Source organism: Vicia villosa, linkage group LG3, assembly GCF_029867415.1.
Source record: "Vicia villosa cultivar HV-30 ecotype Madison, WI linkage group LG3, Vvil1.0, whole genome shotgun sequence".
In the NCBI taxonomy this organism is placed as follows: domain Eukaryota; kingdom Viridiplantae; phylum Streptophyta; class Magnoliopsida; order Fabales; family Fabaceae; genus Vicia; species Vicia villosa.
This window is the reverse complement of record NC_081182.1, coordinates 169,217,857-169,289,945: the sequence shown is the minus strand read 5'-3', so window position 1 is coordinate 169,289,945 and position 72,089 is coordinate 169,217,857. Positions and strand designations below refer to the sequence as shown.

General features: G+C 36.2%; 1 protein-coding gene, 3 non-coding genes and 1 pseudogene across 4 annotated transcripts; 2 read left to right on the top strand and 3 right to left on the bottom strand.

The window, feature by feature from the left end:
* The first annotated feature begins 46,845 nt into the window (after positions 1-46,845).
* On the top strand, positions 46,846-50,142 carry LOC131659348 (U-box domain-containing protein 6-like; annotated as a pseudogene).
* Positions 50,143-53,730: 3,588 nt separating this feature from the next.
* LOC131659347 (uncharacterized) lies at positions 53,731-54,351 on the top strand. Its single transcript, XM_058928554.1, has one exon. The coding sequence runs from the start codon at positions 53,731-53,733 to the stop codon at positions 54,268-54,270; it is 540 nt and encodes a 179-aa protein (XP_058784537.1). The 3' UTR covers positions 54,271-54,351.
* A 12,086-nt stretch (positions 54,352-66,437) lies between these two features.
* Positions 66,438-66,531, bottom strand: LOC131593852 (small nucleolar RNA Z101). Its single transcript, XR_009281229.1, has one exon. It is a non-coding gene; the product is annotated as a small nucleolar RNA Z101 (small nucleolar RNA).
* A 92-nt stretch (positions 66,532-66,623) lies between these two features.
* Positions 66,624-66,708, bottom strand: LOC131593864 (small nucleolar RNA snoR14). Its single transcript, XR_009281241.1, has one exon. It is a non-coding gene; the product is annotated as a small nucleolar RNA snoR14 (small nucleolar RNA).
* A 2,197-nt stretch (positions 66,709-68,905) lies between these two features.
* LOC131593851 (small nucleolar RNA Z101) lies at positions 68,906-68,999 on the bottom strand. Its single transcript, XR_009281228.1, has one exon. It is a non-coding gene; the product is annotated as a small nucleolar RNA Z101 (small nucleolar RNA).
* Between the last annotated feature and the right edge of the window lie 3,090 nt (positions 69,000-72,089).

The following is a 72,089-nucleotide window of genomic DNA, read 5'->3' as shown; positions in this document are numbered from 1 at the left end:
ATTAAGACATTAAATTGCTTGGTGTTCCGATTACAAAAATATCAAATGTCCAATACAAAAGCCCAAATTACATTTCCATTTGTGTTACACTAAAAGTTACAAGAAAAAGTTTCAAATCCATGGCCTCTAAATTGCTACTCAGGGTTGTCTTTGCTAGTGACTTGACTGCTTTGGAATTTATTGTTGCGGCTAAATAAAAGAGAAGAGCACCATCATCCAAAGGAGTTGCATAAACCCGGTTCATCCAATACGCTCAAGAAAAGGAGTGAGTCCCTGCATCACAACATAAACCGGTTCACAAAAGCCAGCAAAGGGTTGAGTAACGGAATTTCGTTGCAAAAAACGCTATAACAGAATGACGGGAAGAAAGAAACTGGCCGGAGATCAGGAGAACAAAACTCAGAGAAACACAGAATTGGAAACTCACCAAAAAAACGTAACAAACTTCTGAGTTGGAAAAGCTCTCTCTCTCTCTCTCGCTCCAATTCCCATCCTCTTCATCTTCATCACTTCACCATCTCTCCATAATCTTCATCATCGACATCCATTCATCAATCTTCTCCCTCCTTCATTCATCTTCATACTTCAACAATCATCTCTTCATCACTTTCGGCAAATCACAGAACTCTTCACCATAACCGTTCATCACCTTAAATCTTCAACCTTCTCTCACAGCAATAATCTTCAACGCTTTCCTCAATCTTTCTCTCTCGATTCACCACCAAATTCACGATTCAATTCTTCACTCTCGAGATTCTGCAGAAACATCGCAACAACAACAATCTTCACCACCGCCAACAATCCTCCATTCTGAACCTCTAACCGATTTCTCTCAGCTTGAAATCGAATCAATCTCCACTCTTCATCCACCTTCAGTCTTCAACGCGCACAACATCCGCAACAACTCGATATTCATCATCGACATCTGGCTCACAGATAACCTTCCTCACTGCAAAAGTAAGAACAAAGGTTGTTCACGTACCGCAACGAAAATTCAAACTCAAAAGTTCAAACAAGAAGACGAAGAAGCATGTAGTGTTTTGATACCTGAAGTGAAATTGGCAGCCTCTGATTAAGATGAGATCCGAAGTGAGAGAGATTGAGAGACGGGAAAGGATATCGAGCGAGAGACTGAGAGAACCGAGTAAGAAGCGGAGGGAATGGCCGGGTTTTGTCGGGAGAAGACGAATTGATCGTCGGCGAGAGAGTAAAGCTCACCGCCGTTCGCCGCTCACGTGAAGAAGAAGGATGAAATTCCAATGTTCACGTAACCCTAATCCCTTTGTATTAATCATTTTCTCTTAATTGAAATTAAATGAATATAATTGTGATTAGTGGAGAATTAAGTGAAATCTGATTGGTTAATTGTGATTAAATGATACAAAAATCTGAACAATAAAAGTTGTGATGGATTATATTGTTGATCCTTGGGCCTAGACGAATTACTGCTTGCATACCCTCATCTGAGCCCATCTCACCTTGTTCTTTTTGTTAGAATCAAGAAATCTGAACAAAAATACAGTGTTTGGGCCTGCAATACCTTGGGCTGCGCTCTTGTCTTAGGTTACACCCCTGTTTTCTGCTTTAACCTTCCTGAGCCCATTCTTGTCATGTTAGAAATAGCCTTTTTTCATATAGTTTTATTTTTATTTTTTTTATAATAAAAACAAATGAAATCATGTGTTAATTTTTGTTTAGAATTAGAATTTAATTTCATGTTTCTAGATGGTAAAAGATAATACAAAAACATGCAATCTCTTATATTTGTTAGATTTTTAGCTTAATAAAAATAATAAAAACATGTAATATGTGATGTTTCTTTGTTAGAATTTATTTGTTTTGTTACATAGTTTAGTTTTAATTCTTTGAAAATACCATGAAAAAATATGATGTTTGATTAGCTTTCTCGTATTGATAAAAAATAACCAAAAACATGTAATATTTTTCTTGTTAGAATTTAATTGTTTTGCGCATAGTTTTGTTCTATTACTTTTAGAGAAAAATGTCAAAAAAAACAATTTAATCTTGTTAGACTTTTGTTTAGGATTTACATAGAATTTATTCTCTCTTCTTTTCTATGGCGGGTGCATGCCTCCTTGTTATTACTGATTTGGTTGTTGAGATGTGCGAGGTACCTCGAGAGGGCCTTCGATTGCTCCGTGTTCCACTTTATTTGTGGGACACGAATTCGCTTCCGGTGCGATTGATTTGCATCGTGTTCCACTTTATTTGTGGGACACGAACTTATTCCCGATGCGATTCACTTGATCTCTCATTCATTGAGATGTATATTCCTGTATTATCTGGATTGTATTTCCTGCAGGTTGCTTGTGTGGTTGTGTTTTATACGCACCATATAGCGGTTGTGATTTATTTTCACACCGCATCGTTTTGACGCTTATGCTGGACTCCTGGCTTTTGCTGGATGTTAGATTACATGAAGTTTCTTAGTTCTGCTTGCGTTGCTAGCTCACTGCGGATTTGCTATCCGCTTGGTATCTCCTTGTCCCTTTTACCGCTTTCTCGCATCATCCTATAACATGAGAAGTAGGACCTAGACATTCATCTGGCCAAGCCCTCGAAAGAGGCTCTGTTTTTGTTGGTGTGTTTATATTTGTGCTTTGCGGCAGGGATTCACGGTGTAATAAGTCCTATATGGCACTCCGTTAAGTCCTCATGGAAGGCACGCGGAAAGGGTTAGCAATCAACCCCCGCCTAGTCTCATCGAGTCCGTTCAGTATGCGCACGCTACGCGTTGCTCGCTTCGGAACATGCACAAGATCTTGTTATCGAGTATGTCAGGAAAAGGGTTCATGTAGCCGGACCCCCGCCTTTCCTATAGCTCGCGTCGCTCGACGTTGATGCTCGGTGTACGCACGCACCGTTTTCCTTTACGATCCGTGACGGCTTGGTTGCTGAGAGGAACTCGCTCCTCTTGTCTATGGCCCGGTCATTTTCGCGAGGTCTGATGCTTGGTTGACTTGGGTTGAGCTGCTCCCCTTGGCTATGGCGGGACCGCCTTTCTACCATTCGGCCAGTGTCGTTGGTTTGTTTGCTTTACGAGCGGATGCTCGTTTGTGTGATACTCTTGCTTGCTTCCCATTTTCCTCGTAGGTTGCTAGTTTAGTTTAGACTTGTACCCTTTGTATGATAACATTAGGTAGCAAGCTTTCCCCCTTAGCTTAGGTTTTCCTCATGCATTCTTTAAAACACAAACCACACTCTTTGATTTTTTTTTCTTAAGAGCTTGTTATTTCCGCTCCATTCCCAAGCATAAGTCTCCAAAGGTCGAGCAGCGGAGTGTGAATGTAACTCGTTCACCTAAAAAACACAAAACAAACAAAAACTAGTTAGCCGAGCTACGGTAGCTCTGATTCTGCAAAACAGATACGTAGGCAGCGGGGTAGGGCCCGTGCGAGCACAATCCTTTCTTTTCCCTACATTTTGCATTCATTTTAGTCCAGATTAGCGTAGTTTGCTTACACACCCATAGATTTAGACACAGGCGTGGATACCATCGAGTACGATGGGCGTGAGGGGTGCTAACACCTTCCCCTCGCGTAACCGACTCCCTTACCCTTTTTCTCTGGTTGTGAGACCGTTGTTTTGTTTTGTGGTTTGCTGGCATTCCCTTCCTTTTCAGGATTAATATGTTAGTGGCGACTCTGTTAATTTTCGCGGTAGCGACAGCTGGCGACTCTGCTGGGGACGTCTCGACCTGTTGCTGGTCCGGACTCAGCGAGTCGATCCTAGTGCTTGTGTGTTTATCATTGGGTGCTTTACTGCTTTGCATATTTACCTGTTTGCATTGCATTCTATGTGCGCTTTTACTTTTCTGCATCATATTCTGGACTGACTGGATCTCTGTTTGTTGGGTGGGTGTTTCAAGAGGTAAAAGGCCCAATACCCAGGCTATGAGTGATACCTTAGGAACTAGGAATAGAGTGGCCGTGACGGACAGAAGGCGTATGCCTGATTGATCTGATCACGTATCCACGGGCAGAGCTTGGTGGAATGAGGCAATATCGTATGATAACGCCTACATTCGATCCTCTGTTGGCTTTTTGACCTACCTTGGCCTAGATTTACCCGTGAGTGGGGCGGGAATCAATCATTGCTTAACAGGTACACTGATGGTGACTTTGGTTCTTGTTCGAGGGTTACCGCTGTTCTCGTTCGTGGGTTACCACTGTTCTTGTTCGAGGGTTACCGTTGTTCTCGTTCGAGTGTACTATTGGTTCCTGTTCGTGGGGTACTATGGTTCTTGTTCGAGTGGTGATCTGTGTTCTATTCCAGTGTGTTATTGACTATGGGCTTTGGTTCCGTGAATTGACATTCTATGTTCCGTATGGTATACCATATGGGGGCCGAACCTTTGGCTCTGTATATGTGTGTTACCGGCAATCCAGAATGCCTGGTGGGCGGCAACAAGCCCCACCACCTTCCATCATTGCATATTTACTTTCCAAAAAAATGATGTACAAAAAATAACTAGCATACATGTTCCTTTCATTTCCAAGGAATCATATCTTTAAGCCTCGTGCCGAGCTTTTCCATCTCTTGCTTGCTAAAAAATCAAAACATGAGGATTCCTTGGAAATTGAATGAACATGGCATTGCATTCATATCATGCATCTCATATATCTCATGCATAACAGGTGTTCAAGATTAAGGGTATCTTATTCAGACTCGGTATTCTCTTCAGACTCAGAGACTTGACTTGTTCTTATTGAGTGTTCAAACATCAGTCATGAAACAATTTTGTGAGGTGACCAAGAGGAAAGCTTAGTTGGGGTTCTTTTTGAAGACTTGTCTTTTGCTCATTGGCTTCCATGCTTGCTTTATCTGCAACTGGTTAAGCTCCATACTGTGTGGATGTCTACAAATTCTATGCTTGATGACGATGACACTAGGTGTGAGTTCTATTCTGGGGCACCTGGTCATGATGTTAGTATCTACAAGTCTTTGAAGTTGCTTGGGGCTCCCGAACGAGGGATAAGCAAGACATTGTCTATCTTGAGCATTGCACCATTTGCATTGCTCGAATCCCTAAAGCATTACAAATTCTGTGTGACTTCGCCAGAATCTTCTGCCAAACCGTAATCAAGAGTGATCTGCAAGGGCACGCCTCTCATTCTCAAGGATCTGCTTCACATCCCGGGTCACCTCTTCTTGGAGTTTCCTTTTCAGCAACCTTGCTTGTCAACAGAGACGGAAAAAGTAAGAAGCAGGCTGATGTAATCCTAATGCCTGGTGTTCAGTTGCTTTCTTGCTTGTTGGAATTTCAGTTGGTTAAGATTCATGCTTTGGTTCTTCCTCACCACAGATAGCTCTCCTGGGTTCGATGACAATACTCGGTGTTTTCCATTCTGGGGCACCTGATCATAATGCCAATCCTTACAAGGTGTTGAGGTACAAAGAGTCCAGGACTTGCTCGATACATAGATGCTTGAGTTTATTCATAATAGTTTCTACTGGCCAACCCCATTTCATCTGCTGTGAGTAGAATGTTTGTTCTTCCTCGAGGAAGTAGCTCATGAGAATCACTTGCAACTTGTACTACCAGAGGCTTCCTTCCCAACAATTGTTGTGTGTTCCAAGTAATGACTTTGATAGCCAATCGTCAGAGGTTATTGTTGTTCGCTGATAGTAATACAAAGTTTCTCCATTCATGATGGTGTTTTCTGTTTCAGCACCTATATTTAGGGCTCCCGACCGAGGGATAAGCAAGACTCCGTGTTCTTGAGTTTGCATCATTGGCAGCTCAAATCCCTAAAGCATTCACAACCTCTAGTCACCGTTTTTTTGGGCTCCCGACCGAGGGATAAGCAAGACGCCTTGTATCTTGAGTTTGTGCACCACTGGCACATCTCAAATCCCTAAAGTTGGACACTTACAACTTTTGTATGACTTTGCCGAAATCTTCTTCCAGGAAGTGATCTAAAGTGTTCTGCAGGAACATATGCTAACGCTTGGTGTGTCTTCCACTATGGGCACCTGGTTATCCGAGTGAAGGTTGTCAGACATTCAAAGAAAAGGTTCAAGACCTGATTGACCAAGGCTATCACATTTACACCTGAAGGCTAGAATTGAATTTCTCCTCCGACTCAGCGGATCTTCTGAAGCAATAGGTCCATACGGAGAGAATCTCCTCAACGTTGGCATTTCTTAAACCATCTTGCATGTTCATGTTTAAGCTTTCTTGTTTTGTGCAATACTGGTTGCATGCAAAACTTATTTATTTTTGAACTATAATCATAATGCATTGGATATGTTTGTCTTGAAAAAATCCATTCGCTTTTGCTCTTGTATGTTTTTCTATGCTTTTTGTGATACTCAACTCTTGTTAACAAAGCATGATAACTCCGTAGGGAGAATGATGAACATAATACCAATAACCTCAAATGGTATGCTTTTGAGTAGAACCCTGTTGATGATGTACAGGCATTGTTTCAAATTCCCAAACACCGGAGATATAAGGGAGATAGACCCTCGTTAACCCCTCTGAGCCTTCGAAGTAGGAGTTTCTTTTCTATGCAAAAAAAACCCTTATTTTAACCCTGGGGTAGGGTAGTATTCAGTTAACCTGATTGAGCATTCAAAATTCATCAGGAATGTGCACCTAAGGATACAACAATGGTTATCCCTCGCATCAGGAGGACGAAACGTCAAAACCACAACGATTTATCCCTCACATCAGGAGGTCGAGGCCAACATCAAAGCCGCTGTGGTTTATCACTCACATCAGGAGGTCAAAATATGACGATACCTCAATGGTAATTCTTCACCAATCAATGACTCAGGAAGTCACTATGCACTTCCAACAAATCAGAGATTCAGGATCACACGACTTGTTCAAAATAAAAGAATGAATCAAAAAGAAAAGAAAAATAAAGAAGAAAATCCCGCTAAGTCAATAACTTGAAAACAAGTGACTTAGGCAAAAGTTAGGGCATCCCGCTGGACATCCAAATCAAAATTCAAAAGAATTTGTCCAGGCAAAAGTTAGGGAAACAAAAAAAATAAAGAAAAGCAAAGCAAAGCAAAAGCAAAAAAAAAACAAGGATTACAAAATAAGAATCCTTAGCAAAGAACAAAGTCGTGTGATCAGACACCAAAAACAAAAGGTAAAGTGACTGCCGTGTCCAGAAGATCGCGTTGACTCCTCAATCATTTCCAAACTCCTCTTGAAAGATGAATGCTCGTGTCAAGTTAACTGAACTTAGGATTGGAGAACATCACGAAGGGGGTGGACACTAAATAATTTGAGCCTAAAAATCTCTTTTTTTCTAAAAAAAAAAACCGTGAACCTGGCCACGTTACAACCCTGAAAAGTCCTAATTGAAGCATGGTTAATTCGAAAGCAGACTATACACGAGAATACGGTAAGCTGACTCCTAGGAGATCCGCTAAATGCTTGGGTTGGTATCACACCATCTTTCTTTCATAAAAAATTGATGTTACGACATCTTTTCAAAAAGTTTCTTTAAACTTCAAGATAAACATACTCTTTGTATTAGAATTACATTTCTCATAATAAACATTCTTTGCATATGAACAAGTGCTTGACATCAAGGAAGCTTCCATCATGAACTTCAGATGAACAGTTTTATCCTCCTGAAGGACAGGTTGTCTTCCGAACTCCGTTGAGTAGAGGCAGCAATATTTCAAAGTCTGATCCCCTCAGGGGCACAAAAGCAATTGAATACTCTGTCGAGCAAGTTTTCAGACAATCTGAGGCAATCAGGTCAAGATTCAAAAAAAATCTCTCAAAGTGCTAAGCAATCAGGGGCATTCACCCAAGCACAGTCGAAGCTACCTCCAATACAGGTCAGGAAGGGGCATGGTTCCAAAATTCATGATACTGGGGCAAGTTGGCTATGATAGCACGGATATCAAGAAGTTCTTACGAGACGAATTCCTCCAAAGTCCTTACAGGCTGGGGCAAAGCAATATACAGTGGCATTCTTTCCTCATCAGGAGGTGTCCAGTTTAAAGTTCGGGTGTGAGCTAAACAACTTATGAACTTGAGAATCGTCAGGGTCTTCATCCTCAGCAGTCAGAGACTGAAAGTCCACCTGTTGGCATTCTTTCAATCAATGCATATCTGCATAACACTATGAAAGCCAATGCTTGTTTGGTCCCTTTGAAGTCAACACTTGCTTGACCCCTTAAGCCTACTTCCTGGTGGCATTCTCTTGGAGAATCAATGCATGTTTGATGCTTCGACCGATACTTGTTTGGTGTTCTAACCACTACTTGCCTATCAACTTATTGAATCCATTGCCTGTATGGAAAGTTTCAAAGCCAAGATGTCTGACAATCTGTTTGATCTTGCATTTGCCCACTGTGGGTGAGCATTACTATTCTCTGTCATGTGAGGAAATCCCGTGAAGACATCATGCTATATCCTGGGGCATTATCATCTGCTTATCTCGTAGGTACATATTTTGAGCACACCATGTCAGTGCGTTGGCGGATCTAGCCAAGTGAGAGATTCTCATTCCCCAGCTGAGTGCATCCAAATGAGGTTTTTCTTTGCTCTAAGATTCTCATATCCTCAGCAAAGCACATCTCAATGCAATCTCCGTGCTTCAGAAGCCCTATTCCCCAGTGGAATATCTTCTCCCCAGTTGAATCATGATTGAATGGTATATGATTCCCCAGCAAGCTTTTAATGAGGTTCCTTGCCCGAGTTCCTCACTTTCCCCCAGTAGTGTGTTTCTCTCCCCAACAGATTGACCTGTTTTCCCCAGGAGAGTCATCTTATTCCCTAGTGGAGTGATCTTAACAAAAGGTTATTATGCTAAGTTCCTTATCCCCAGCGGATCTCTCTTCTCCTCAGTGGATCGTTATGCAGAAGTATTCATCTTCCCCACTGAATCTTTCCTCAGCAGAGGTTCACATGTATCCTCAACATAATCTGTTTCCGTCAAGGATTTCCCCAGCGGAATGCATCCTATGCAAACAAGTCGGTTACTCCCCATCAGAGTTATCTCCATGACTTGCCCTTATCTTTATATCCCCAGTATGTCGAGAGGTTGCTTCTCTAGGGAAGTTTCCTGGGTATCCCCAAGCAGGATTTATTCCCCAACCAGAGCTCGGGTCTAGATTTGATCATCTCCAGCAGATTTCCGATCCATCTTTGTTAGCTCGCAATGGTGACCCTTGGTCACTCATCTTGTCCTCCACGCAGAGTTCTATACTCTCTCCAGGACTGCTTCAGCAATTCAGTGCTCCCCCGTGGTTTCCCTAAGCAACGTTCGAATCATGCATCATTCGCATTGCATTCTCAAAGCGTGTAGCGTCTTCCTCCTCGGAAACGTTATTCCATACACATTCATACATGCATTAATCATGTCATATCTGTTTCTTTCTGCAGGAAAGTTATCCAGATTCAAATGCTCCCTAGAGAGCAATATTCGCCTAGTCATTACAGGCGCTTATCTTGATGTTTTGAATCAGAAGAGGATTGTTCTACTTATTTTCTGGCATAGCTCAGATCAGTTCAAAGACATTCCTATTCCCGATGCCCCAAGATCGGTGGAAGATATTTGTTCCTATCCTGATTCCAGTTCAGTTGAAGGAACCGCCTCCGGATCTCCCAAGATCTTCCTAAGGAGCAAGCCTGCTGATGCATCAGATCAGTTGGAAATATCTACGTCCTGACGATTTATTTTCGTTCAGAAGAAGAACTCATCTGCCCAGTCCTGATGCTTACTATCAGTTGAAGATGTTTTCTTTTCCCGGCGCACACAGTTCGGAAGAGATATCTGTTCCTATTCCTGATAAACCAGACTTTCAGTTGAGGGAACCGCCTCCGGATCTCGTCGATCTTACGAAGGAGCAAGCCACTGATGCCCAGATCAGATGGAGATATCTGCCTGATTGACTTTTTCATTCAGAAGAGGATTGTTCTACTTATTTTCTAGCATCGAGCCTAGATCAGTTTAAAGACTTCCTTTCCCGGCGTACACAGTTCGGAAGAGATATTCGTTCCTATTCCTGATAAATCAGACTTTCAGTTGAGGGAACCGCCTCCGGATCTCGTCGATCTTACGAAGGAGCAAGCCACTAATACCCAGATCAGATGGAGATATCTGCCTGATTGACTTTGTCATTCAGAAGAGGATTGTTCTACTTATTTTCTAGCATCGAGCCTAGATCAGTTTAAAGACTTCCTTTCCTGGCGTACACAGTTCGGAAGAGATATTGTTCCTATTCCTGATAAACCAGACTTTCAGTTGAGGGAACCGCCTCCGGATCTCGTCGATCTTACGAAGGAGCAAGCCGCTGATACCCAGATCAGTTGGAATATCTGCCTGATGATTTAATTGCATCAGATGGAGATGTCGCCTTGGTACCCAGACCAGAGATACTTACTACCCGTTGATGCCCAGATCAGCCGTCTCCTTTCGATTCCCAGATCGACTTAGACATCTATCCCCGATTCCTGTTCGGAAGACATCTGCTACGCCTGATGCCCAGATCAGTCGAGATGTTCCTTCTCTTGATGCCCAGATCAATTGAAGTTTTTTCCCCCTGCCTGTGGGGTTGCCTGTTCCTTCTTATCGCAAGTTGGAGCTACTTAATTATCCAGGTCAATTGAGGTTTTTCTCCCTGCTTGTGGGGTGGTATATTCCTTCTTAGTGCAAGATGGACTCTTCTATTGATCAAGAGCGCAAATTTTCGAGTTCATTCTGGTATTCAATCTCCTTCCACCTTGACGGTTCGAAACTTTCATTTCTCACTCGTCAGGTTCAAGAAGTTTGAATAGGGGCAGCTGTTGCACCCCAAAATTTGCCCTCTTCTTCGTGCCATAAGTTATGTTGACGTTTATTTCGTCACTTGAAAATCAAGAGAAAATTAAAAGAGCTTACGTTATTTTTAAGACAGTTCGGTGCAAAGGTCTTCTCCAATTACTCGTACAAGTCATGATTTTATGGTTTACCGCTCAAGGAATAATGAATGAAAATTTGCATATGATAATCCCTTGGTGGTCTTTGAATCGAGGCATGTTATGCTCGTTAATTGAGGAAGAGTTGTCATGGTGCGAAATATGAAGTTGTGAATTCCTTATGGTCGAATCAATTGTTTGTTGATTTTAATGCAAATTTGGTTGGATTAAGACATTAAATTGCTTGGTGTTCCGATTACAAAAATATCAAATGTCCAATACAAAAGCCCAAATTACATTTCCATTTGTGTTACACTAAAAGTTACAAGAAAGAGTTTCAAATCCATGGCCTCTAAATTGCTACTCAGGGTTGTCTTTGCTAGTGACTTGACTGCTTTGGAATTTATTGTTGCGGCTAAATAAAAGAGAAGAGCACCATCATCCAAAGGAGTTGCATAAACCCGGTTCATCCAATACGCTCAAGAAAAGGAGTGAGTCCCTGCATCACAACATAAACCGGTTCACAAAAGCCAACAAAGGGTTGAGTAACGGAATTTCGTTGCAAAAAACGCTATGAGAATGACGGGAAGAAAGAAACTGGCCGGAGATCAGGAGAACAAAACTCAAAGAAACACAGAATTGGAAACTCACCAAAAAAATGTAACAAACTTCTGAGTTGGAAAAGCTCTCTCTCTCTCTCTCGCTCCAATTCCCATCCTCTTCATCTTCATCACTTCACCATCTCTCCATAATCTTCATCATCGACATCCATTCATCAATCTTCTCCCTCCTTCATTCATCTTCATACTTCAACAATCATCTCTTCATCACTTTCGGCAAATCACAGAACTCTTCACCATAACCGTTCATCACCTTAAATCTTCAACCTTCTCTCACAGCAATAATCTTCAACGCTTTCCTCAATCTTTCTCTCTCGATTCACCACCAAATTCACGATTCAATTCTTCACTCTCGAGATTCTGCAGAAACATCGCAACAACAACAATCTTCACCATCGCCAACAATCCTCCATTCTGAACCTCTAACCGATTTCTCTCAGCTTGCAATCGAATCAATCTCCACTCTTCATCCACCTTCAGTCTTCAACGCGCACAACATCCGCAACAACTCGATATTCATCATCGACATCTTGCTCACAGATAACCTTCCTCACTGCAAAAGTAAGAACAAAGGTTGTTCACGTACCGCAACGGAAATTCAAACTCAAAAGTTCAAAGAAGACGAAGAAGCATGTAGTGTTTTGATACCTGAAGTGAAATTGGCAGCCTCTGATTAAGATGAGATCCGAAGCGAGAGAGATTGAGACGGGAAAGGATATCGAGCGAGAGACTGAGAGAACCGAGTAAGAAGCGGAGGGAATGGCCGGGTTTTGTCCGGAGAAGACGAATTGATCGTCGGCGAGAGAGTAAAGCTCACCGCCGTTCGCCGCTCACGTGAAGAAGAAGGATGAAATTCCAATGTTCACGTAACCCTAATCCCTTTGTATTAATCATTTTCTCTTAATTGAAATTAAATGAATATAATTGTGATTAGTGGAGAATTAAGTGAAATCTGATTGGTTAATTGTGATTAAATGATACAAAAATCTGAACAATAAAAGTTGTGATGGATTATATTATTGATCCTTGGGCCTAGACGAATTACTGCTTGCATACCCCCATCTGAGCCCATCTCACCTTGTTCTTTTTGTTAGAATCAAGAAATCTGAACAAAAATACAGTGTTTGGGCCTGCAATACCTTGGGCTGCGCTCTTGTCTTAGGTTACACCCCTGTTTTCTGCTTTAACCTCCCTGAGCCCATTCTTGTCATGTTTGAAATAGCCTTTTTTTCATATAGTTTTTTTTTTTAATTTTTTTATAATAAAAACAAATGAAATCATGTGTTAATTTTTGTTTAGAATTAGAATTTAATTTCATGTTTCTAGATGGTAAAAGATAATACAAAAACATGCAATCTCTTATATTTGTTAGATTTTTAGCTTAATAAAAATAATAAAAACATGTAATATGTGATGTTTCTTTGTTAGAATTTATTTGTTTTGTTACATAGTTTAGTTTTAATTCTTTGAAAATGCCATGAAGAAATATGATGTTTGATTAGCTTTCTCGTATTGATAAAAAATAACCAAAAACATGTAATATTTCTCTTGTTAGAATTTAATTGTTTTGCGCATAGTTTTGTTCTATTACTTTTAGAGAAAAATGTCAAAAAAAAACAATTTAATCTTGTTAGACTTTTGTTTAGGATTTACTTAGAATTTATTCTCTCTTCTTTTCTATGGCGGGTGCATGCCTCCTTGTTATTACTGATTTGGTTGTTGAGATGTGCGAGGTACCTCGAGAGGGCCTTCGATTGCTCCGTGTTCCACTTTATTTATGGGACACGAATTCGCTTCCGGTGCGATTGATTTGCATCGTGTTCCACTTTATTTGTGGGACACGAACTTATTCCCGATGCGATTCACTTGATCTCTCATTCATTGAGATGTATATTCCTGTATTGTCTGGATTGTATTTCCTGTAGGTTGCTTGTGTGGTTGTGTTTTATACGCACCATATAGCGGTTGTGATTTATTTTCACACCGCATCGCTTTGACGCTTATGCTGGACTCCTGGCTTTTGCTGGATGTTAGATTACGTGAAGTTTCTTAGTTCTGCTTGCGTTGCTAGCTCACTGCGGATTTGCTATCCGCTCGGTATCTCCTTGTCCCTTTTACCGCTTTCTCGCATCATCCTATAACATGAGAAGTAGGACCTAGACATTCATCTGGCCAAGCCCTCGAAAGAGGCTCTGTTTTTGTTGGTGTGTTTATATTTGTGCTTTGCGGCAGGGAGTCACGGTGTAATAAGTCCTATATGGCACTCCGTTAAGTCCTCATGGAAGGCACGCGGAAAGGGTTAGCAATCAACCCCCGCCTAGTCTCATCGAGTCCGTTCAGTATGCGCACGCTACGCGTTGCTCGCTTCGGAACATGCACAAGATCTTGTTATCGAGTATGTCAGGAAAAGGGTTCATGTAGCCGGACCCCCGCCTTTCCTATAGCTCGCGTCGCTCGACGTTGATGCTCGGTGTACGCACGCACCGTTTTCCTTTACGATCCGTGACGGCTTGGTTGCTGAGAGGAACTCGCTCCTCTTATCTATGGCCCAATCATTTTCGCGAGGTCTGATGCTTGGTTGACTTGGGTTGAGCTGCTCCCCTTGGCTATGGCGGGACCGCCTTTCTACCATTCGGCCAGTGTCGTTGGTTTGTTTGCTTTACGAGCGGATGCTCGTTTGTGTGATACTCTTGCTTTCTTCCCCTTTTCCTCGTAGGTTGCTTGTTTAGTTTAGACTTGTACCCTTTGTATGATAACATTAGGTAGCAAGCTTTCCCCCTTAGCTTAGGTTTTCCTCATGCATTCTTTAAAACACAAACCACACTCTTTGATTTTTTTTCTTAAGAGCTTGTTATTTCCGCTCCATTCCCAAGCATAAGTCTCCAAAGGTCGAGCAGCAGAGTGTGAATGTAACTCGTTCACCTAAAAAACACAAAACAAACAAAAACTAGTTAGCCGAGCTACGGTAGCTCTGATTCTGCAAAACAGATACGTAGGCAGCGGGGTAGGGCCCGTGCGAGCACAATCCTTTCTTTTCCCTACATTTTGCATTCATTTTAGTCCAGATTAGCGTAGTTTGCTTACACACCCATAGATTTAGACACAGGCGTGGATACCATCGAGTACGATGGGCGTGAGGGGTGCTAACACCTTCCCCTCGCGTAACCGACTCCCTTACCCTTTTTCTCTGGTCGTGAGACCGTTGTTTTGTTTTGTGGTTTGCTGGCATTCCCTTTGAGGATAAATATGTTAGTGGCGACTCTGTTAATTTTCGCGGGTAGCGACAGCAAGAAACCCACGGTATACACATACCTTAAATTCCATTTGTATATCCTGTGAATAGTACTTACTTTGCTCAATTTATATTCTTCAGACTTCGAAACCTCCGGTACATTCGAAGCGAAAAGCTTCTCAAACAGTTGTTTCAGACGATGAAGATAAATCTCCTCCTCATACTAGACAAGCCCACAAGAAAAGACAGAAGGCTGTCACTCCTTTAGGAAAAGAAAAGGGGTCTGGATCTTCGAAAATTACATCACCGGCTAATAAGGTATCTTCCGAAGAATCACCTTTAAAAGGTGGTAGTAACGTTCTTGTTGTAGAGAGCCAGAACTCGAGTCCAGATAACATTCCAACCAAGGTATTTGGATTTCACAACATAATCATCTCTATAAATTTTAACTTAAACAATTAAGTTAACATTTTACCTTATGATTGTAGGATGATGTTGGCACAGCCACTTCTGATCTCAAAGCCTTCAACCTCACCATCGACCTTGATAATCTCCAAGGTAAGTGAATGTTCTTTCTTATGACAAACAGATTTCTTGCAACCTTCCCATCATAATGTGTTCTAATTACTCAATTCAGACAAATCTCACGTGCTTTCGCCAGTTGTCGAAGACGCTCAGCCCCTTGCGACCATTATTCCTACTATGCCAGTTGAAGAAAGCCATTCAACTGATGATTCTCCTCCTACCCACAAAAGCGAAAATATGGGAGCAGATCGTCAATGTTCAGGTAGTAACAATGCAGCTGGACACCCAACTGGCAGTGAGGATACTGTATCTGAACACGATGCTATGGAGGAAACTTCCAAACTGGCCACAGCTGGTCCTCACGAAACTTCACCCTTTGGGACCATGGTTTCTCCTGAAACTACTTCGACGCCTGCCCAGCAAAGCCTACCCCTTCAGAATTGGAGAAACTTAAACAAACTGACCCCCTCAACTTCCTCAAAGCCATGATGAATATTGATAGCATTTCGCCTCTTGGGCTCGAAGCTTCTTCAACTGTTCAAGCGGAGTCTGGTGACAAAGATGATATTCCTAGTCTTCTTCATCAGATAAAGGAAAAGTTCTTTGAAACCAACCTTGTTGAAGTTCTAAGTAAGGATCCTACCAAAGGTCATAGCTTGAACCAACTTTTGAAGAAGGTGGATCTACTTCTGGTTTCAAAAGAAGTCTCAGAGGTGATTGTATTGCTAAGCTCTCTAATAGAACAGCTTCAGTCTAACATTCTTCGGAAGCAAAATGTTGACGAACAACTTACTGCGAAGATGGCTTCTCATAGTTCTTCATGGAAAGCTGCTACTGATGCAACCAAAAAGGGTGATGCCCTTAAGCTAAAGCGCTTGAAGAATCAAGAAGTGTATGACGAATGTGAAAAGAATATCAAGTCCTGGAAACAGGAAATCAAAATGCTCGAAGAGAAGATAAAGGAGGCTGAGTCTCGTCAGGCAACAATTCAGCAAACCAATCAGCAGGAATTAACTGAAGTGGCGCAGTCAGGGATCCAACACTTCGAGGCTGCACAGAAGCTAGTGCCAGAAATTGAAGAACTAAAGAGACAACGGGCATTGCTTGATCTTCGTATGTCGTCATGGGAAACTCAGTATTCGAAGATAAAAGATAATCTTCCTAGGGATTTTAATTAGTTGCTTCGAACCTTGTACTCTCTTTTAGTAATGCGCACTTATTTTGTTTTGTAATCAAATTCCTCCAGGAATATATATATATATATATATATATGTGTGTGTGTGTGTGTGTGTGTGTGTGTGTGTGTGTGTGCAACTTTTGTCTGTCAATTTACCCACTTATTTCATTTTGCAATGGTCATGAGTAGCACTCTAGCAATTCTTCAAAGCTTGCCAAAATATATTTTTATTGCCACAGTAATCTTAATAAATGTAAGCACGTGACCTGAATATCCTTCGCAAACCTTTTAGCCTAGACTTGACGTTTCTACTCCCTTAGCCGTAACCATCATTAAGTGATGACGTCACTTTCTTCAGAACGTCTCTTTGAGACGTGCGTGCACCAGTTATTCATGATTACATCTCAACTTCCAAGGGCGGGAAACGGCGGAAGCCATAACTTCTCTTTGGAATACCAAACGCAGTCTAATCAATCATTAAAATTGAACCGTTCCTTTATTGCCCCAGGTCTATATAAAGGATTTAGCATTATACTTCTTTCTTCACGCTTGCTTCAAAATTCTTGTCCAAAACTTCGTTTCTCTTCTTGCATTCTCTCAAACAGAGTCAGAAAAACCCTTTTCAAACTTCTCTTCTCCACATGGCGCTACCCCTCACTTACAATAACATTAGGGCTTGCATAAAAAACGAGTTCAAACTCTCTGAAGAAGAACTTGAGGAAAACTTCATAAGCATCAGTTCCCTTTTTGCTAACCAAGAACTTGATTTCTACTATGAAATCCTAGAGGGACATGTTTATCCCAACATGTTAGCAGACTTTTGGATGTTTGCGTCTCTACGCATAGATCCGGAAGGCAGAACCACTATAGTCTCTGAGGTTCGAAGTGCCCACATTAGAATCACTCCATCCACCATCTCTAACCTGATGAGATGCAATAACTCTGGTGAGACTTTTGATGACAATAGCTTCAACATGACTACTCATCTTTTGTTGAGGACTCTTATGGATAACGATCCTTTCAGCGCCAAGGTCATTAGGGTTTGGCATCAACTCCTCGTGGGCAACTTTCATCCACGAAACCATGATCAAAACAGCATCATGGTGGAGGATTTGGAATTTATCCTTTGTGCCCTTCGTGGGAAGAAAATCAACTTCCCTTTAATGATCTTCAAAGGGCTTGTTGAAGCAGTTTCTATGGCTGCTGCTCGTCAAGGGGTCATAACGTGTCTTCCATATGGAAGGCTCTTATCATACATATTCCTCAAAAAGGGAATAGTAAGGAGGATGTGTAACTCTGGATCCATGGACATGTTCGAGGCAGAAAGCTTGCCCATGTTGCCCCTAGAGGGTTTAGATCAAAGGATCAACTAGGAGGTGGTTTGTTTTAGGTTTTTATGTTTTGGATTTTGTGACCTTCAATGTTTTGGGAACCACCTTTCCTGTAATGAATGTACTCCTTTGATATTAATGGAAAATATTTTGAAGTTTCTTTGTCTTCTTACTTTATTTGCCATACATGTTTGTTTGAACACAAAGCCATTTTGGTGTTAGTTCAACCATTTTGGCTTACGTAGTATACCTCAATATCTACGTTTTTGCAATCTTTACTTCGTGCATGCTTGGTTTGTATCTCTTCACATACTTCCCGTTTACTCTTAGGATCCTGCGATCTTCTGCTAACTCTTCTATCTCGTAAGCGTTATTCGAGAATACTTTCAAGATTCGAAAGGGTCCCTCCCAGTGTGGGGACCATTTACCAAGTGTTTGATTCTTTCGATCTATAGGTAAAATAACTTTCCAAACTAAGTCATTATTGATAAACGTTTTACCTTTCACCTTTTTGTTGTATGCTCTGGACACTCTTTCTTTTTGTCTTTTTATCATCTCCAATGCTCGAAGTCTATCTTCGTCCAAGTCTACTAATTCGTTCATCATCAACTCCCAATACATGTTAGGAGGAATTTCTGCCTGTCTTTGTATCCGAATTGACTGCAAATATATCTCAACTGGGAGTACTGCGTCATGTCCAAATGTCAGTTGGAAAGGCGTAGTGTTTGTAGCTTTTTTTGGAGATGTTCGACAAGCCCAAAGCGCTTGGTCCAAGGTTTTATGCCAACTCTTAGGCTTTTTTCCTACATGTTTCTTTATGAGACCGATTATTATCTTATTTGTTGCTTCGACTTGTCCATTTGCCTAAGCATAGTAAGGTGTAGAAGTAAGCAACTTGAAACCCATTTCTTTGGCGAAGTCTTGCATCTTTCGCCCAGTGAACACTGATCCTTGATCTGTGGTTATACTTTCTGGGATTCCAAATCTATATATGATGTGTTTCTGAATAAACTCAATCACAGCCTCTTGGTCCACATTCGCCAGCGGTATCGCTTCGACCCATTTTGTGAAATAGTCTATTCCTACTAGTATGTATCTTTGACCCTTAGAGGATTTAGGGTGAATTTCTCCAATCAGATCTAGTGCCCAGCCTCTGAAAGGCCATGGTTTTATTATTGAACTTAACTCATTCGCTGGAGCGTGTTGAATACCTGTATGCTCTTGGCATTCTTGACACCCTTTTGCGAATTCTATGCAGTCTTTTAACATAGAAGGCCAATACATTCCATATCGAAACAGAAGCCATTTCATTTTGTGCCCCGCTTGATGTGCACCACATGCTCCACTGTGTACATTTGAGAGAGCCAAATATGCTTCTGCTTCACCCAGACATTTCAACAAGACTCCTTCAGGAGTTTTCTTGAACAATTCGTTCCCCATCAGGAAATATGATAAAGCTCTATACTTCACCTTTCTATCCGTGTCTATCGAAGGATCTTTTAGATAGTTCACAATTGGACTCCTCCAATCTGTGTCTGCTAAAGAGTCTATATTTAATACTTCAAACTCTTCTTTGCTGGCAAAACCTAATTGTGAATTCTCCAGATCACTTGGGGAAAGCTTGGTAGCCATTGCTTTTCCTCTTACTTCGATCAGTTCCTCTAATTTCTCTTTTGATACCCTGTATCCTGAGGCTAACTGTGCCAGATCGTTTGCTTCTTGATTCTTGGTCCTTGAGACGTGATTTAACTCCACATATTTAAATTTTTTAAGCAACCTATTTGCTATGACAAAGTACATGATCAAGTTTTCTTTGATGCATTTGTACTCCTTTGTTAGTTGCTTAATCACTAGTTCGGAGTCTCCTTTAATTTCGACTCTAGTTGCCCCCAATTCTAACAAAGCTTCAAGTCCAGCAATCAGTGCTTCATATTCAGCTTCGTTGTTGGAGCATAGGGGACCTTCAATCTTGTACTTGAGCTTTGTTGGAATTCCATTAGGAGAAATTATCAACATTCCAACACCAGTTCCCTCTCTATGGGTCGAACCATCGAAGTATAGCTTCCAAGGCTTCAAGTCTACATATTGTTGAGGGTTCTCAACCACTGCATGGTCAACAATGAAATCTGATACAATCTGACCTTTCATTGCCTTAAGAGGTTGAAATATCAGTGAGTATTCAGTAAGGGCTAAAGCCCATTTCCCAATTTGACTATGCAATATTGGCTTTGATAGCATATGTTTGATAACATCATAATGAGACGAAACATAAACATCAACTGGCTTTATATAATACTTAAGTTTGATACAAGAGAAATATAAACAAAGGCAGAGTTTTTCTATTGCGCTATACCTAGTCTCTGCATCATTGAGTACTCTACTTAAATAATAAATGGCTCTTTCGATGCCATTTTCATCTTCTTGCGCTAACATACTGCCTATTGTATTATCTGAAGCCGAAATATACAAGCGCATGTGCTTCTTCCCATTTGGGGGAGACAAAATTGGTGGATGGATCAAGTATTGCTTGATTTTATCAAAAGCTTCTTGATGTTCAGCACGCCATTCGAACTTTCCTTGCTTGAGTCGAAGTAGAAGGGAGAAAGCTTGCGTGCGTCCACTCAAATTAGAGATAAACCTTCTCAAGAAGTTTATCTTCCCCAGTAAGGATTGCAGTTCTTTCTTCGTGGATGGAGGCTTAGTTTCCATGATAGCCTTCGTTTTATTCTGGTTAATTTCTATTCCCTTCTTATGGACTACGAAGCCCAGGAAATCTCCAGCCTGCACAAAGAAAGCACATTTAAGGGGATTCATCTTTAAACCATGTTTTCTCATTCTTTCGAATGATTGGCTTAGATGATCAAGATGATCGTAATCTGAAACAGATTTCACAACGATGTCATCTATGTATACTTGCATGAATGTTTCTATAAAATCATGGAATATAGAGTTCATTGCTCTTTGAGAGGTTGCCCCAGCATTCTTTAAACCGAAAGGCATTACAACCCACTCATTGGTGCCTATTGCTCCTGGGCAACGAAACGCTGTTTTAGACACATCTTCTTCTGCAATGAAGATATGATTATATCCAGAGTATCCATCCAACATACTTAGGTATTCGAAGCCTGCGGCTGAATCTACTAGCATTTCTGCCACAGGCATGGGATATTCGTCCTTAGGAGTTGCTGCATTCAGATCACGAAAATCTATGCATACTCTTAATGAACCATTCTTTTTTATAACAGGTACAATATTGGCAATCCATTCAACGTACCTTGTAGTTTGGATGAACTTGCAACGTAGAAGCCTTTCGACCTCTGCTTTAATCTTTGAATGGATCTCTGGCGCGAACCTTCTAGGAGTCTGCTTTATGGGCTTCTTCCCTTCCTTTATTGGCAACTTTAGTTCGACCAGGTCTCTTCCTAAACCAGGCATCTCGTCATAATCCCAAGCGAAACAGTCTTTGTTTTCTTTTAACAACTTGATAACTCTTGATTTCAACGCTGGGTCTAATTTCGCACTGACGTATGTTATCCTCTTTCGATCCTCGTCTCCAAGATTTACTTCTTCGAGTGGATCTTGGGCTAACATTTTTATGTTTGATGCCATTGGGTCCTTCTCGAATACCAAGGGTTCTTCGTCGTAGATTGCGTCTAACCTTTGACTCGAATCTTCTCCTGAGATTTCTTTGACTCGAACTGGATCTTCAGGTGGTTGAGGGATCATATGTATCCCCGAATCTGTCGTTACTTCCTTTCTTAGACCTGCATTAACCAACATGTTTGATAATTCAGCTTCGAGAGCCGTCTTTCTTTTATTCTCGGCTATATAAGCCGAAATCTTTTCGAAGAATGATGACTCAGACATCATCAACGTCGTCATCCCAGCCTGTTGGCCGTATTGTTGGATAATGCTCTATTGGTGCGGTATCTTCTGGGCCGTCCATTATTTCCCTATTCCATTGGAACCCATTCGGGTGCAAAGACAAGTAATACAATGCATTCTTGTTTGGGGTGTATATATCTTCCGCAGCATGGCAAGGTCCTATATTTGCCAAGTTCCTATCGAAGTTAGTCTTATTAACTTGATTAACTTCAGCCATGTAATAACTCTGATCCCCCTCAATATTCTCTACTATGCCATCTTCTCTCCAAATGGTTAACCTTTGATGCATTGTCGAAGGCACAACAGCAACTCCATGGATCCATTCCCTTCCGAGCAAGAGGTTATAATTTGCTTTTGCTGGTATGACCATAAACATAGTTGGCCTCGTGACTGAACCCACCGTTAGATTTACTTGGACAGCTCCCAAGGTTTGCCCTATTTTGCCTTCGTAGTTAGACAAAACCATGTTATGTGGCCTTATATCAGTATCAAACATACCAATTCTTTTCAGCATGTATTGGGGCATTAGGTTCACCGCTGCCCTTCCATCTACCAGGACTTTATTAATGCCAACATTTTCAATCTTAGCCCTTATGTAGAGTGGTTTCAAATGGTTTCGCATACCTTCATCAGGCCTCTCGAAGAAAGCATTCTGCTCTTCAACTGCACCATTGTTCAGCACATAGTAACACACAGGTCTGTGTTTCGCCATCTCTTCGACGTCAGCCTCTTCACAATCTTCAACTTCAGTTTCTTGATTAAACTCATGAGGGAGTACAGACACAACATTGCAGTTGAGGTTTATAGATGATACCCCATCAGAGTCAAAATCATTTGTCATTCTATCATCTTCTTTCCAAGGGCTGGAATGCATATTTTCCTCGTCTTTCTCATTTTCAGAATCGAACAATTTGCGTTCCACTGGAGGTTTGCTTGACCTTGCCCCCTGGGTTGGGACTTGGTTACTACTGGATTCTCCGATTTCCCTCGGTTTGTATTCTCTTTGAGCCTTCTTCATCCTCTGGTGTCTTCTCCATTGGGATCTGGACATAGGATTTTCGCCTTTGTAGTTCTCCAACCTGTACATCTCTCGATTTGAGGTTTGGAATTGTTTCCTATACGCCGTTGCAGTCCTTCCCCCTTGGTCCCAACTTCGCCATTTGTTGGTCCTTGCACCAGCTTGCATCCATCTGTCCCTAGGTACGTCCGCAGGGACCTTGAATGTGACTCTTCGAGCTCTAGGATGTGGGCTGTCAGGTCTCTTCGTTGGAGTCCATATATCGAAACCATACAGGTTAGGACGAAGTCCCTGAGTTTCTCTACCCATATAGCAATACACCCTTTCGAATGACCGTGCCTGTATTTCGTCATAGACTGCTCCACATCTGGGACATAGTGCAATTTCAGTGTTTTCCCTGTGGCATTTGACCAGAAAGCCCACCAAGCTTTCTTCCATCTTTGGGTATACCTTTAGCAAAGGATTTCCTCCTCTCCATGGTTGTTCCAATCTTTCTCGCAGGGCCCTTTCGAAGTTAGCCTGGACCCTTCGATTCAGCATGATCGAACACCTTGGACACATCCATTGTTTTCCGCCAGTCTTTTCATGGCAATTCCAGAGATAATCTTTCAGGGTTTCTCCTCTTGGCGGAATTTCAATATTTCCCTTTTGCCTTGTCAACCATTTTTCCAGTTCGTCAATTTCAAACAAAGGCCGTCTAACATTGACCATGTTAACAACTGCTGGAGGGGCTTCAGAAATCTGAATTTGTTGAAGTTTCACCCTGAGGTCTTCAGTGGCCTCACTGGTTTCTTCTTTCAAAACTTCAGTCGTCTCTGCATTGTAGGATTCTTCAACATCAGTATTGAAGACTGTCTTGTTATTTAGGCCTTCAGTAGCCTGCTTTCCAGTTGACATCATTTCTGGTTCAGCAACTTCGACTTCAGACACCTCTACCATGTTGACATCAAGTGGTTCACACAGGTTAGTGTCAGCGATGTTCAAGGGGTTTGTGTCGACCTTTATGTGGCTCTTGGCCTTATCAGCAAATTTCAAACGTCCATCTCTGATAGCATTCTGAATTAGATCTCTGAAAAGAAAACATTGTGAGGTTTTATGGCCTAAAAAACCATGATATTTACAAAAACCTCTCTTCTTCCGTTGTTCTAATGGAGGAATTTAAGAATTAGGAGGCACTATCATTTGGCCATCTTTCACTAGTAAATCAAATATTTAGTCACACTTAGTGACATCAAATGTATAAGTTTTCTTAGGAAATCTATCGCTCTTATCATTCTCTACTGGATTTTTTCCATTGGCAGGGGTAAGTAATTTGCAAGCATAAGGTGGTGCTTCTTTTAGTTCGGCTAGATCTACTTCGACCTCTTCTACACTGTATGAGTCTTCGAAAGATTCGCTGTCAACGTCTTCTGCTTCGACGTACGCTACCCTTTCTTTCTTGTAGCCCTTGTTTGCCCTAGCCTTTTCTGCTTTCAAGCGTTCGACCTGTCGAACCCTATCTGCCAACTGGGCCATATCCCTTAGGTATTGAGTATCCAGTTTCTTTCTAATTGAATATTCTAAACCACCAGCAGCCATTTCGACTAGTTCATGCTCTGGGACAGTCGTGAAACATCTTGACTTTAACAAACGGAACCTGTTTAGATACTCATATATAGGTTCTGTGAACTTCCTCTTGATGCTAGCCAATTCTTTCAGACTTATCTTGGTTTGACCCATGTAGAATTGTTCATGGAATAATCTTTCCAAGTTTGCCCAAGCATCTATCGAATTTGGGGGTAAGGTAGTGAACCAAACAAAAGCATTTTTTATCAGCGAACTAGGGAAGTATTTAATCCTTAAATCCTCATTTCCTGCTAAATCTCCTGCTTCTGTCAGATACCTAGCAATATGTTCCACCGTTGATTCACTAGTGTCCCCTGAAAACTTTGTGAATTTGGGTACTTTGGTCCCTCTTGGTAATTCTGTTTGCATAATATAATCCGCTATGGGGGATGTATAATTTGGACGTCGAAGTCCAGTACTGAGGCCATTATTGGCCATAACTCTCTCTATCATGGCAGTTAGGTTATTCTCTGTAGCCAGGTTTTCTCTCCTGACTCTCTGAACTACTTCGTCTGGGTGTTCGTTCCTACCTGTTACCCTTAATCTGGGTCTTTCTTCCTCAAACTCTTGCTGGGCGGGAACAGTTCTTTGATTCGAAGCCTCTAAATCTATTACCCGATTCCTTTCGACCATTGTTGTTCTTTGTGGAGGAATCACGCCAGCAGTGGTTGCACCAGGCGGAGGAACCGCATTTTGGATACGTTCTAGAATGGGATCGCCTTCTCGATAAGAGGATTGGTTATTTCTCCTCTTGGGTTGTTGAACTCCCATGAATTCTGCCATTCGATTCATTTGGGAAGATATTTTTTGAAAAGTTTCCACATTCTCCCAATTAGTATTAGCAATATTGGTTGCTAATGGATTTAAGATTGACGCTAATTCTTTGGCCCGGATTCCTAACATATCGTGGTTACTTGCGTCCATCTCTTGTCGGAATGCTGCTTGATTGCTTTTGGTAAAATTGGGTATTTGGGCAGAGAAGCCAGTGTTTTGTGTGCTTCGACCCACTGAACCAGCATTTGGCGAAAACGTTGCTGGGTTAGTTGTAGTGTATGTAGGTCCTTCTCCTCGTGTACCTGTCATGTATGGATATGGCATTCCATATTGACTGTTTGGTCTCCATTCGAACGCGGATGATCCTAGGGTAAATAACTGATTTGCAGCATTTGTCAAGGCAAGTTGCATTTCGCTCGCACTTGAGGATGGAGGCGCGGTAGTCGACACTGAAATTGGAATAGTCCCTGTCGTTGCTGCATTATTTTCAGGTATAGCCTGGGAACTATCCATAGGTCTCGATCCAGTCGGACCCGGTATATCCTGCGCTCCTTGAGTAGAAGTCGAAACATGCGTAGAATTTGCCGCTCCTGTTCCTAACCCTTGTGGGGGATCTTGATCTCCCCCTGCACTGGTCGTAACGACCATTTTCTTGTTGTACCTTCGTTTGGGAATCGGTTGTGCACTGTTCGTTAATTTACCGTTCCTAAGGTTCATACAAGGTCTTGATATTTTCTAGACAAAACAAAACAATCGATTAATAACAATCTGCTTGACACTATCCCACCGGGCGTGCCAATTTGTTTACGGTGATTTCCGGTAAACAACCGCTAGTCTTCCAAACTATAATAAATATGATTTGGTTACTCGCAGGATCGACTAGATTGATCCTAGGACATAGTCAAAAAGGTTGTTATTCATGATAGTTCAAATTATGTCTATGGTTGGTGTGTCTCGAATTAAGAAATACTTAATCAAGGAAATAAAGATTAGCAATCACCTTGTTATACACGTAAATATAACATCAGCAAAAGGTAAGTTAAAGATAAAACATAAGACAAAACTGTAAAAGTGCAAGAATCTTAAAATGCAGAAAAGTTAAATGCTTCGAAAATTAGATGACATGAAAGTAAAGAGTGCAGGAATATAAATGACATAAAGTAAATGGAATGCAGTAATATCGAAAGATACTTGGATAAAGAAAAATACACATGTATTTAAAATGGTGTTGGTGTCATACGTACATTTCTCAGCGAACTCTTTCTCTTAACACTTGATACTTGAGTAATATGTGAGTGATTTGTACAAAATGAACACACGGAATCCTAACATTAAGACCCTTATTTATACTAGTTTCGACCCTAACGGTCCTACACTAATCTAATGCCACGTTGCCCACAGAAAATCCAGGGATGCCATCTGTCTTCGTGCGGTTACATAAACTACTTCGAAATTCAAATCATCCCGCCTGAATCTCCCTTCGACGCGTGGCAACATAATCAGAATCGAGAATGCCATGAAAACACGCTAAGCTTCAGTACTTCGCATATTTCGCAAAAACGTCTAAGTCCCAAAGACCATTCTTTTCGAATTTAGCTTCGGCGCTCACTATCTTTGTTCCAACTTAAACATCATTCTCGAAGCATGGCCATTGGTAGCCATTTTTATCTTCAAAGATGATCATCAGTAACCATCTTCCTTTGAATTCCAAATCTTCGAAGGACATTCTTCTCAAACGAAATCTTCAGCTAAAAGGGAGGTGTTCTGAACACCTCACCTTGTCAACCCATGCCCGTTTGTTCCTCTTCCTTCATTTATGGGCCCCATGTGGTCGCCTTGAGTGCAAACTGCTATGTTTCTTCATTTTTTGTTCGTTTTTCTTCGTTTCTTCGCACACAGCTCCTGATTAGTCAATTTCCTAAAACAAAGGAAAAAACCAACATAATACTAGAAATGGATTTAAAACAATAAGAAATCATGCATAAATCAATTCAAATATACAGTGTAATTACGTGTCATCAAACTCTCCCACACTTGAACATTTGCTTGTCCTCAAGCAAAACAATAGGGAAACAATGATGTTAAGATAACTATCCATGCTATAAACCTTTTACATTGCTCTTGGTTCTGTTGATAGGTACTAACTCGAAAACTAAGGATATCTTAACAACACGATCTGTTTTCGCGGTCATACATATCCCTCCTAGACAAACCAATTTGCATCATGTTATTGTGTTTATCCGTACATACTCATAGTAAGGCAACCAGTTAATGACTCTGATCCTTTACACGAGGTTCTGATACTTAAGTGGTGTACCCCTTTGTTTACCCAATTTTACTTACGGGGGATTGGACTGTAATCCGCCCTACCAAGTCTAGAATTAGATAACCTCTGAACCAACTAACAATGGATTATTTTTATTCTATTTTTATAGGTTCTACAACCCTTGGGTAAAGTGACCGAGTGAGGGTTCCCTAACTTAGAAGGTGCATTCCCTGTTTTTAATTACTACGTATTTCATTAAAAACTAGAATCGGCCACTTATTCTCATCGACTTCTGTAATACGGTGGGAGAACTAACTTTTTAAAATGTGCGGATAGCAAGAGTCGCCACCTACTTTTATTTTATCTAATTGGAAAGGCTAAAAGAACAGGAAAGACCTTTGAAAGATTTTGAGTTCAGGGGGTAGGTTATACAAAGGGAAGGTGTAAAGCACCCTTTATATCCATGGTTATTGTAATACGGTGAACTGACTTTTTGTAATCGAAAAATGTCGCGGTTAAGCAAGAGTCGCCACCGACTTTTATTTTATCCAAATTAAATCAGAAAGGCTAAAAGAACAGGAAAAAACCTTTTAAATAAAATAGGGTTCGGGGGGTAATTATGCAAAGGGAAGGTGTAAGGCACCCTTTGCATCCATGGTTTTCCATGGGCTCTTAATTGCTTTGCTCGTTTTGAAACCAAAAGTTTAGAAATGTATAGAAGATGAAGAAACAAGGACTTTAGCTCGTAAATGAGCGTAGCCTTGAAAGTGTTTGTTTAAGAAAAAGTTAATAAAAGACATTTTAGCCAGAGCAAGGCAATTAGGGGCAATTACCTTATAATTTTTTTAAAAAAGAATTCTTTTAGCCTTTCAGGGTGAAAGGGTCTATCCATGCCATAGAGGGCAGGAAGCCTTTCATTTGGAGGTTGAAGGGTCATCGAGTTATCATTCGCCTTAAGACTGACCCATGCCATAGAGAAGGCAGGTAGTCTAAAGGGAAGGATCAGAACAGCCTTTTTCGTAGGCAACCAGAGGATACCTCAGCCTTTCCGTAGGCAACTTCCGAGGGTCGAGATCATTTTTTAGTGTACCGAAGGCAGCATCATTAGGGACCATGATCTTTAATCGAGGCAACATGGCTGAGGTATCCTCGTATTCGAGGGACTGGCTATTCTGCAGAAAATCACAAGGCAACGGGCAACAAGGCAACAGGCAACATAGAGGTTTACCCAAAAGCGTGCGTGTGTGCACCAATCACGTGATCATATTCAATTATATTATCTTATAATTAGGTGTTCTAGTTCAGTTCAGAGTTACACTCCCTAAAATTACTAACCATAGCAATACATACAATATAATTAAAACAATACGGGGAAGGGAAATTGTAACCAGCGGAGGAGAGGGGAATTGAAACCAGCGGGATTAAAGCAAAAATGGGTTTGAAACAAGTAATAATATGGCTAAGGTTAGGGTTTAGGGTTACCGACACTCGACGCTTTGGCAATTGACGAACCCTGAAAAGGAAAAATAAAAGGGCAAAATATATAAAGTGCCTTATCGGTTCAGTTGATAATTAGAATTAATCCTAATCAATAATAATGACAATAAAAGAAAAAAACAAAAGTAAAAGGTAAAAGGAACTTAGCTTCGACTGATGAGGGTTGATGGGCAAAGGTTTGTCTTAAGCCTCAAGCATTGACCCTGACCATTTACAGAATAGATAAAGTGAATGTAGGAGAAGTTCTACTGATAAGAGCATCAAAACCCTGATCAGATAAAATAAAAGGCAAATAAAAATAATAAAAAAATAAAAAGATTTAAGACTTAGCTTTGTTCTTTTTGACGGGGCGCGTAGTCGGAAGGAACCATGTTGATAATCCTGAAAAGGCATAGAAAAGAAATATTCAGTGTAGGGCAAACCCTAATTAGGATTCAAATTGAGTATAATAGTAAATTGATTTAATTAATTATTGGTCTCGCGACCTAATTAATTAAATCGGGATAAGGAACTTAAATCGTGTGTAAAAATAATTTTTAGGAATTTTTTTGTGAATTAAATAAGATACATATGAATTTTGAAAATATTTAAATAATTAAATATAAATTAAATAAGAAAAAATAAATAAATATATAATTAGAATAAATATGAAATTAAATATTAAATATATAACTAAGAAAATAAAAATATTATAAATAATATATAACAAATATAATAAATATAATAAAAAAACTATATATGTAATTAATGAATAAAATAATTAAATAAATAAATATTAAAAAAAGGTTTTTATAATAAAACATATAATTAGTTTATTATTATTAAGAAAAAAAGAAATTTAAATAGATATATATATATATATATATATATATATAAATAAAATAAAACTACGCCATATAATTAAAAATAATAAAAAAAATTAAGAAAAACTTAACTTTTGATTACGTGTTGCGCGCGCATAGGGAATCTGGTACACCCTCATCTTCAGAAACGTTGGATCTGCAGGGCGAGAGATCTGACGGCTTTGTGGACGAAGGCGTATGGTACACGCGTGTGTGAGATGTACCGAATCAAAAAACAAAAACAACCAGCGCGCGTTTTTCTGTTTCAAACGCGCCAATCAGATGATGACACGGCGTCATCTTCTTCACGAACCAGCCCTGGAAATTTAGCTACGGTTTTGCCTCGATTCCGGCTCGTAGCAAATCAGACTGCAAATCACGAAAACGCGTATATGCAAAATAAATTTATCACGACCCCTTGGTTACCTTCGTCCAAGGATCACGAGTCTAATGGTACCTTCCATTAAGCCTAATTTTACCTGAGATGGAAAACCCCAATTGGAGCTCTCTCGACCTTAACAATGGCATCAGTCTCAGATATGCATAGAAACACAATTAAAGTTCCAAGAATGATTAACACACCATCACAAACATAAATATGCAACTAGTTTTTAATATGAATGAATGAATTAACCTAATCGACTCAAGTTAGATTTGAACAAACCTCGGCCTCTTGAACGTGTATCTTCGTGGTTAAGGGACTGGTAACGATTGGCACAGCTTCAGAGGATCCTTAGGAACGTGTTAGGATCAAAGAGAACTCTTCAATTAGCTTGCAACTTGGAAATCGAACTTGAAAATTTCTTGGATTTTTCACTCGGGTTTATGGTTCTTGAGGCTGCAGAAATCGTTCCCCTAGTCTTTGGCATTGTTCAGGTACTTATAGAGGAGAGTTTAGGTCAATATATTTGAGCAGAATCCAATTAAATCTTTGATTGCCATTAGAGAAAATTTGATTGATAGAAACTTCTAAAATTGGCCTTTTGATTGATTTTTATACCTCTAATTATGTGAACGAAATTTTATTGTCTTAATGAGGAAATTTGATTGATATTTGGCTTAAAATTGGAGAAAAAATCATATCTTTTGTTTTTATTATTTTACATGATTAAATTATGATTTTTAATAAATAAAAACCATAAAATATCAATAAAAACAATACCAAATAAAAAATATTTTTCTGGGACGTGCATGGGCCTAAAATGAAGTTTGGATGAAAAAAACATAGGCCCATTTGGAAATGTTTGGAGTTTTGAGCTTTTTCTCTTCCCATTTTTTCTCCAAAATAGTCCAACTTTGACAAGGCATATCTCCCTCAATTTTTGAGGTATGGAGGTGTTCTAGGACTTTTTGGAAACCTTAGAGAGTCCTCTAACCAGTGTCTTTAGTCTCATATCAAAATGATTCTCCATGCTCCTTGTGTGTCCTTTTGAAAAAAATGTCTTTTTGTTGACTTTTGAAAAGGACCTATAATGTTTTGGTCCATATCTCTTAAATGACGCATTTTTAGACTTGGCATGTGAGACACACTTTTGTAGAGAATCAAATTTCCTTCAAAATAAGCTTTGGATGGAAAATTTATGATGTTCCATGTGAGAGTTATGGCTGGTCAAAGTTCAGTTGACTTTTCCTATACAAAACCCTAATTTAGAAACTTTTTGAATTGTTGATTTTGATCTTTCCTTGATGAACCATGATCAATTCTTGATCAAATGGTGAATGATACTTCAATATGAGGATCTTGACAAAAAATTAGGAGTTTTGACTTTGCTTTGACCACAGTTGACTTTTTAGGTCAACTAGTCGACTGTTGACTTTCTGAACTTTTGAGTGATCAATCCTTTGAGATGAGACTTGATACTTGTCATGGAAGTAATTTGGGATACATTGAGCCATATGAGATGCCTTAGAGCCATTGATTCACTGTTTTTCCTTTTAACAAACCAAACCCTAGTTCTCTGATCTTTGCTTAGGAGAGTGTGTCTAGGAACTTTAGGTATTGATTTGGATTTGTATAGAAGAAAATGTATGGGCAAATTTTGGGGTATGACAGCTGCCCCTGTTCAATTATCTTAAACCTGAAGATGTAGAGTGGTTTGTATGCCAGTCGGTATCTGAAGGTGGAAGATGATTGAACACTAGAATACCAAGAAATTTGCCCTAGCTGGAGTAGGGACTTTTGTCGGAGATGGGCTTAAAGATGCCATCTAGATGTTGAGACTGAAGTGTTTGAGAAGTAGTTGTTTAGAGATGGGCTTAAAGATGCCATCTGACTTGATAAGCTCGAGAATTAGAATATGTCGTACGTTAGACTGTTTCTAGTTTGCATCATCAGATGTCTGGAAAAGCTGTATGTTAGGCTGAAGAATAAATCATGCGTTAGATCATTCTTAATTGCATCCTCAGATGTCTGGAAAACCGTGCGTTAGGTCGGAGAATAAATCGTGCGTTAGACTATTCTCAATTGCATCCTCAGATGTCTGGAAAATCGTGCGTTAGGTTGATGAATAAGTCGTGCGTTAGACTAATCCAAATTGCATCCTCAGATGTCTGGAAAACCGTGCGTTAGGTTGAAGAATAAATCGTGCGTTAGACTATTCTCAATTGCATCCTCAGATGTCTGGAAAACCGTGCGTTAGGTTGAAGAATAAATCATGCGTTAGACTATTCTCAATTGCATCCTCAGATGTCTGGAAAACCGTGCGTTAGGTTGAAGAATAAATCGTGCGTTAGACTATTCTCAATTGCATCCGTAGATGTCTGGAAGGCCGTGCGTTAGGTCGGAGAATAAATCGTGCGTTAGACTATTCTCAATTGCATCCTCAGATGTCTGGAAAACCGTGCGTTAGGTTGAAGAATAAATCGTGCGTTAGACTATTCTCAATTGCATCCTCAGATGTCTGGAAAACCGTGCGTTAGGTTGAAGAATAAATCGTGCATTAGACTATTCTCAATTGCATCCGTAGATGTCTGGAAGGCCGTGCGTTAGGTTGGAGAATAAATCATGCGTTAGACTATTCTCAATTGCATCCTTAGATGTCTGGAAAACCGTACGTTAGGCGTTGTTTGGAATAAGATTCGAATCTTCGTACCTGTCAAGTATTGTTAGTACTCATGCAATGTTATGATGCATGTAATGTGTTCCTCAAAATAAATGAAGTAATGTATGCGATGTATGAATATGTTTATGATTTATGATGTATGACTATGATTTATGCTTCTTGGAACATCTAGATTGAGGAGATAGATTTTTCTCTTGTTGTGATTTTGATGTTTTGATCTTGTCTTGAAGATGCTCGATTGGGGATTTACGATTTCTGCTTGGGGATGATCAGTAACTTGATGTACCCTGATTGGGAATAAAAGATATTAGTAGACCATGTTGGAGAAGAGCCAAGTGTTGGAGAACCGGTAGTGTTGAAGATGTAAACTCTGTTGGGGAGCCATATCTTTGTCGGGACGAGAACATTTGAAAATGATTACTCTGTAGGGATATGATCTTGTGAAATCATCTTTGTGGGAATACGTGGATGTCTTGACTGTTGCCCCCAGTATTATAGTACCTACCATTCCTGGATTTAATTAGGACACGCCACTGAATGTTGATCAAGATGTCAAATTGGACTTGCATAGATTTGCCCCAGTTAGTAGGAACTTTTGGAAAGATTCGCCTCGCGAGGACTTTATGAGATGTGAACTTTGGGCGACATGCCCCTAGTAATCATAGGCCCCAGACAATGTCCTATGTTGGTTGAGAAGTAGCTTCAGATTTACTTGGATGCATGCCCCTGATTGTTTTGGCATCCTGGAGAGATTCTCTGAATCTTTAATTGTCCCAGGTCAATCGGAAAATAGTTTGAAACCCACTTGGGACGTATGCCTTTGACTGTTTGACTTTTGAGAGATTCTTCGAATCTTGACTTGATTGCCCCAGATTGAGTGGGCAAAGCGTGCCATGCCCCTTGTATACGTAGGAGACATTGCTTCTTGGAGTAATCTGTGTTGGTCGGGACAACTTTGAGTCATTAGTTATACCCTTGTACAAATTCTTTCTGTTGCTAACATTTGAAATTATGTAGCAGAATATGTTTAATAATGAATTCATGAGATGCAATGCATACGTCTGTCTTGAGTTTTTGAAAAACATTAAAACAGGAGATGTAAAGGCGTGATATTTGTAAAACATGATATTCGTAACAATGTGATGTTTGTAAAAACGTGATATCAACTTAGCATTTTTGGTAACCTTAAGGAGTCAGGATACCTTTTTGGTGATAGTATGCTTTCGAACTAACCATGCTTCAATTAGGACTTTCAAGGGTTGTAACGTGGCTTGGTTCACGGTTTAAGAAACAAAGGATAATGGCTCAAAAATTTATTCATACCCATCCCTTCTTCGTGATGATATTCCGTCCTAAGCTCAGTTAATTCAACTTATGCATTCAGGTTTCAAGAGACTTTTGGATTTGTACCTTTGATAATGATGATGGTTCACAAGCAAAGAGAACTTTTGAGATGGCAGTCACTTCTTCCTTTTGGTAGTCACAACATTGTGTTGTTCAGGAATTTATTGACTCTTCTTTTCATCTTTTTGATATCCCTAACTTTTGCCTGAACTGTCTATTTTGATCTTACAGTCAGCGGGATGCCTTGACTTTTGCCTAAGTCTTTGATTTTTGACTTAGCAGGCTTTTCTTTGTATATATGTTTTCCATTCATTCATTCATAGTTTTATTTTTGAAAGATATTGACTGCCTGCTTAATGACTGATGAGCCATTATTGGCTCTTGATTGACATCTCCAACACTTCTTGTATGTGTGCGGATGTACGCTTGTGATTGAAACCTTTGTTGAAAGGTGTACTGACTGATTCTCTTAAAACAGAATGCACAGCCAAATTAACTGAGAACTACCCTGCCCCAGGTTATGATCAAAGGGTTTTGATTAGTACAAGAAAGAAACTTCTACTTCTTAGGCTCAAGGGGGTTGACGAGGGATTAACATCCTTATATCTCCACTGTTTAGGAATTGAAACAATGCCTGTAAATCGTCAGCATAGTCCGTTCGAAAGCATACTGTATGAGGTTGCGGTATCGTTTTCGTCATCCTCCCTCAAAAAAGGGATACAGCTTTTAGCAGGAGTTGAGTATCACAAAAACATATGCAGAATAAAGACATAATTTAAAATGAGTGATAACGAAATAATTTATTCAAGACAAACATATGCAATGCACTGATGATGATTATTAAAACAGATAGTGTCTATCATAATTTGAATGTTTAAACAAACAGAATAGAAATTGCAAATGAAAGTAAATCTAATGATCTAAAGTTCATCCACTGCGACATTAATCAGTCTTGTCATGATTGTGCATGGGAGCAGTGATCACTACAGGAGTCTTGGGATGAGGGAATTCAATTTCACCAGCATCGATCATATCTTGAATCTTGTTCCTCAATGTCCAGCAATTATCGGTGTCATGTCCGGGACTATTAGAGTGATATGCACACCTTGCATTAGGATTATAACGAGAAGAGGAAGTACTAGGATTCCTCGGAGGGTCCTTCAAAGTGATTAGCCCTTTCTTCAGCAATTGTTGCAATGCTTCGGCCAGAGTCATATTGATCTTTGTGAATTGGCGCTTAGGTGTATCTGACTTGTGTCTTTGTTGTTGAACTGGTGTAGAGATCAGAATTGTCCCCACAGATTGGTTGTGTTCATTACGACTTTTTTGATTGTACACAGCATCAGCCATATGAGATTCCTCAGGTAAGTTGAAGTTAATGATCTGGTCATCAATGAGGTCTTGGATCTTGTGTTTTAATGGTCCACAATCCTCTGTGTCATGACCAGGACTATTCGAATGATAAGCACATCTCGCATGATACTTATACCCTGGAGCGGGATTAGTAGGAAGTGAATATGGAGGCAATAGAGTTATCAAGTTCTGATTGAGCAGTTGTTGCAGAGCTTGAGATAACGGCATGGGTAACGGAGTGAATGACCGCTTAGGTTTGGATTTCCATTTATCTTGCACACCTTGATGCTTATGTTGATTCTTCTCCTTCTCGATCAGGAGTGCCTTTAATTCTTCTTGCCCCTTGGCTAAGTAAAAGATCATCCCTTGGAATTGGTTGTTCTGAGTTTGGAGATTTTTGACAGATTGTTCAAGGTCCATGATGCTGAAATAAACAGCGAGGGAGGATGAGAGACCTATCGTAAGAAACCTGTTATGCGATGTTATGAATGCAGATGCAATATTTTCAAGGATCTTTAGGCTTTTAGTTAGCAACATTAGAAAGTGATTTGGTCGCGTCTTTGTCTGAAGAAATCTGATTTTTGTCTTTGAACGTCTTTCTTTGAGAATCAAGCTCACCATATCGAGTGGGTCATCGCCTCTGATTCGGGATACTTCTGAATTTGAAAGCACATGGCTAGAGGAAAATAAATCCTCTTGCCCCTTGATTAGGTACTGTGTCTTTGAATTGGAAGGTATGCGGCTAGAGAAAAATAAATCCTCTTGCCCCTTGATTAGGAAATCAACCTTTGATAAGGGCACCTGAAATTGTGCGCCCTAAATTCCTAAGATCCTTGAAAGGGTTAGTTAAATCATGTTATGCTTATGATGTCATGATGTCATGATGTTATGCGAATGCAGTTCATTAGGCATAGTGTGGGGTAGTAAGGACAAACAAGTCTTTTTAACAAAACCTGCGAGGAAACGAAGGTTAGTAGCAAACACCAACAAGTCACGCAGGTCACACAAGTCACACAATTTTGCCTTATGGTTAGGCTTGCACGTGGTCCAGAGGTATGTACCCTTCTTCCTTTCGTTTAGTTGGTTCATCCTGTCCTAAAAAGTAACCAGGTTCTATGGTGCTCATATCCCTGATCTTTCTCGTGGGCATTGTCTCAACATAGCACTCAATCGGCCAGCCAAAAGCATCCCTTGAGTCCAATCTCAATGAGTGTAGCATCGAGTATCAACCGGCTCCAGTCAGGAATCCGAAGCCAGCCATCTCGCTACTTCTTATAAGCCAAAGTCAAGTTCAACTAAGGTTCTAAAGGCGAATTAGTGCTCATGACACCACGCGGTAGCCAAATGTCTCCTCGATCAGATTCAAGGGCCATCAGGACAAACCAAAGCGTCGCACTAACAGTGGCCACCAGTTCAACCATAACGATACATGTCGTACAACTTTCCTGGTCTCATGCCACATACTTAAGGTACACTAGATCCGGGTGTAGGACCTTTCACACAGCAGAATTCCCAAAAACAGCCTTGGAAATTAAAACAAGCAAAACAAACAATAGAAAACATTTAAAGTGAATCCTAAACTTTTAAGGTAACCCCTCTTTATCGAAATTTTTCCCCAGCAGAGTCGCCAGTTCTGTAATACGGTGAACTGACTTTTTGTAATCGAAAAATGTCGCGGTTAAGCAAGAGTCGCCACCGACTTTTATTTTATCCAAATTAAATCAGAAAGGCTAAAAGAACAGAAAAAACCTTTTAAATAAAATAGGGTTCGGGGGGTAATTATGCAAAGGGAAGGTGTAAGGCACCCTTTGCATCCATGGTTTTCCATAGGCTCTTAATTGCTTTGCTCGTTTTGAAACCAAAAGTTTAGAAATGTATAGAAGATGAAGAAACAAGGACTTTAGCTCGTAAATGAGCGTAGCCTTGAAAGTGTTTGTTTAAGAAAAAGTTGATAAAAGACATTTTAGCCAGAGCAAGGCAATTAGGGGCAATTACCTTATAATTTTTTAAAAAAAGAATTCTTTTACCCTTTCAGGGTGAAAGGGTCTATCCATGCCATAGAGGGCAGGAAGCCTTTCATTTGGAGGTTGAAGGGTCATCGAGTTATCATTCGCCTTAAGACTAACCCATGCCATAGAGAAGGCAGGTAGTCTAAAGGGAAGGATCAGAACAGCCTTTTTCGTAGGCAACCAGAGGATACCTCAGCCTTTCTGTAGGCAACTTCCGAGGGTCGAGATCATTTTTTAGTGTATCGAAGGCAGCATCATTAGGGACCATGATCTTTAATCGAGGCAACATGACTGAGGTATCCTCGTATTCGAGGGACTGGCTATTCTGCAGAAAATCACAAGGCAACGGGCAACAAGGCAACAGGCAACAGAGAGGTTTACCCAAAGCGTGCGTGTGTGCACCAATCACGTGATCATATTCAATTATATTATCTTATAATTAGGTGATTCTAGTTCAGTTCAGAGTTACACTCCCTAAAATTACTAACCATAGCAATACATACAATATGATTAAAACAATACGGGGAAGGGAAATTGTAACCAGCGGAGGAGAGGGGAATTGAAACCAGCGGGATTAAAGCAAAAATGGATTTGAAACAAGTAATAATATAGCTAAGGTTAGGGTTTAGGGTTACCGACACTCGACGCTTTGGCAATTGACGAACCCTGTAAAGGAAAAATAAAAGGGCAAAATATATTGAGTGCCTTATCGGTTCAGTTGATAATTAGAATTAATCCTAATCAATAATAATGACAATAAAAGAAAAAAAACAAAAGTAAAAGGTAAAAGGAACTTAGCTTCGACTGATGAGGGTTGATGGGCAAAGGTTTGCCTTAAGCCTCAAGCATTGACCCTGACCATTTACAGAATAGATAAAGTGAATGTAGGAGAAGTTCTACTAATAAGAGCATCAAAACCCTGATCAGATAAAATAAAAGGCAAATAAAAATAATAAAAAAATAAAAAGGTTTAAGACTTAGCTTTGTTCTTTTTGACGGGGCGCGTAGTCGGAAGGAACCATGTTGATAATCCTGAAAAGGCATAGAAAAGAAATATTCAGTGTAGGGCAAACCCTAATTAGGATTCAAATTGAGTATAATAGTAAATTGATTTAATTAATTATTGGTCTCGCGACCTAATTAATTAAATCGGGATAAGGAAGTTAAATCGTGTGTAAAAATAATTTTTAGGAATTTTTTTGTGAATTAAATAAGATACATATGAATTTTGAAAATATTTAAATAATTAAATATAAATTAAATAAGAAAAAATAAATAAATATATAATTAGAATAAATATGCAATTAAATATTAAATATATAACTAAGAAAATAACAATATTATAAATAATATATAACAAATATAATAAATATAATAAAAAAACTATATATGTAATTAATGAATAAAATAATTAAATAAATAAATATTAAAAAAAGGTTTTTATAATAAAACATATAATTAGTTTATTATTATTAAGAAAAAAAAGAAATTTAAATAGATATATATATATATATATATATATATATATATATATATATATATATATATATATATATATATATATATATATATATATATATATATATATAAAAATAAAATAAAACTATGCCATAAAATTAAAAATAATAAAAAAAATTAAGAAAAACTTAACTTTTGATTACGTGTTGCGCGCGCATAGGGAATCTGGTACACCCTCATCTTCAGAAACGTTGGATCTGCAGGGCGAGAGATCTGACGGCTTTGTGGACGAAGGCGTATGGTACACGCGTGTGTGAGATGTACCGAATCAAAAAACAAAAACAACCAGCGCGCGTTTTTCTGTTTCAAACGCGCCAATCAGATGATGACACGGCGTCATCTTCTTCACGAACCAGCCCTGGAAATTTAGCTACGGTTTTGCCTCGATTCTGGCTCGTAGCAAATCAGACTGCAAATCACGAAAACGCGTATATGCAAAATAAATTTATCGCGACCCCTTGGTTACCTTCGTCCAAGGATCACGAGTCTAATGGTACCTTCCATTAAGCCTAATTTTACCTGAGAAGGAAAACCCCAATTGGAGCTCTCTCGACCTTAACAATGGCATCAGTCTCAGATATGCATAGAAACGCAATTAAAGTTCCAGGAATGATTAACACACCATCACAAACATAAATATGCAACTAGTTTTTAATGTGAATGAATGAATTAACCTAATCGACTCAAGTTAGATTTGAACAAACCTCGGCCTCTTGAACGTGTATCTTCGTGGTTAAGGGACTGGTAACGATTGGCACAGCTTCAGAGGATCCTTAGGAACGTGTTAGGATCAAAGAGAACTCTTCAATTAGCTTGCAACTTGGAAATCGAACTTGAAAATTTCTTGGATTTTTCACTCGGGTTTATGGTTCTTGAGGCTGCTGAATTCGTTCCCCTAGTCTTTGGCATTGTTCAGGTACTTATAGAGGAGAGTTTAGGTCAATATATTTGAGCAGAATCCAATTAAATCTTTGATTGCCATTAGAGAAAATTTGATTGATAAAAACTTCTAAAATTGGCCTTTTGATTGATTTTTATACCTCTAATTATGTGAACGAAATTTTATTGTCTTAATGAGGAAATTTGATTGATATTTGGCTTAAAATTGGAGAAAAAATCATATCTTTTATTTTTATTATTTTACATGATTAAATTATGATTTTTAATAAATAAAAACCATAAAATATCAATAAAAACAATACCAAATAAAAAATATTTTTCTGGGACGTGCATGGGCCTAAAATGAAGTTTGGATGAAAAAAACATAGGCCCATTTGGAAATGTTTGGAGTTTTGAGCTTTTTCTCTTCCCATTTTTTCTCCAAAATAGTCCAACTTTGACAAGGCATATCTCCCTCAATTTTTTAGGTATGGAGGTGTTCTAGGACTTTTTGGAAACCTTAGAGAGTCCTCTAACCAGTGTCTTTGGTCTCATATCAAAATGATTCTCCATGCTCCTTGTGTGTCCTTTTGAAAAAAATGTCTTTTTGTTGACTTTTGAAAAGGACCTATAATGTTTTGGTCCATATCTCTTAAATGACGCATTTTTAGACTTGGCATGTGAGACACACTTTTGTAGAGAATCAAATTTCCTTCAAAATAAGCTTTGGATGGAAAATTTCTGATGTTCCATGTGAGAGTTATGGCTGGTCAAAGTTCAGTTGACTTTTCCTATACAAAACCCTAATTTAGAAACTTTTTGAATTGTTGATTTTGATCTTTCCTTGATGAACCATGATCAATTCTTGATCAAATGGTGAATGATACTTCAATATGAGGATCTTGACAAAAATCAGGAGTTTTGACTTCGCTTTGACCACAGTTGACTTTTTAGGTCAACTAGTCGACTGTTGACTTTCTGAACTTTTGAGTGATCAATCCTTTGAGATGAGACTTGATACTTGTCATGGAAGTAATTTGGGATACATTGAGCCATATGAGATGCCTTAGAGCCATTGATTCACTGTTTTTCCTTTTAACAAACCAAACCCTAGTTCTCTGATCTTTGCTTAGGAGAGTGTGTCTAGGAACTTTAGGTATTGATTTGGATTTGTATAGAAGAAAATGTATGGGCAAATTTTGGGGTATGACAGTTATCCATGGGCTCTTAATTGCTTAGCTCACTTTTGAATGTTTGAAATGTTTGAAGTGTTGTGTGTGTTTAGAAAAGATTTGAATAAGGACTTTAGCTTTTAAATAAGCGCAACCTTTTGGAAATCGTTTTGAAAAGGAGGTGTGAAAAGCATTTTGAATTTTAAATTGAATGTGAGCAAGCATTTAAGAACACCTACCCTAAGATTGTCTTTCTTGTTCTTTAAGTCTTTCGGGCGAAAGGGTCTATCCATACCATGAGAGGGCAGGAAGTCTTTCAATTGGATGTGAACGATCATCGAGGTTTATCGTTCGCCATAAAACTGTCCCTACCATATAGAGGGTATGTAGTCTTTAGGAAAGGATAGAATAGTCATTAATCTTTTTAGGCATCATGCGAGGATACCTTAGCAATGGGACAATCATCTTATTTTTCCGAGGCAACATCGAGGGACTAGATGATTTTCAATCTCTTTAGGCAACCTTGCTTTAGGTATCCTCGGAATCGAGGGACTTGACTATTTTTAGTATAATTAGAGGCAATAGGCAACAAAGGCAACAGAGAGATTACCCTAAAGGTGTGTGGGTGCACAATCACGTGGTTTCAATTCAGATATTTATCTGGTAATTAGTGATGCTAGATTAATCATAGGCTTGCACTCCCTAGGATTACTAACCACAGCAGAAAAGTAAAACAATTTAATAGTCCTACGCTATTACAATAAACACCTGCGGGGAAGGGGAAATAAAGGCAGAAAATAAGAGGGAACAATAATTAATCAAAATCCTTGAATGCCTTGATCTTCCTCGAACCCTTGATCAATTCTGAAAAATTAAAAAGGAAAATAAATAAGGATTAGTGTATTACAGATTCATTGACTATTGATGCTAACCCTATTTTAATCAAAAGGCCAAAATAAAAAATAAAATGACGTTAAATTAAATAAAAAATAAAAAAATCAGAAACTTAGCTTTTCGATCTGGTATGGCGCGTGGCTTAAGGATCTTTGATTAACCCTGAAAATTAGGCACAAAGAAGAGAAACGTTAGTGCATTAAAGACCTCAACAATTATAACGTGACCGATCAAAAATTAAAATGGTAATAATTTAGGCAGACAAAAAAAAAACAAAACATGGCAAAAGGCAAACCTCGAATGGGACAAAAATTAATCAGAGTTAATAGAAGAAATAGGTAAAAACCTAGACTATGGTTAATGGGCAACACCTACCAGTAATGGAATTTTTAGGGTTAAGGGAGAACAGTGATTAGTAGTCATGATGAAAAATAGTTAACAAAAATAAAATCAGGGTTTAAAAAAATAAAAATAATCAACTAGCCAAAAATTAAATTATCACCCTAAAATAATGACTAGATTAAAAACCCTAACCTAATTATCTAATTAGTTAACCTAATAATAAAAAAAATAATTATAAATCTAACCCTAATCAATTTAAAATTATTAACTTAAATTAAGTTAACTAAAATTATTTATATAAAAAAAGGAGAGGTTGCATGTTAAAAGAATTAGTTAAAATATTTTTTGTTAAAAAATAAAACTAGGCAAAAGAAATAAAAAAGAGATTTATGTAATAATAATAATAATAAATAAAAAAATTAAAGGAACTTAGCTCTGATCTAGTGTGGTATGGCCTTGAGAGTCCACGGTAGACTGGCAGTTTCTGGGCCTTTTGATCGGACGTCATGTGAATCGAGTGGCTCACATGTGACGGTGCACCATATGTTCGCACGGACTGGCCATACACAATCTGTGAACAACGCTTATCAAAGAAAATATAAATGAATAAAACTGCAACCGGTGGGGATCGAACCCCACCCCTTTTGATCAGATGACCTTCGCCTTTTGCCACGTATGCCACTCTATTTTTGTTGTCAATGAATCAAAACAAAGTATTATATATAAACAGATAAATTAAATGGAAATTTCAAAACAAAGTCAAAGTGGGGGCCATCTATGCACGAGTAACCAATCACTAATGGAAAGAGAGTCTGTTGGGTTTGACTGGCCAATGAGAATCAGTGAGAGCGCCACGCAAGCATTGACCAGAGCTCATGATCTTCAGGCCACCGCGCATGGTGGTTTCCACCGTCCCTTCCGATAGGTTCAAATTTCAAACCTACGAAACACTGAAAATAAAGGTTCAAGGTTGACCCTACCCCCCCTAAACCAGGGTCTGCGAGCACGGTGGTGATGGCCGTTTGGCCTGAAACAGCCTAGAAAACTTGTTACGAAGCTTCTCCGTTTTGAAGCCCTTTCAATGGCGTTTCGTGATCCAGGCTTTGAAACTCACATGTAAGACGTTAGACCTGTTCTAATAGTCGTCCTGAACACGAATACACACATAAAACATGCCAACAATACGTGACTTAACATGTTTGAATTCAAAGAACCTTACCCCACCGGCGTCACGTGAACGACACAACTTGGACGCTTCGGACTCGTGTAATGATCTGAATGGATTCCTGGGAGTTGTAGGAGGATGATGGAACGCGTGAAACCAACTCAAACTTGCTGAAAAGTTTTCTTGAGCGTGCCCTAGTTTTGGAGAGAATTTTGAAACCTTGAAACCCTAGTATTTTTGTCTCCTTCCTTCCCTTTTTTCGTCTGCATGCTTTTTGCTTTTATAGAGGGGAGTCAAATTAGGTTAAGAGCAAGCTTGAATATTATGTGTAATTGGGCTTGGACATTTGATTTTATAACTCTTATCAAATCTTTCCAACTTTGGTCAATCTCTTGCCAATCATCTCCAATCATGTTTCAATCATATATTTGATGATTCTAGCAGTACTTTGAGAATCAAATCTGATCCCATGCGCCGTTATGTTTTTATTTACTATTTTATTTAAATTATTTTATATTTAAATAATTAAACACAAAATAAAAATAAATAAATAGCATGGCTTGATGTTAAGGGCAATTATAGGTCATTAGGAACATGTTAGAAACCTAAAAATTAGGTTACATTGCTCAAAGATTCAAGAATCATCAACTTGCTATTTTTTGGCTTTTTGTCAATTTTGCCTAGCTTGCACACTTCATATCCTGCTCCTTCTTGATCAGATGAATGCATTCTTGATAAATTTTGAAAGCTTGAGATGTCCTCTACCACTTTGTAGTTTTAAGTTTTTTTTTCATTTGAAACTTCTATCTTTATGTAAGATGTTTTGACATAAGTGTCTTTTGGTCGACTTCCAAAAGGACCTATAATGTGCTGACCTATATCTCTCAAATGAAGCAATTTTGAGTTTGGCCTTAGAGAGACAAAGTTGTAGAGAATTGAATTTCCTTCAAGATGAGCTTTGATTGGAAGATTTCTGATGAACCATGTGAAAGTTATGACCAGTCAAAGTTCTGTTGTCTTCCTTTAAAACCCTAATTTAGAAACTTGTCCTTTTGTTGATTTCTGAGCTTTCCTTGATGAATCAGAGCTTGCAACTTGGCATAAGGATTATTTGAATCATATGAGAGGCCATGGGATCCATTTGAGGTCTTAGAACTTGATTTTACTTTGAGAAGATCAAAACCCTAGTTTGAGGGTTACTGTTTTAGGAGAGTGTATATTCAATCAAGTATCGAGACTTTGATATTCAAATGAGCTTGAGTATGAAAATGTAGTGGGCAAATTTTGGGGTATGACAACTTCCCTATGTAGATCATGCTTAAGATGGTGCTGACTACTAAGGTAAACTACTTAAGGACTTATTTCAGGGTGAGATTTCAAGCCCACAACACAACAAGTATTTAAATTAAAATCAGAGGACTTACGGTGTTAAGACGATACCGATATTTCAGGAATTTTCCCAAGTCTCCACAATATATCTTTAATTAGCCTTTAATCTCAAAATGAACACTATTTCTTTTTCACATTTTTTGTTATTGCTCAAAAACTGGGAAGAAATGATAAACTGCAGAATTTCGTTAAATATGAAGTTAATCATAAATAGAAAATCAAGTTAAATTTTGTTAAACAAACACATAGTGTGAATTTGAGAACTTGCTCCTTTGATTTAAGATTGGACCAAGTATTTGATTTTATCAAGAAATCAATTTTATTGTGGTGATCTTCACATAGACTTTCTAATTCATAGAAAAAGTGTGGCGTCGTATTTCTATCTTTTTCATCAATTTCTTTCTAAATTTTCATTTGCTTCAATTTTGTTTCAACTTAAATAATATATAAACTTTTGTGCCCTCAATTCATTTTACCACATTAAAATTATATGTTTCATAAATTTATCAAAGTGTGAGAAAAATAGTTGAATTTCAAATTGGTTAGCCATCAAAAGCAGACAACATAATTGAATCTCACTAGTACAAAAAGATTAATATAATTTTAAAATTTACACCCAATATATTAAAAACGGGTGTAAATAAGAAATGTGGTGGCAATCTTGTAAATAAAGTATCATTTTAAAGATTATCAGGTGATATATACACCCTATTTTTTAAAAACGGGTTTAAATTAAAAATATTATTATAATCAAATTTCAATTACTCCCTTTAAACCAAAAAAAGGGTGTAATTTTATATAAATTTAAAATATTTATTTAATTTTATAACTGAAAATATATAATCTATATAATATAATAATAAATAATTTAAATATTATTAACAAATTAATGAGTAGATATTAATGAATATAAATTTATTAGGTGAATAAAATAATCTTAAACATATAATCCAATTCATAGTATTGAACAAGTTCTACACTAAATTTTCAACAGAACTCTCTTCTAAACCCAGTTCTCAACAAATTTTACCAAAAACGGAATCGAAGAACAAAGCCATATCAAAATTGTTTCTATTTGTTTTCGCGCGCAGTGCACGGAGCTTAGGTTTTCTAGCTTCCCAAAATCGTGGCGAACCTTGATTCAGTTCATTTCCTTCACCAAAACCCTAAAAACAAAAAGAACTTACCATATTTGAACCCCTTGCACCTTGCTTCATCTTCCATTTCTTCCTCGTTCACACCCTCTTCTATTCACCACCTATTTCTTATGCTTCACACCGGCGAGCCAGTTAGCCAAGCTGCTCGTCGTTGGAGGTAGAATCTCTTCACTATGTTTCTGTAGATATGATTTACAAATTTCCATTTGTTCATGAATTTTGCTATTGTTGCATAAGTTGAGTCAAATTATTTTTTCGTTTGATAAGATTTGAGATGTTTCATCAATCATTGACTCTGCACTATTTGATATCTTTGAATTTGGTGAATTGATTTGTGAACCTTTAGATTGCTTGTTATGAATGAATCTATTTTCGAATTTCGATTTCATTTTGAAGTAGTAATTCTTGCAATAGAATGTTAGAAAAAGAAATGGTTTAATTGATCTCTAACTCTGTAAAACCGACACCTCTGAAAGTAGGTGTGTTCGTGTTAGTTTCCGAAATTGTCTCCGACATTTGTGATTACATTTAATTTATTCTTTTTTTCAAATTTTTACCGTTGTCGACATGTCAGTGTCGCTGTCGTTTTTGCGATGTCCGTGCTTCATAGACTCCTTATATATTTAATGAATCAGAGGAAAGCTATTATTGAGAGAAATATGAAATGTCTCTGTTTTATAAAATTTCTTGTTTATTGTCGTCTAATCAAGTTGAATGTAGTTTGTGTTCCATACAAAAAATACAAAAAAAGGCTCTTAGCAACAGCATGACTTGATTGCAGCTAGTGTTTTCTTTAGATTCCCATTGTATGATTCAACTTGAGATTATGCTAGATTCCTATTGCATTTTTCAAATTCCCTTGCCTCATCCGTTTGCACTAGCTTTTAGATTTATGAAGAATCTTTCTATAGTATATTGCAAAGTATTGTCAATATTTCCCTCTTTAGAAGCAGCTAGGCCTAGGAGTAAAACCGGAATTCGGGCATTATGTTCATTGCATGTGGCCTTGGAGAAAGCCAAGAATGTTCTCCATCATTGCTCAGTGTGCAGTAAACTTTACCTGGTATGATTCATTTCTTCTGTAGCGTTACTTGCGGATTAAGTTTGCAAGGATTTTATCTTATTAAACAATTATCTGTTGTTGGTTGGAGGTTTATCGACCTGAGATACTTTTGCAGATTATCTTACTTGAGATTGATTGTGATGCAGGCTGTAACTGGGGACTCCGTTCTCCTAAAATTTGAGAAGGTTAAATGTGCTCTTGAAGATAGTCTTAGGCGGGTGGAAGATATTGTTCCACAATCCATTGGATATCAGGTAATAAACTTCAAACGCTATTACGATATGGTTTTCCTTTTTTGGCATCTGAATTAGGAGCTCTGTTTTAAATATTTTATTCCAAAATAAATGAATACCACCTTGTTGGTGATCTTATGGATTTTGTTTTCTTTAACACTGTCCCTTGTATCAGTTGTATGTTTATACACATGCACAGATGTTCCTTTTTAATTGTTTTCGCTGTCAATTTTTAACCTAGTCTGGGGTATGACATTACCTGTTCAGGTTCAGGAGATTGTGAATGAATTTGCAAGTGTGGAATTTGCACTTGACCCCTTAGAGAAGCAAGTTGGTGATGATCTAATTACATTGCTCCAGCAGGGCAAGAAGTTTGACGAAGATAGTGAAAGTTATGAGCTTGAATCTTTTCACCAGGCTGCTACTTGACTTGGAATCACATCTTCAAGAGCAGCTCTTGCTGAAAGAAGAGCTCTCAAGAAACTTATAGACAAGGCTCGGGCTGAGGAGGACAAACGAAAGGAATCAATTGTTGCATATCTTTTGCATCTTATGAGGAAGTACTCCAAGTTATTCAGAAATGAGTTTTCAGACGATACTGATTCTCAGGGTTCTGGTCCTTGTTCTCCCACTTTTCAGGGGTCTAATGAGGACGGTGTTCCCGTTTCTCATAATCAGGCTTTTGGCAGACAGCTTTCAAAACTTAGTTCCTTTAGTTTCACGCCAAATAATAATATGGAGCCGGGGCAGATGGCTCTACCACCTGAGGAGTTAAGGTGTCCAATATATCTGCAGCTTATGTATGATCCAGTTATTATTGCTTCGGGGCAAACATATGAAAGAGTTTGCAGAGAGAAATGGTTCAGTGATGGGCATAACAACTGCCCAAAGACCCAACAGAATCTTCCACATCTTTGCTTGACTCCTAATTACTGTGTTAAGGGTCTTGTTGCTAGTTGGTGCGAACAAAATGGAATTCCTATTCCCGAAGGCCCTCCTGAGTCTCTTGATCTTAACTACTGGAGATTGGTAATATCAGAGTCTGAGTCTGCAAATTCAAGATCTGTAAATAGTGTCAACTCTTGCAAACTGAAGGGTGTCAAAGTGGTTCCTGTAGAAGAGAGTTGTAACTCAAAGGAATATGGGGAAAATGAAGCTGAAAGTGTATCTGCACAAGAGGAAGACACCGAGCAGTATCTTAATTTTCTGAAAGTCTTGACTGAGGAGAACAATTGGGAATAAGTTAAGGCTGTTGCTGAGGGATGATGAAGAAGCTAGGATTCTTATGGGGGCTAATGGGTTTGTTGAAGCACTTGTTCTGTTTTTACAATCAGCTTTACATGAAAGGAATTTGATGGCTCAGGAAAGCGGAGCAATGGCTCTTTTCAACATAGTTGTGAATAATGACAGGTCTGCATTATCATCTGTAGTTTTTATTATTTTGAATCATTATGTAGAAATTCTTTTCATGTTGTTGCAACAAGGTAATTTTCAGTTTCAACTTTTGAATAATTCTATATTCTCATAACTAATTTATAGAAATACTTATTGTTTGTTATTGCAAATAGATGGATGCCACTACACCCAAGTACTCCAAGAATAGGTATGAAGAAATTGTGAAGGAAGTTTCATCCTATATGAAGAAGGTTGGATATAACCCAGATAAATTTCCATTTGTTCCCATCTCTGGTTTTGAGCTTGTTACCAAGATTGACGGACGTTCTGGTAAAGAGATAGAGAAGGAGCCCAAGTTCCTAAAGAATGGTGATGCTGGTATTATTAAGATGCTTACCACCAGCGGCTTTTAGTAGAGTTTTGCATGTAAAGAATGGTGACTGCATTAGATTTATTTTTTCATCATTGTTGATTTGTCAGATTGAAAATGAATACACATCTGTTCAACAGGCATACAAAGAACACGGCACGCGGTATATTCAATGGGCAGGAAACATGGCTGTTGGGCTAGATACTGGAGTTCCATGGATCATGTGCAAACAATTGAATGCACCAGAAGGAGTGGTAGGTGGTTCATTCAATTTCTCTTGGACTTTTTTTCTTTCTTTCTTTTTCTTGTCAATAAAAATTGAAGAAAGAGCTGAATCTACAAGGTCAACATTTCCAAATATAAATTCTTAAGATTACGCCTAAACATGTACTATGTTTCTGAAATGGATATATGCAAATGTCAGTATAAATTTACATAAATGCTGATTGCACCACATTAGTCTAACGAGTTTGCAACGGTGCAAAAATTCGAATGCGCAACACTCTATTTAATAATTTTTAACAATAATAAGTTCTTCTAACATAACCTCTCTTTGATCCATGACCTTTCTCCATTGCATATCTAATTAGTACTATAATCTTTGTTTAGGTATCATTCAAGAAGATCTAAGTCTAGAGAGATAAATCAATCTAATGGGGGTCGTTCTGATAGAAGAAACATGAAGACGAAACAAAACAAAGAACTCATGCCGAGGAGTGGAATACCGACTTTAAAGGCAACCATAAAAGGAAGCGCAGAAACAGAACTCCTGATATTGAGTTAGAAGAGAAAGATAGGGAAAAATATCATGAACACAGAAGGAAAAGCTCATTTAATACGATTAAAGATGACAGTAGCGGAAGGCGTGATGAGTATTCTGAGGTGGATAGAGCAACTGTAAACAGGGACCATGAAAAGCAGTATGATAGAAAAAGAAGGAACTCACGAATGTCGGATTGGAATAGTAGGGACTGTACTTATGAGGCTGGATCTGATGAGGATAGTAATAGAAGAAGGCACCGTAGTAGCCAAAGGAAAGGATCAAGACATCAGAGCAGGGACAACAGTAATGTTACTGATGAACCTGACAAAAATAGAGGCCATGAAAAGTTTTCTGATGTGGACTAGAGAACACCGAAGCTAACCGTCAAGTATGGCATAAAATTATATATGAAGAAAGTGTTATGACTTGGTTAAAATATAATTTTTATGTGTATGATTTTATAGTACTTGAAATATTATGAATGCACATGATTTTGTATATTTTTTGGTTAATATTAAAAATATTTTGACTTAGTTAAAATATGATTTTTATGTGTATGATTTTATAGTATTTGCAATATTATGACTGAAAATGAAATATAACTAAATGGTGTATATGAAATAGGGTGTAAATAGATTTAAATATAATATAATTGTTCATTCATAAATGATGTATTTACACCCAGTTTTTATTAAAATAGGGTGTAATTAAGAAGGTATCTACACCCGATTTTAATTAAAATAGGGTGTAATTAAAACGTAATTACGTCCAATTACACCCGATTTTTATTAAAATAGGGTGTAATTAAAACGTAGTTACGTCCAATTACACCCGATTTTTATTAAAACAGGGTGTAATTAAAACGTAGTTACGCTCAATTACACCCGATTTTTATTAAAACAGGGTGTAATTAAAAACGTAATTATGTCCAATTACACCCGATTTTATTAAAACAGGGTGTAATTAAAAACGTAATTACACCCGATTTTTATTAAAATAGGGTGTAATTAAAGACGTAGTTACGTCCAATTACACCCGATTTTTGTTAAAATAGGGTGTAACGTAGAACATATTTACACCCGATATTCTTAAAATAGGGAGTAATTACGAACGTATTTACACCCGTTTTAAACGGGTATAAATGCGTTAGACATTTCTCACCCTGTGGATATACACCCGATTTTTATTAAAAATAATGGGTGTAAATTTAATAAAAAACGGGTGTAAATTAACATTTTTGTACTAGTGTCTCTTGTCATCATGGGCAACAAGATCTTCTCCACAACCATGAGTTGCTCCATTCTTTCTTCATGTGTTGTCATTCGATTGGAAATAACAAGCGTGCAAGAACCTCAAAATCCCGTTTAACATTGGAAGATCTTTGATACGTACGATGCATAACATTCCAAATATCTTTAGTTGTATTGATCACAAGAATGGTTTCCATGATCAAACGATCAATAGACTGAAACAAGTAATTCACGACCTTCAAATCATGCAATATGATTTCCTTATCAGCCTTAATTGTTCTTGAGTTGCATCTAAAAGTGCAACTATGATGCCATTCTCTATCAATCCCTTATATTCCTTTGAATGAAGAAGGTTCTCCATCAACATCGCCCAAAGGTCATAGAAACAATCGAATATGGAAACGACAAACTAAATAAAACCAATGATTCAATCATGGTGAAAACAATTAATGCAAGAAGAAGAAGAAAAAAGAAAGGCGAAAAGAACAACTAGCGATAATAACTAAAATATCACAGTTTTTCAGTTTGACAAGGTATGGACTTAAAACAGTTGCTAACTAATACCACTTGTTGAACCCAAAGGTATTTTCCGACTATCATTTCACAAGCACAAAATTTCATATACACAGTATAAGTAAGCACATTACTTACATCTCAAATAATGTCAATTTGAGATGTAAGACGCCAAGCGAACTCGGTTGCCCACTCCTTAGCTAAGTCGGCCGATTCTTGGACTAGGCGTAGTTGGTTTAATGTGATTCCTCCTTGTATTGCTACTTTGTTGATTAATGATATGAGTTGATTTTTATTGTGTAAAAAATAAAAAAAAAAAGATAAAACTAAACCAGTTTTGCATTTATGACGATGAAAAATACTCATTGCTAATAAATTAATAGAAAATACTAATAAGTGTCTTCAGAGCAATGATTAAGATTTTAAAATAATAAATTTATTTCGATAATCTATGTATTTAATGTCTTGAAAATTGAAATATTAAATTTTTTATAAAATATTTTCATTTTTTAGAATGCTTAATTATTGTCTTGGGAACACTGTTTAGCAAAACTCTAAGGGTATGTTTGGATATCACGAAATGAACGGAGCGGAATGGAATAGAGCGGAATGAAATGGAGCGGAGTGGAACGGAGCGGAACGAATGTACCATTCCATTGTTTGGAAATTTTAGAACGGAATAAGACAAATTGTTCATTCCGCCCAAATCAGAGGGGAAGGAATATGGTGGTAAGTGATGGAATGGAATGGAATCCATACCACTCCTTTCCGCTCCGCTCCATCCGTTTTTAAATTATCCAAACAACGGAATATCATTTTATTCCATTCCATTCCGCTCCGCTCCATCCGATTCCATCAATCCAAACAAAGCCTAAATTAATTTATTCAAATGTCACGAATTTTGTCAACTTTATTACACTTACTAATTCAATCGTAGAAATTCTAAATGCCTTTCATTTTAAAACATATGGAGAATATAGTACGAAATCATGCAGTGGCTGAATGATGTTGTTAAATCTCAACCATTTATTTTAGTTTAATATAAAAAATTAACAATATTAATTAATGCATATATGTCTAACAACATAATAAAATACGTGAGGGAGAATCTCTTTTCATATAGTACGGTTCCACGATGAGTGACTTATTTATAAAAAAAGAAAAATTATTATAAAATAATTGATATATATTTTTAAAAATATTCAATATAATATTAATTATCGAGTTAATACAAATTATACTGACAATATAGGCTACTATTGAGTTTTTATTTTTATTTTTATAATCATATTATGCCAACAAGGATTTATTATCTTTTATTTTAATTATTTTAAATGTCATGTTGGCAATTTATTACTTACCATTTTAAACTTTGATATACTAAAAACTCAAAAAACTTAAATTTTTGTATTGAAGAAGAGTTAAACCAATGACCTTTCACTCAAATGAGTTATACAAGTGACTGACCACTAGACTACTTGTTTATGTTAAAGTAATTCTAAAAGTACATTTATTACATAGTTAATTTTGAATATTAAAAAAAGTATAATTTAAATATTTCAATTATCTCTCTCTTTCTTACTTATATTTTTATTTCAAACGTATGAATTTATACTTTAATTTCCCATATCAATTAATATTTTAATATTAATTATATATTAAATAATTATTTATTTTTAAAATAAATATGTCAAAATGAACAAAATATGTGTCAAAAATTTAAAAATATTAATAATATAATATATTTTACAATACTTGATATATTTTGATAGTAAATCTTTGAATAAAATTCACACCCACTAAAATTACTTTAAGATATTATTTAAATCAATAATAAACAAAAATTTTAATTAATAAAGAAATACTAAAATATTTTAAAAACATATTTTCATATTGACCATACATTAATTTCTTTTTCTATATAATAAAAAAAATTAAAATATAAGAAAAAAATCCAATTAATATTTATTTTAGTAAATTGAAATCCAATTTCTTATTGAGATTCTTAATTAAACCTTTTGAATTCAATGAATTTAATCAAAGAAAATATAAAGATTTGACTATAGCCGTTTTATATCCAATGAATGTACTCAAAATAACTATTTCGCATTTATGGATACTAGTATGTTATATTCTCAGCCATTATATCAAATCTTCTTATACACATGCTTTTTCTTGAGAAAAAAAAATATGAATCGTTTATGGTCTCTAGTTGTGGTTTTTCTTTTATGTGTTACATGTTCTTATGCTGTCAAAGTTGTAGATGTGGATACTATATGCAAGAATACAACAAATCATTCATTTTGTTCAAATCTTCTCAATTCAAAATCCAGCGGAAACAAAGATCTTGTTAGCCTTACACAATACACCATTGACGTGCTTCGTGCCAATGTGACCAACACTGTCAATCTGATCAACAAGCTAATTGCACAAAATGGTGGTAATTTCAATCTAACATATCATTACAATATGTGTTTAATTCATTTTGATATCTCAAAGGGTGCCCTGGGTTCAGTTGAGTATGCTGAAGAACTCTTCAAAATGGGAAATTACCTAGCTATGATTCCAACCATGAAAAGTATAGGTTTTAATGCTTGGGAATGTCTTTCTGGAGATACACCAAGTGATCCTCCTTATCATGATACCTCTTTGCTCCCAGTGTATGCTGATGATGTCATGCTAGTTGCTAATGTTGTTCTTAGCATACTAAGTTTTTTGACACAAGCCTAAATAATTAGAGGCATGGGCTTAATAAAAGAAGAGAGGCGAAAAGCATATAGTCTCAAAAGAATTATTGAAAAGTCCCTTTGATTAATAGAATATTGTGTTTTTAAATATACCTTTTATTGTTATTGCAATGTTATTTTAATATCTTTAAAGTGTATTTGTCTTCATTAAACATATATGTTTAGAATGTAAGTTTTATTTATTTTTATTAGGAAATATTTGAAATACACAATTAAAAAATACTTAATGTTAATATTTTACATTACAAATTACATGTAAATTGAGTTTATGGGTTTTCAAATGTTGAGTTATGATGAAAATATGTGAAGAAACTTGAGTGAAGGTGTTTGATGCGAATTCTAATGTTGTTGGACGTGTGATTACAAATTACATTGCAATTGCGGCCCGATGCGGATGCAGAGGCTACCGCATCAGCAATATTGCGACTGCAATTGCGGTTGTGGACTGCAATTTAAAACCATGGTCCTATACAAAAAGACCCTGATGATTTTCTTCAAATTACAAACCGGCGTCTTGATGAGCTCATCAACCACAACCTTAAAACAACCATATAAGCGAATAACCAAACCATCTCTTTGATGTTGGGTCAGCTAGAAAACAAGAACCAAAACCTCTATATGCACTTGGTTCAACTGGATAATAGTATTGATGACTACATTGAGGCTAAATTTGCAGCACTCACATCTCTCATGACTCAACAGTTCGCTGTTATGGAAACATCTTCACATACCAAAATTTATGCAAGTATCTCTTCCACACCTTTAAAACCTTACTAGCCTTGAAAATATTGTCCTTAGCACCTCTTTCCCACTAGTGCATATACCTTTACTCACACAAGGGACTTGTTGTTCCCTTATCACTCCACCACAACCACCGCTGCTCATTTCTCCCCAACCTCCACCTATTTTACATTCTACACACTCAATTTTTACATGTGTTCCATCCACCCTATATCAACATTACACTCCACAAAATCACCTAATTACTTCATTTATGAAAATTAACAAAAACTAACGCCACTCTTTTCGAACCCCAAAAATTGAGTTAGGGATATTTGACAAAACTCATCCTCTAGAGTTGTAATTTCAAAGCATGACAATTTTTTTGCTTATTATAATATTTTTTATGGAAGTCATTTACCCATGATTGCTTTTTATAAGAAGGGAAATGCTCTTCGATGATATAAGTGAACTAGAGATCCGTGCTGTCGCTCGAGTGTATTATTTATGGAATAGTATTTTTTGAAAGATACGAGAAAAATGTGAAGTAAAGAAATTTGGCCAAATTGAATATGTAAAATGGAAATTAACCATTTAAAAAAATAATTTACTAATAAGATATTAGTAGTATAAATTAATCGTTTTAAAAAAAGTTTGACTAATAAGATAGGTCAACACGGGTAAGTTCATTAATATCTTAGATCATTTGATAAGGTTTGGTCACTTAAAAAAAAACTAAGTATTATGGTGTTAGTGACCCGTGAAATTAAAAGTTTAACTAAATTTGAATGAGTGAGGTTGAAATTTATTTAGATAAATGTAATCTTGAAATGAATGATTTAATTATAAAACAATAATAATCATACAAATTTTATTAGATATAAATACAAAATTTGAAATAATTTACTTATTTGTAAAAAAAATAATATTCATATAGATTTAATTATATTTAATAATCATAATAAAAGAAGAAGAAAAAATGGTTAGATGAAAAAATAATAATATTTTAAAATAAAGATATGATTAAAAAAATATATTGTGTTGATAGTGGCCCATGAAAAAAAATGATATAGATTTAATTTAAATATATGTATGTAAATTTGAAATGAATTATTTAATTATAAAAAATTACATCTCAAATAAAAGAAATTGTTAATTTAAACAAAATAAATATTAAAGAAATTGTACCTGAAACTAATAAAAATGTATATCTTAAATAAAAGTAATTATTGATTAAAATAAAATAAATATTGTATGGCGATAGTAACCCGTGAAAACGAAATGTATTGTCCACAACAAAGAATTATAATTAGTTTTAAAATGTATTTTGTGCTATAAAAGACAAAAGAACTTTGCTCTACCTAAAAAATTTCATGAAAGTGTAAATTGTGAGATAAAATGGAAAGATAGAAAGTAAGATAAAGTTTTAAAAATGAAGAGAGATAAAAAGAAAACAGAAACTGTTTTAGTCTATGATATACAATACTTAATACTATGATACTTTTAATACTTTGACAGTATCCTTCATTGATATACTTTTTCATGATTTTCATAGCAATCATCTCACCTGCAACCATGCAAAATAATATGTCATATAATTTTTGATGTATACTGACTTTGAATTTGGAGAGGAACTCAAACTAACCGGTAGAGAGAAATTATCCCATCGTCAATGTCGCTAATTCTTGGCATGAACGCAAATACTCCAGGTTAGAAACAGAAGAAATCTCATATTTTCATTACCTATACAAAATAGAACATTCTTAAGCTCAGCTCCATGTCATTCTCATGCTATTCTCATTAGTGCCAAGGTTTATAGGAGAGGATATTTTCCATGTATCCGCTCCGATTATTGTCTCAACCAAATGCTAGTCAAATTGGTTCATAGGATCTAAAGACAATGCACAACATCCACATCCAATAACATGCTTTTCAGGAACGACACTGCATGCCATAAAAAATAGTTTTCTTCTGGTTCTCATAAATTAAAATATTTAAGTTATGTACATTTTAAAAAAGTATAGAGAATTGTTGATCTATTAACCTTACTTTCAGTGATATCTATTGACTCTTTAAAGACAAGAGATGCCTTGGTAGTTGCGGTTCAAGCAATAATTAGATTCATCGACATTGAAAACACTTGCAAAACACCTGCACATTAAGAAAGAAAAATCCATTGATCAAGTGCTAACAAATGAAGAGTTCTTTATGTCTTCAAAACTGTAAAACACGGTAATTTAAACAGACATAAAATTCATAATCAATCAATCATACAACATAAACGCTCATTTAATTAATACACCACATCACAACCATACTGAGTGATGTGTAGAGCCTCTTCTGAATATGAGATGTCCATTTCTTGACCTTCCACCATCCCCGTGACTTTCTAAGATCAGGATCAACAGGCTCACCTTCAAACGTCGAGAATACATGAACAATCATTTATAAAGAAGGATAAGTGAAAACATATAAAAGATAAAAAAATCAAAAAGAAGTGAGCTCTTTTTCCATTTTTAATCTGCATCTGAAGCAGATTACAAATTAAACTCACAAAGTTACAACAAATAAACATAATAGAGTTTAAGAACAAAATGGATTGAAGGCTCATCTCGGGAAAAAAATTTGATAAACATATATTAGTGATAATGTGGTATAGTATTGATGCTAATGATTTTCGGTCTTCAAATTGTACATTGACAAAGTCCTAATTTAAGAATAAGAAACTAAAAACGGTTACTAATAAGCAGAGTCAGAAACTAAAGAAAATAAATTAATAAGTAATTACCAAAGAAACCTTACATCTCCCTCCCAAATAGGCTTGGCTGCATGATCTGCATGCCCAGTCAACTGGGATGCGTCTACAGGCCCCCGAGTACCAAACCGGCTCCGGCACCGGCTGATCCTCGTGCAGCTCCAAAGGTGGCATAGAAGTAGAAGTAGAAGAACTGTCCCGACGACATCTACGGGAGTGGCCAGAAATAAACGGGACAGACTTGACTTTTAAATTCGGACATCTAAGTTGGTCCGTCCCGTCCAACTTTTGGACGGAATTTAATGAGACAAACTTAAATGAGGCGGACCGCCCGCTTTGCCACTCTTACATATGTGATTTCATGTGAATTTGAGTCATGAAATATTAAAAAAAGTACATGTTGAAATTTTTGGTCGAGAAATTGGCCCAATTATAAATATAAATCTTTATTTTTGAAAGTGGCATTTCAATAAAGATAGATAAAATATATTTAGATATTTTAAATTAGTGAGTTTGGTAATTGTATTTACTAATAGGATATTTAGTGAGTTTTAGCGCCACATTAGTTCTTGAGGATATAATAATGCTAAGTCTCTTTTTAATAAGAAATAATAATGCTAACTCTAATTATCAAGATCACTTTTGCAACAATTTTATATTGTAAAAAGATTTTAATTTGATGAGTTAAGAGATAAACATTGTTAGCATACCCCATTTGAAATCAATTTAAAACATACACACAAAAAAACTCATCAGTGACGTGAAAATCACGCCACAAATAGAAAAAATACATCACAAATCAACGTTTGCGACGTGAAATATTACGACGCTGGAGGCAAGGTGGCAACTTATTAGTAACGTGATTTTTATTTCACTTTTTAGTGAAGTGAAAATACCGTCACTAATTTTGAACTAGATATTACACACAGCTTTAGTTGTGACGTGTTTATTATGTCACTAATTAGTGACATGTAAATCATGTCACTAATTAATGCAATTAGAAAATAAAAATTGTTATACACGTTTAGTGGTTGCGACGATTTCCATGTCACAAATTAGTGACATGTAAATCACGTCACTAATATTTTTTTATATTTTATAAAATTAATATATATATATAATTAAATTAATAAATTAATAAATTAAATATATTAAAATTGATAAATTAAATTAATAAACTAAATATATTAAAATATATAAATTAAATTAATAAACTAAATATAGAAATTAATAAACTAAAACTATAAACCAAATATACTAAATAGAATTATAAATTAATCAATATTTTACACAAATTCAAAATCAAAAGTAACAACAAAATAAAAACTAAATTAAATCAACAATCTGTCCGAATCGGAAAACTCATCATCATTTTCGCCCTCTTGATCAGTCGGCGCATAACCACCCACATTTTGATTTCCACCAAACGATTGCATAAATTACCGCATTTGGACCTCCATATCCGCTTGTCTCTTCGTCATGACCTCCATTTGCCGCTGATGCTCACTCTGGATTGCTTCCATTTGGGCCTTTAAAGCCTCTTCACGTTCCGCCGTTTCGCGTCTCACCTCATTTATCGCCAATTGTCTAACGATTTCTTGCTGTTCTGGTGTCAAAATTACGGGACGTGAACCTCCTTCCCCGTCAATAACTCTTTGATATAGAGTTTTTAAACAAAATACAACTTCACACTATCCTACTATATATTTTTTAAACAACATACTACTATATTATTTTTTTAAAACAAAATAACACTTCACACTAATATATATATATATATATATATATATATATATATATATATATATATATATATATATATATATATATATATATATATATATATATATATATAACCATATAAAATAAACATATATAACCATATAACCATATAAGAAATATTTTTTAAACAAAATACTACTTAACACTATATATATATATATTATTTTGGGAGAAAGAGATTCTGTTCGGAGAGAAACCAGCAAATTTTGAGAAAAGGTATGAACGCGTCTGGGAGGGAAAAGGAGAAGGCGTGTATTTATAACACCATCAGCGACGTGAATTTCACGTCGCAACCCAACCATGTGCAATTCACGTCGCAACCTCCCCAACGGTATAAAACTATCTTCTCTCATTGCAATAAAGCCTGCACATGCCAACTTTAATTGTTTGGCGTGTAATTATGAGCCTATCAGCGACGTGAAATTCACGTCACAACCTTGCCACGTGTATTTCACGTCGCAACCTCCCCAACGGTAATAAATAATTTCTCTCACTGCAATAAAGCCTGTACATGTCAGTCTGCAAAACTTTAGCAACGTGAATTACACGTCATTCCTTAAATTTTGAAAAAATTTAAATTTCACCCATGTGAATGTCTCCGTCTATTTAATTTTTTATAATAATTTTATTGTTCCGACGTGATTCCCACGTCACAACTATTTTTTTTATAAAAAAAACCCAACACACAGTATTTACGTTATGTTTGATGTTTTAATATTAAAAATTTTAGTGACGTGTTTTACACGTCGCAACTACCTTTTATTATCCACGTAATTATCACGTCACTATTTCACGTAGTTAGACAGCACATTTCTTGTAGTGATATTTGGCAGTTTTAGAATCTCACCAATCCTTTATGTAAAATCTTAGAAATATTTTATATCATCCTCAATTTCTAATAGTAATTTTGATGATCATAAAAACTAAAAAAAAATGTTATTAGAAACTAAAAATGTTAATTAGAAACAACATAAAAAAAATTATTAAAATATTTATCATATAAAATATTCAATCAACAATAAATTATTGAAAACAGTATGCATGTCAGTCTGAATGTTTTTCAAGGTGGCCGTAATTTCAACTTTATTTGGTTGTTGTAGGAATTGTTATAGAGTGAGAAGACTCTGAGATAAAAATAATATAATAACTAACAATGGGGAGAGAATTGAGTTGTGAAAGAGAAAAATGAATTTAAGAGAGGGTGGAGGAATACTTGGATTGATTGTAAAGAGTTTTATTTGTGTTGCCTTCAATGGTATAGTATTGAGATGAGAGATGAGATTTAGGTGACATATTTGAGTATTTTACGTGTATTTAAAAAATATAAATAAAAGATAAAAATAATAATTTTAATATCTATTTTTTTCCTGTCATATAGGACTTGTTTGAAAAATTTACTGAAAAAAAAGTTGCATGAATTCCTCTAATATTTAAAGATTATCTTGTTTTAAACCTTATAAAAATTTTGTTTTTAAAACTAACCGTGCAATTTAATTATTCGATCATTTTAAACTATATAAATTTGAAGATTATGTCATTTTAAACTCTCTGGAATATGACAGAGAAATGTTGGTTTTACTAATAAAAAATTACAGGGTTCAAGATGATAGAGTCCTTCAAATGTTAAAATTAATTTTAAAAATAAAAATTTTATAAAATTTAAAATGAAAGAATCTTGAATTGTTAGAGAAATTTATGCAACTTTTTTCCAGAATTTTTAACAACCTTGTTATCAATATATAGTATTGACATAACTTATCACTACCATTAATGTGTCCGCCTGATATAGCTTAGGGACTATTTCTTAAATCAAAATTGTGTAAAAACTTAAAAGAGTTACTATCAAACAAGTGTAACATTCAAAACAATTACTCAAATCAAATGGCATGTCCTTTTTTCCTTAAACAGAGTCATGGTCGGCAGCTATGACTTTTTTTTATAAAAAAATAGTGACAAATAAAATAAGTCAATACAAGTGTAACATTCAAAATAAGCTCAAGTTCTTTTTTCCTTGAACAAAGTCATGGTTAGCAGCTATGACTTTTTATTTTATTTTAAAAATAGTTACAAACAAAATCAATCAGTACTATTATAATAATTATTATCTAAATTGTCAAACTTAAAATAATAATGACAAATTACTAGTAATGTATATAATTTGTCAAAAGATAAAATAATAATATTAATTTTTCTTTAGTATAATAATAATATTTCAATTAATATAAATATACACAAATTTACCTTAAAAGACATAACACTTACCATTCTATTTTCTTCTTCCTTTTCTCTTAATTTAATATTATAACTAAATTAGCATCTAATATTATCATTCAAAATATTAACAAAGCTAGATTCAAGTTTTTTTCAACAAATACAAGTTTTTTATGCAATTTATTTTTTTTACTATTTTATTTTGGGTTAATACCTATTTCACTCCTACCATATGGGGTTGGTTTGTAAAACCCCCCGTAAAAAAAAAATTGCAAGAATTCCCCTAACAATTGAAGATTCTCTCATTTTAAACATTGTAAAAAAATTATTTTTAAAACCAACCTTGCCATTTAAAGGACTCTATCGTTTTGAACCCTGTAAATTATTATTTTTAGTAAAATCAACCTTACCCGTCATATTTCAGAGGGTTTAAAATGATATAATCTACAAGATTATAGGGTTTAAAATGACTGAATCTTCAAATGACAATGTTGGTTTTAAAAACAAAAACTTTACAAGGTTTAAAACGAGAGAATCTTCAAATGTTAGAAGAATTCTTGCAACTTTTTTTTGCAGAGATTTTTTCAAGCCAACCCCATATGACAAGGGCGAAAATAGGTATCAACCCTTTTATTTTTATGAATTTCTTAAACTTGTAAATCAACTTCATATGTGACTATTTAATTCTTTTTAGACCCGTTTACATGTGGAATTTCCTGAGAAAAGTATCTGTAGTTTTTCTACAACTTTATTAAATAAAATAATTTTTTCTGTAGAACATTTTTGTGCAGCAAACTCCGTAGGTGTTATTTCGGATTTTCCTGCTAATTTTACAAATGATTAGACTTTTCTGGGAAAAAATGTTTGACATGAATACTAGTGATATTTCCAGAAGTAATATCGCTGGAAAATTTTCTACAGATTTTTTTTTTAATTAAAAATTTTTCTTTTAAAATAAAATGTTTTTTTTAAATAATAATATTATTTTAAAATTTAACCAAAAAATAATTATTTAATTTTTAATTAAAACTTAATTTTTTTTTAATAAGCAATTGATTAATAAAGCTCGTACTAGGGGTGCAACTCTTACAAAGCAAAACACTAAAGAGTGTTTGAACCGGATAAAGGAAGTTTAAACCATTCATAGTAAATGGATCTAAACTTAGGATATTCAAAAGACAACCATCTCCAAGAAAGAAAGATAATGTTAGAACATACTACATCAAAACAAAAAACCTCCCCTTTGAATATTATGGCACTCCTCATAATCAATAAACACCAAATGGTAGCTATCCAAACAAAACTAATCTTGACTCTTCGATTGGTATTCTTCACCTTATCTTGAAATGCACCAAAATCTAATAACTCCTCTTTGTTAATGTCCTCCGAAATGCCCAACCAAACAAAAATGTGGTTCCAAATCTCTTCCGCCATTTGACAATGAAAAAAGAGATAAGAATTTTCTAAATGGTTGCCACAAAAAATACAATCCGGATTTGTGAAGTTAATAACTTCCCTTTTCAACAATTGATCTTTAGAAGGAATCCGTTCGATAAAAAATCTCCAAGAGAAAACCTTGATCTTAAGCGGAATTCTAAGATCCCATGTCACCTTTAACAAATTAATCAATTGAGGAGCCCAAGCAAAAGATTTTGAATTGTTGACAACATGAGAAATACTAGCTACCGAGAACTCCATTCCGAATTTATGTGCCACAAGAAGTTGTCGTTCTCAAGCTCACACGCAATGATGCTATGCAAGTTGTCCAAAAACCGATTCCAACAATTTTAGTATATTTTAATCTCATGAGTTTAATGAAGATGCATTGACAGGATAAAATGTTTTTACATTAAAATCCAATTGCAATATATCATTTTGACATGTCATACAAGTAATTCAATTTTTTTTGTATTACTTAACGGGATACATGAACGTCATTGATTGAATCAATCTGAATAGATCTTTATATGGATTGAAACAATCTCCTCGACAGTAGAGTAGGAGATTCGATAAGTTCATATCCCACATAGGTTTCATTAGAATTCAGTTCGACAACCGTGTTTACTCCAGATTTCGACCTAAAAATTCATTGTTATTTTGTTTCTCTATGTGGATGTTATTCTCATAGCTAGCAACTATGTCGAGGATGTGCTGAAGGTGAAGGTTGAACTCAATAAAGAGTTCGACATGAAGGCTCTAGGAGCTACATTTTGTCATAGGGGTATTGAGCGTGGAGAAATCCAAGTGCGGAAGGTTTCAATAGATCACAATGATGCTGATATGATCACCAAGACATTGTCAAGTTGCAAGTTTTTTCGTTGTATGCAGTTGATAAAGCTGCATGAAGAAAGGTAATTTGTTCCATTGATATTATAGAGTTTGTTTTGAGGTGGAGATTTGTAAGATATTGGATCAAACTCTAGTATGGTTGAAGGGAAGACCTTTACTAGAGTGAACATCACCTCAATGGAACTAAACACTCAAAAATATAAAAAGGCGATAGACCTTTACCATATTCAGATTTTTTTGTGAGACTTCCATTGACCAACGCTAAAATAGTTAATGATCAAAGACACTCTAAAATCCAGCATCTCCATTTAACGTTAAATCCCGTCAAAGTCTGCAACATTAGACAAATATAATCTCATGTCACCTTAAAATACAATTGCCACATAATTTTACAAGAAAATCAGTCAAATGAAATGAATAATTCTACAGTCCCACTAACCTGTTTTTCAAGATCATTCCTTTTATCCAAGGAGTCCAAAAATGCGATTCAACTCCACTTCCTAATTTCATGCACAACCTTTTAAAGAACCAATGTAATTTAAAGTCCCACGGTCCACTTTCTACCATTTTTATATCCCATTCTCTCAATTTTACTCACTCTACCTATGATTTCACCGTATTTACTTTTTAAAACCTTAACCCACACACTTTCCTAATAGAGTTGGGTTGAACACCCTTGAATTTTTTATACCTAGATCCCCCTTCCTATCTTTCTTATTTTTCCAATGAACCCAACTTATTATTTTGCTTTCCAATCTTCCAACCCACAAGAAATTTTTAAAGATAGAACAAATTAGAAATAATATCTGATGGAACTTTAAAGAAAGAAAGGAACTACATTAATCACCAATTTCAAGACTTATTTCTTCTATGATTACAACCAACAGAAACATCCAAGTATTTCTAACCTTAAAATTTGATTTGCGGACTCAAACGAAAAGAATTTTATGAAAGTTTATTTTAAGACAATAACTGTAAATTTGCCATCATGACCCTTCTATATTGCCAACTTTTTCCCATAATTAAAGTATCATTTGCATACTGCATATGCCAGAAATGAACATCACCTCTATGGAACTAAACACTCAAAAATATAAAAAGGCGATAGACCTTTACAATCTTCGGATTTGTTTGTGAGACTTCCATTGACCAACGCTAAAATAGTTGATGATCAAAGACACTCTGAAATCCAGCATCTCCATTTAACCTTGAATCCCATCAGAGTCCAAATATTTCCAGCACACAAAATCGTATACTTTTTTTAAACCCACTTTGAACATCATCAATTATTTTTTCCTCCTTTTTGCATCATTTACTAACTCATTTGCTATGAGTATTCCATCTACCATCTGTCGGCCCTTTAAGACCCCAAATTGAAAATCAATTATAACTTTTTTAGCCATATGCTGCTAATTAAAGATATCGACCTAAAATAGTTTAGCTTCACCGAACTCTCAATCTTTGGAATCAATATTAAAAACGCATTATTAGCTTTACACACTATTTTGCCATTAGAATAGTTTAAGGTCACAAATTTCTCAATCTTTGGAATCATTGCTAAAAAAGCATTATTAGCACTACACACTATTTTGCCAGTAGAATAGTTTAGCGTCACCAAATTTTCAATCTTTGGAATCAAAGCTAAAAATACATTATTAGCTCTACACACTATTTTCCCAGTAGAATAGTTTAGCGTCGCCGAATTATCAATCTTTGGAATCAATGCTAAAAAAACATTATTAGCTCTACACACTATTTTGCCATTAGAATAGTTTAGCGTCCCCGAATTCTCAATCTTGGGAATCAATGTTAAAAAAGCACTATTAGCTTTACACACTATTTTGCCAGTAGAATAGCTTAGCGTCACAGAATTCTCAATCTTTGGAATCAATGCTAAAAACGCATTCTTAGCTCTACACACTATTTTCCCATTAGAATAGTTATGCGTCACTGAATTCTCAATCTTTGGAATCAATGCTTAAAAAGCATTATTAGCTCAACACACTATTTTTCCATTAGAATGAAATTCAGCAATGAATATGTGAAAGTAGGCTATCCCAAAACAACTTAATAAACTTGAAATTTATGTTATTCGGATCAGGATTCTTCGATCTCTCGCAATCACAACCAACATTTCTTCGATCTCACGCAATCACAATCAATATTTCTATTAGCTCCTCTCAAAATTCACTTATGACTGTGTCATTAGTGCCAATGAAGGGACAATAATAAAGCTATTCAATCACAAATCAAGTGATCCATCCATGTAGCAATGACCGATTCATTCTAGTACGATGATAATTTTAATGCTGAAGTCATTTTAGATTAGATGGGTCAAAAAAATAGAGAACAAAACACAGAAACAAACTAACAAACATAAAAATCCATAAAATTTAGGGCATCAGTTATCCAAGGTGATATTAACATCAACGATATTCCTATTCAAATTACCCATTTACACCATTTCAGTTTCATCATTTGCCTAATTCTGATAACAATTCAAAAACCATAAATAATTAATTCAACAAATTGAGAAACTCAAGAAATCCAGAAATCAAGCAAGAGAGGGAAATATGAAAGCGATTAGAACCTGTCGGAATTCATGAATTACATCAAAGAATATCAATGGATTTAAAGACAAATGAATTTCTATCATCACTTCGCTTTTCTTTTCCCTCTATGTATTATCACTTGTCAACTCTGCAACATTAGACAACTATAATCTCATGTCACCTTGAAATACAATTGCTACATGATTTTACAAGAAAACCATTCAAATGAAATGAATAATTCTACATTCTCAGTCAAATGAATTACCAATGCCTTAAATGAAGTCTTTTTGTTCTCAATTATAAATCAACCAGTACCACTAACCTACTTTTCAAGATTATTCCTTTTATCTAAGGAGTCCAAAAGTGTGATTCAACTCCACTTCCTAATTTCATGCACAACCTTTCAAAGAACCAATGTAACTTAAAGTCCCACGACCCATTTTCTACCATTTTTATGTCCTACCACCAAGCAGACCCCATTCTCAACACACTGTATTTTCCATTAGAATAGTTTAGCGCCACAGAATTCTCAACCTTTGGAGTCAATGCTAAATAAATATTATTAACTCTACATACTATTTTGCCATTAGAATAGTTTAGCGTCACCGAATTCTCAATCTTTGGAATTAATGCTAAAAATGCATTATTAGCTCTACACACGATTTTGCCATTATAATAGTTTAGCGTCATCGAATTCTGAATCATTGGAATCAATGCTAAAAATGCATTATTATCTCTACACACAATTTTGCCATTAGAATAATTTAGCATCACCGAATTCTCAATCTTTGGAATCAATGCTAAAAAAGCATTATTAGCTCTACACACTATTTTGCCATTAGAATAGTTTAACGTCACCGAATTCTCTATTTTTGGAATCAATGCTAAAAAATCATTATTAGCTCTACACACTATTTTGCCATTAGAGTAGTTTAGCGTCACCGAATTCTCAATCGTTGGAATCATTGCTAAAAAAGCATTATTAGCTCTACACACGATTTTGCCCTTAGAATAGTTTAGCATCACCGAATTCTCAATCGTTGGAATCATTGCTAAAAAAGCATTATTAGCTCTACACACGATTTTGCCCTTAGAATAGTTTAGCATCACCGAATTCTCAATGTTTGGAATCAATGCTAAAAACACATTATTAGCTCAACCCACTATTTTGACATTGGCACTAATTATTCCACTTGGACAATCTTCCCGACACTATATTAATCACCAATTTCAATAACTTCTTTCTTTTATGATTACAACCATCAGAAACGTCCAAGTATTTCCAACCTTCAAATTTGATTTGCTGATTCATTTGACTCAAACTAAAATACTTTTATGAAAGTTTATTTAAAGACCAGATATTAACTCAAATAACTATAAATTTGCCATCATGGCCCTCATGTGTTGCCAACTTTTTCCCACAATTAATGTATCATTTGCATACTACATATGCGAGAAGTGAGCATCACCTCTATGAAACTAAACACTCAAAAATATAAAAAGGCGATAGACCTTTAGCATCTTCGGATTTTTTGTGAGACTTACATTGACCAACGCTAAAATAGTTGATGATCAAAGATATTCTAAAATCCAGCATCTCCATTTAATTTTAAATCCCATCATAGTTTAAATATTTCCACTCCACAAAATCATTTTTTTTAAATCCACTTTGAACATCATTTACTAACTCATTTGCTATGAGTATTCCATCTACCATATGTCGGCCCGTTAAGACCTTAAATTGTAACCAAATATAACTTTTTAGCCACATGCTGCCAATTAAAGATATCGACGCAAATTAGTTTAGCTTCATCAAATTCTCAATCTTTGGAATCAATGCTAAAAAAGCATTATTAGCTCTACACACGATTTTGCTATTAGAATAGTTTAGCGTCACCAATTTCACAATCTTTGGTATCAATGCTAAAAAAGCATTATTAGCTCGACACACTATTTTGACATTAAATTGAAATTCAGCAATGAATATGTGAAAATACGCTTTCCCAAAACTACTTACTAAACTTGAAATTTATGTTATTCGGGTAAGGATTCTTAGATCTCTTGCAATCACAACCAACATTTCTATTACCTCCTTTCTAAATTCAGCTATGACAGGGTCATTAGTGTCAATTAAGGGGCAATAATAATATAATTCAATCACAAATCAAGTGATCCAACCATGTAGCAATGAACAATTCATTCTAGTACGATGATAATTTTAAGGCTAAGATCATTATAGATTAGATGGATCCAAAAAAACAGAGAACAAAACAGAGAAACAAGCTAACAAACATAAAAATCAATAGAATTTAGGGCATCAGTTATCCAAGGTGATTTTAACATCAACGATATTTAGATGCGAATTACCCATTTACACCATTTCAGATTCATCATTTGCCTAATTCTGATAACTATTCAAAAACCATAAATAATTTAATCAACAAATCGAGAAACTCAAGAAATCAAGCAAGAGGGAAATGTGAAAGCGATTAGAACTTGGCGATTAGTGCTTGCACGCCAATGTGCGTATGAACCCATGCTTATTCTCTTTTGCTCACTCTATAGGCAACTCCAAATATACATAATGCAGCTACCAAGTCTCAACGAATCACATTCTCCAACAGTTCAAAACTCAAGGTTCATATTCCACCTTTGCATAATTATGACTATGAACTGTCAATTTAGAGTCATACCAATGAAAACCTATGTCCCTTGATGGAAAATAAATGTATTTTCAGACAATTTCTTACTCATTGAAAAATTGAAATTGCTCCAACCTCAAACTGCAATCTACTAACTAAACATGTCAAAATCAATTCTACATATGTAGAATCAATTTTGAGTGCTCGAAACATGAAACCGAACATACACTTGAACTGTAATGAATGGTTCCTAGGCCAAAATGTTCATACATCTATCTAGAAACAAAATTGTTTAATATATATAACTTTGCTCACTAAGAATAATAGATAACCATATGCTGTTACATAATAACTATGTAAGAAATTCAACATTCAAGGGTCAAAGATGTTTTCACCCAACCTGCAATTTGGGTCAGATTGGGTCAGTTGCAACATCAGAAGCAACAAAAATAAGTAGGTCTTTATCTATAGAGAACCTTGCATTAAATAAAAACACAAGTACCCTTTTAACTATCAAAGATAACAACCTTATAATAGAGACATACTGTTATACCCCAAAATTTGCCCACATCTTTTTTCAAGAAAACTCCAATCTAAAAATTAAGAGTCTCATATAATCATGGATTTTTATTTCAATAAATATCCTGACATGTGAAATACTTAGTTTTTAGAATTTTTCTTATACAGTATTTTGGCTTACAGTTGAATTTATTCTTACGCAAACGCCAAATACTGTTTATTACTTCACACATGCTATTTATTTATTTACAGATAAATAGTACTGACACAATTGGTACAGAGTTAAATCTTTTGCAGGCGCAGAATCAGGAAACTCAGACTGTACTGGTAACAAGTAGATTATTATTATCTTTTGTTTCCCATTAATTTTTGTACTATATTCCATTATTTTCAAAATCTTTTCAAATCTCTTTTTCAAAAAATCAAATCCTAACTTTATTCTATACATCTCTCTTTTTCCCAACACTATCATACACTTTCTTTCAAATCTTACTTCCACTCAAATTTTCCTTTTGTACGGAATCACTTCATTCCCCAACGTCTCTATCCTTCTTTCCATTCTATAAATACCTCTCATTTTTCCATAAAAATCTCACATCAAATTCTAACTCATCTCTCAAATTTCTACTTCATATCCATCCTTTCTTCTTCCCCGACAAAATGGCGAAGTGGTGGGAAACGTGTTTTCTTATGGTCATCACCATTGCTACGGTGATCATGTCTTTTTTCTGTCTACATAGCCCGGAACACTGTGGACCTGGGATGCTTGCACTCCCAATCATCTACATGTTATTATTTGTAGCATGGGTTATTAATCGTCATTCTTAAAATTTGCCGTATTTCTTATTTCTTAAATGTACCGTTTATTCGTCGTACTGTTCAATATAGTATGTAATATTTGTACTATCAGTATTAAATGTTGTACTATTTGTCATAATGTTGCTTAATTATTCAGATAATATTTTGTGTGTTTTCTGCCAGTCAAATATTCATTTTTCTGTGCATTAAATGATTTTCAGGGTTATTATCTGTAATTTTGCTCGCGTACAGTAAAAATTAGTTATTTATTATGTCTGTGTTTTTAACAAGTCATGTAAATAAACTTTAATTTTTCACATAAAACAAAAAACAACAAAAAGAAAATTAACTTTGACTGTTGATTTTTCACTCTAACTGCTACATTAATACCCGAACAGTCAGTTGACAGTCAAACTGCTGGCAGTACAATTCTCAGTGTTTTGTACCATCAATCAAATCAATCTTTTACAATTCAAAATTCCAAGATTTTTGTCCTAGAAGTCTTCTGAATATCACATGATTAGCAGAGACTCAACACTGCACAAAAATCAGGTACGCTTAACTGTCTCCTACACAAACAGTCCCTGACTAGGGTTTTCTTGTTTTTACAGGAGAAACAAGTTTTTGAGACCTCAAATGGATTTCATGGACATCCATATATCTCAAAGTACCATCACACAAATTTTCAGACTTCAATTCACTCAGACGCACCGTCAGCAGCTCAAACAGTCAACAGACGACCCGTTTGACCAAAAAAGTCAACAGACAGTCAAAAATGAAATTTTTTGTCAACATCCATAATTTGTCAAAAGATTCATCATTTGATCATTGGATGATCATAATTCATCAAGGAAAGATAAAAAATCAACAAAACCCTAAGATTCAAAATTAGGGTTTTCTCCTAAAGAGTCAACTGAACTTTGACTGGCCATAACTCTCTCATCCTTCATCCAAAAAATTCAAACCAAAGCTCATTTTGAAGGAAATTCAATTATCTTTCAAATGCAATTGATCCCATGGTCATTACATTCACCATTTGAAAAATATGAACAAAGACATTACAGGTCATTTTCAAAGTCAACAAAAAGACACTTTTTTCAAAAGGACACACAAGGAGCATCAAAACTCATTTTGACATGAGACAAAAGACATTGGTTAGAGGACTCTTTGAGGTTTCCAAAAAGTGCAAGATCTCCTTCCTATGACAAAAATTGAGGGATTTACACCTTGTTGAAGTTGGCTAAATTTTGGGAAAATGCATAAAACCAACATTGCTCAAAAATGTATTTTTTCCAAATGGGGCCAAGTTTTCATGGTTCAAACATGTTTGCCATAATATTATGGGCCTCCCACGACCAAGACAAAGCCCACACCATTTTTATCCATTTTTGGCTTAATTTTATCTTATTTTAAGATTAAAAGAAAAAAGAAAATGGAAGGATAATGGATAGCTTAAATCTTAAGCATGACTCATCCAAGAATCTTCAATTTTCTGCAGAAGATTGAGGTACAAGGCAAGATCATTGAAGAGAAG

What these genes read in the sequence shown, in the direction of transcription:
- LOC131659347 (XM_058928554.1), top strand. Translation starts at nt 53,731, where the DNA reads ATGAATCGTTTATGGTCTCTAGTTGTGGTTTTTCTTTTATGTGTTACA.